Source organism: Cupressus sempervirens, chromosome 9 (assembly GCF_028749045.1).
Source record: "Cupressus sempervirens isolate cs-2001-9-10 chromosome 9, ASM2874904v1, whole genome shotgun sequence".
Lineage (NCBI taxonomy): Eukaryota > Viridiplantae > Streptophyta > Pinopsida > Cupressales > Cupressaceae > Cupressus > Cupressus sempervirens.
In genome coordinates, this window is record NC_143126.1 from 693,969,597 (window position 1) to 694,041,685 (window position 72,089).

General features: G+C 35.5%; 1 protein-coding gene across 1 annotated transcript; it reads left to right on the top strand.

The window, feature by feature from the left end:
* The first annotated feature begins 4,798 nt into the window (after positions 1-4,798).
* On the top strand, positions 4,799-47,370 carry LOC149540616 (uncharacterized). Its single transcript, XM_089802722.1, has 5 exons — positions 4,799-4,834; positions 46,758-46,820; positions 46,914-46,994; positions 47,095-47,181; positions 47,308-47,370. Exons 1-5 carry the CDS (start codon positions 4,799-4,801, stop codon positions 47,347-47,349), a joined length of 309 nt encoding a protein of 102 aa, XP_089658848.1. The 3' UTR covers positions 47,350-47,370.
* The last annotated feature ends 24,719 nt before the right edge of the window (positions 47,371-72,089 follow it).

Sequence of the window (72,089 nt, forward strand, 5' to 3'; positions counted from 1 at the left end):
GGAATCCCCCAAAATAACCATGTTCCAAGAAAATGGTTCTGGCCAAAATGACTTAAAAAAATCATGAATCTAGTGCCAATAATTTTGAGCACATCTACAAAACTAGAAAATATGTAGGAAAGACTCTAGTTGGCCACAAAATGGACACCTAGGATTTGGAACCCCAATATGCTTGAGCCAAGGCCCAAGGGGAAGACCTTGAAAAGCCAAGGACCAAGAAAAATGGGCAATCTTGGGCTCTGTAATGGCACTCCAAATAGTGTCAAAGCATTTTCTCCATTGAGAAGGGAAGATTACAAATGCCATCTCTAATTGAGCATATCCACCATCGACAGATGGGGAGAAAACCATCTATAACCCAACCTTGGTTCATAACTGGTGAAAGGAGTGGCAGGACACCACTTCCAATCAATCCACCAAGGTCAAACAGATTGGATACCCACTTTATGAATTAAGTGACCTGGAATTGTAGAAAGCAATAAGTCAAAAGTATGTTGATCTGAATGATCGAAACAGTACTGGACTTTCGTATCTTCCCAAGACTGGTAGACCATCAAATGTCTTGGCTAGGGGAATACCCTGGATGGAAAAAATGGGAGACCACCAAATGTTCTACTGGTTCAAAGGGAGCCCATCAAAGAACTCATCACTAGACCAGTGAAGCGAAGGCTTAATAGCTTCCCAAGCTTTCCATATGCTCTTGATAACAAAAGAGCCATGTATGTGCAAGGGTTCTCACATGATGAGAAGGGTTTGAAAGCCAATACCCTTCCATGCATGTCTGTTAACATGAAACCTAGAGGAAATGCAATGTCAAACCAGAATCTTCCAAGCTTCATCTCCAGTGATGGCACAAATAATCCATTTGGCACATAGAGCAAGGCCTTTCTTTTGAGTGGAGAGAAGGCTAAGGCCTCCAAACTCTTTGGGGAGATAACAAAAGTCCCAAGCAACTTTATGAAATCCATGATGATTGGAACTATAAGCCCAAAGAAAATCATGGAGCAATTGCTCTAATTTTTGATAAGAGGCTTTTGAAGGAGCCCAACAAGAAGAATAATAGACATGCATAGCAGCAAGAACTTTAAAGAAAACTTGGAATTTTCCTGTAGGAGAAAGCGGTTTTGTAAGTCAATAATCCAACTTGTTAGCAATCTTAGCAAGCACAATGTTCCACAGATCCACTAGCAATGCTTGAAAGGCAAAAGGAATGCCTAAAAAGTAGAAAATCTGCCTGTGAGTTACCCATTTCCATTCAAATTGGTTAAGCCAAGGAGGAGCTAGCAAAAAAGATTGGCAATAACAGAGCCTTTTATGCCATTGAATAGCAGAGCTAGTGTCAAGGCAATTCAAGGCATTATTGAGGTTTTCTTCATCCTCCAAAAGAGTGAGAAAGGAATCATCAACAAAATGCCCATTGACCAACTGGGAAGAGGATTCTGGTAAAGAGATGCCATGAACCAAATTGGAGGACACGGAGTGGGCTAGCAAGTAACCAAACCCTTCAGTAGCAAGAACATAAAGTGCTGGATCTAGAGGGCAACCTTGCCTGATGGAACAGAAAAGCCCAAATGCATCAAATTGGGAGTTATTGATGGTAATGCAAGCATTAAAATTTCTAATGAGCATCTCCATGGATTGCAGGAAATTGGGACCAAAACCAAGAGCTTGGAGAATAACCAAAATGAAAGGCCATTCAATCCGGTCATAAGCTTTAGCAAAATCAATTTTCAAAAAGACAACCAACTGCTTGGATTTACGAGCCTACTTCATACCTTCCTAGACAGCAAGGATGTTGTCAATAATATATTTGGACTTGATAAAGCCAGTCTTCTCGGGCCACTCAATTAAAGGAAGGAGATGGCCAATTTTGAGAGAAATTGCCTTAGCAATAATCTTATATGATACGTTAAGAAGGGTAATGGGCCGTCAATTGCAAATATCCTTAGGATCTCTAGCTTTAGGTATGAATTTAGTGTTTTCTTTGTTGATAATAGCTCCTAGGCTCTTAGAATGATAGGCTTCAAGATAAACTTTGTGCAAATTAGGACCAATATACTCCTAGAGGTGTTTGTAAAATTCACAAGGAAACCCATCACACTTGGGGGATTTATCATCTGCCGTGGAGAAAACTGCCTCTTCAAGCTCTCGAAGGGCAAGAAGTTTCTCACAGAAAGCATGTTGCTCAACTACTAGGCCCGATTTGGAGTAACAAAAATACACTTTTTGAGAGCTTCCTCCTGAGCAACCAAATTTCCCTGTGAAGCAAACACATTCTCATAGTGATGAAAAAATGCTTGTAGGATGTCAAGGAGACTAGAGAGAAAAAAAAGTGCCTTGTTTGATTTTTTTAATCCCAAAATTGGTTTGATGGGCTCGAAGAGCCTAAAAGAACTCTTTCAAAGCTTTATCACCAACCTCCAACCAATAGAGGCGAGCTTTGATTTGGGCCCCTCGAGCAACATAATTATCTACAACCTGTTTGTCATGGATAAATTTGGCAAGTTGAATTTTCAAATCAACATAAAAAAGATTAAGGGTGAAAGCCTCAAAAGCTTTTTTGAGAGTAGTGGTAGTGGATTCATAAGACTGCCTTCTGAAAACTGCTAACTGCCACTCATAGATGTGCAGAAATGAGCGGTTCTGGTAATGGCATCATTCCACCAATGAATCCACCTTGTCCAAGAATGTGGATGTGGCTCCAAATTCCAGACATGTAGGATATGAGCAATAGTGGAGGCATGCATCAACACTAACGTGTTGAAGAAAAATTGAGATCTGAGAACTCTCTGGACAACTATGTGCCACAAAATAGAAAAATAAATAGGATAATGGTTAGATAACGTCACATCTGGCAAGAGAATGATAGTTAAATCTCAATCCTTAGAAAAAGAGAAAAAAGATTATGCAGTAATCATGGCACAATCAAGACACTTTAATATGCGGTTAGAGCCAAATCGAAAGTTGGACCAAGTGTGCCAAACCCCATTATGTTGGTGGCAGTTAGTATTGGGATAAAAAAGGTCCAATTTATTGTGCATGTAGTACCAAGCTTTCCTTTCCCCAGCTATCAAGGAAAAATGCCATCTTTGTCAAAGGCTAACTCAACCATATTGAAATCACCACACATAACCCAAGTAGCTGGAGGCAAGTTGTCAGCCATCCAGCCCCACAATTAAGATCTTTCCACAACATCATTTGGAGCATAAGCATTAATGAATCTAGAAGAATGATTGTTAATGGAAAGCAAAAGCCAAATGATTCTGTGCATGGGGTTAGAATCGTGCAAAATAATAGTAGAATAAAGATGAAGTGACAAGAGAGTAACTATACCACCCCTGCCAGAATTGTGTTGAGAAGAAAACATAATGCCATTTGGCCAAATGACGTGACATGCAGAAGAAAATATGAAACCAGAGATCTTAACTTCTTGCATATAGAGAAAATCTAAATTTCCAAGTTTGTGACGGGTATCCCTGACATAGTACTTTTTGGAGAGGTCTTAAGACCTCGCACATTCCATGATAAAAAATTCATGAAAATTTTTCCATATCTTCCTCATCCTTGAGAGAGGAGTAGCTATTCTGCAAGCAAGTTGAAACTGGGTTAAAGCTAAAAGGAAGATCCTTTGGACTGATGGCCTGATGTTTCTCCTCTGGTTTCTTAGCACATCTAGGAGGACTATGAGAATGCCACAAATTCTGAGTCACTATGGAAGAAACAATAAGAGGGTGTGAATCACAACCAAGGTGTTGGCCCTGGTGGCTGCCTTAATCCCCTGTGAACCAGGGTTTGAAACTTGTGAAACACCAGGGTTTGGTTTCGAAAAAACTATTTACATCCCTACACTGGTTGGAATTTGCACTCCTATTGAGATAGGAGGAACCAAAATGACAATCACATTTGACTCTTTAGGAGTCGAGGGAGCCTTGCCCTTGCGCCCAACAGTTTTCCATTCTTCTTTTTTCCTTTTTGCTGGTTTGATAGGAGCCTCTTTAGGTAGGGGTTTAACCCTTGGCACAACCAAAGTGCAATCCCTAATCTTGTGTTTTGCTGACTGAGACCTATAGAAGGTGTTAGAAAGGTTCAAATAAAACACCTTCTGGGAGAAGGTTTGGGAACCAATCTTTATTTCTAGAGAATCCTTAAGATCCTTGGAAAGATCAACCTCATTGCAAATGTGTTTCTGAGGACGAGCATTGAAATTGTTTTCATGTTCCTTTGTAATAACTTTGCCAAGAGTATTGGTAATGGACTTAACAAAAGGCCAGCATGGAAAGGGTAAACCATGAACTCTACCCACATAGGAATCCTAAGCTCTTTATCATTAGACATAGTGAAATCTCTCAATCATCTTTTAAAAAACAAGCAGGGAAGAACACACAGACCAAGGGCCATTATTAAAAATTGCGTCTGCCTGTGACGGGTTAGCAAAGAGAAATAAAAAAATATTTGCTAAGGTTTTGCATAGTGTCAAGGTGGACTCCGTGAGGAGTTTAGCTCTTGTTAACCCATTCTCAGAGCATAGCTTCAAGAGGAGTCCTACCCACAAAATACCCTATTAAGGTATGTTGTTCTAACCAATCGCAAGTAGCATCAAATTCTTACAAAGGAAGGATAATATCAGTATTACCTCATGAAATTTTTTTGGGACTAACTTGCGAGGATTTTTGTTCAATGGAGGTGCCATGGCTTTCCGAAGCAGCAATGTGAACACCAATATCAACAACTGGGTCACCCTTGACCAAAGCCATTATAAACTAGCCTAAAAAATCCCACAGTAAATACAGTTTGACAAATGGAAGATGCAGAAGGAAAGCTCAGACAGAGAGCAGTATGCAAGGAAACTCAAAGATTGCATGAAACCCTAGTAGAGTGAAAAAAACTTCCTTACATACATTTATTCTTTGGACTTACCAATTTTAACTTATGCAATATTTTTACTGACATGACTCTTAATATTAGAATTCAGGCAGAATTTGAGTGGGTAAAATATATAGCGAGAATAAATTCCTCAATAATCAATAATCTTCCTAAACTAAGATTGTAATGCCCACCCATAATTTGCTTTATATTATATATGTTGAACTCTTTTATGCCTATCTCATACATGTGTTAGTTTCAAAGATATATTGTATGTTGTTATTTCATGACTTCAAACTATTATTTATAATTATATAATTTATTATATTTCACTTGTTGCCTAATGATTATGATTACTTACATGTTAATGTTGATTTAATGATTCTTAGTTAGTAAATGTGATTTCTTTCATAACGAAGTTAGATGATATGTCTTTAATGATTATTGTTTTACACTCATAGTAATGCATTGTTATATTTGAGCATTTGATGAGTTGAATCATGATTCATTATGGTACTTACCCCATACTTGCATGTGTGTGGTGTGAGTGTCTATTTTACTTTTATGTCTGACATGTCTGATGTGGTTAAGGGAGGGAGTCATAGCCACTTGCTCGTTGGGATCTACACGATGTACCACTCCCTGTCATTGACTATCTAGTTTAGTTATATATATGCATATGTACATGCTCATCTTTTATAAAGGTTGTAGGTACCAAACATCAACTTCCTTAAATTGCCAAGATGAGCGTGCCCTAACATAATAACTCAATGGTATAAAGAATGGGAAGATAATGACCAGGTCCAATCCCAGCCATAACCTAAACATTTTTCTTGTAAGGGGGACTTGAATCTGAGTCTCTACCCTTTTTTAAACCCATGAACTTATCTGTGTGTGTCTTGTTTGAATTTGGGTTTGGAATGGTTTTTTCTTATGTGGATTTGACTATGTTATTTATTTGGTAAAGGTTTAACTATGATATTTAAATCAATCACATAATATTATAATTATTAAATATTATTTAAATAAAATGATGAAACAAAATTAATTAAATATCAAAATATTTAATTAATTGAGAAATTAAATAATTTAAATATTTGGTTTTTTATTTGAAAGACTTGATTTAAAAAGTAATGTGAAAGTTGGAAAAAGGATAAATTAAAATATTAAAGACTAAATATTGATTTATCATGAATATTTAATTAATGATAATAAAATTTGAGTTGCACATAATTAGTGGGCTTTAATTATTAATAATGATCGAACAAATTATATACAATTTAATTATACAACAATTAATAAAGTTAAAATAAGATTTTTGAGTGAGGAATAAGTTATTTAATTGAAAAGAAATGATATTTATTTATTTAATATTAAAATTAAGGGAATTTCTTTTAATGTATTTCTTTTATTAAAAAAAAGTAAAGTGATTTTATTTATTTTTATAAATTAGTGGGCTTTAATTATTAATAATGATTGAACAAATTATATACAACAATTAATAAAGTTAAAATAAGATTTTTGAGTGAGGAATAAGTTATTTAATTGAAAAGAAATGATATTTATTTATTTAATATTAAAATTAAGGGAATCTCTTTTAATGCATTTCTTTTATTAAAAAAAAGTAAAGTGATTTTATTTATTTTTATAAATCTAAGAAAAGAAGAAGAAAAACTATTAGTTTATTTTAGTTGAGTTACCTTCTTTTGTAAGTTTACTCATTTAAGAAACTTTAGTTTTATTAGTTTTATTTATATATTTTTCTTTATTAAGAAGTCATTATGGTCATTTTTTTGGGAAAAAATAAGCTAATTTAGAACAAATTATATTTTAGAAGACAGGTTACAGGTTATGCATTCAGATTTTGAAGAAAAAGATTTTTTTTTTTTCAAAACTTGGGATTGAAGTCTACAATTGGGTCTTTTTCTTCTTCTTAACAAATCAACTTGGTGTTTGAAGGTAGGGGTTCTCAAATCTCTTTGCAATTTTTGTTGGAAAGATTGTATTCTCTGTGTTTTCTTGATTGTAAATTTAGTTTTGAATTTGAATGAGGAACTTCGATTTTTTGATAGATAAAGATTAGTAGAATTTTATTTAAAATTGAGTTTATGACATAATTGATATTCTGAGAAAGTTTGTTTGGAAACCTTGGAAGAGAAGATTTAAAATAAATTATGGTGCTGATGTTTATAATTATTATTTTACTATTTTATATAAATTTAATTAAAATATATATTTATATTCTTGATTATGAATAAATTTGTTTGCAGTTACTTGTGTGTTAGCTTGAGGGTTTGAAACATGTGATTTTGCTCTAACTTTTATTTAATATATTTTATGAAAAATGTAAAGATACTTTTAGACACCCATTTGAATTTTATTTAACATATACAAAAATTATATATGATTGTTTTGTACATACATGATCAAATATTGACTGTCATGCTAAAACTAGGTCTATTTGAGCTTGATTTTTCAATTAGAGACATAAGAACAGTCACGTATACATTTTGAAAAATATATAATTAGGAAAATATCCTCTTTGTGATTTTAAATAAGTATATATTATGCATACTTTTATTTATTTTCATGAAGATCCAACATCTCAAACACAAGTTATGCTCTTCTTCTAAACTCGTAACCTTCAAATCTAAATAGTGTTCTTAGGAAGATTTACATTTTACACCATTCAAATAACTTTTTCTTTAGGACTGCTAATAATGAAAAATGTGTAAAATTAAATTATCTTTCCATCAATATAGGTTGCAAATCCGTATAATTCCATATGAGTTTATAACATTTAAATTACTAGCTGATTTACATAGAGGAAATGCATAAAAACTCACAATTATGAACTTTGAAAATGTTTTTTCTTTATTGTTAAATATTATTGATTTATTTTTAAAAACTCAATTCTAAACGTATTAGAAAATTAACATACCAAGTTTATCTACAGTTATATACCCTATATATGATCAAACAAAACTTTTAAAAATAATCTAATCTAAATCATTCAATGAAACTTTGTATTATTTGAGGTTTTGTGGTATTTGTTTTGTGACGGGTTTTGGAAACTCTAATGTGATGGCTTTTATGTGAACTATTTAGTTGACCAAACTAGGATGTGTACTAAAGGCATCTTTTAAGATTTCTTTTATGATGGTTATTTGACTAAATGTCAGGATATACTTTATGATTCAAAATTGAGGCTTATGTTTATGAAATTTATTTGGTGAGCATATATGATGGCTTGGGTTTTGAGAACCAAATTATTTTTGGGTTGTTTGTTAAGGAACCGAGGTCTATCATTATGGGTGTTGTGGTATGGGATACAATTGTAGTTTATGTGCTTAGGGGAGGTTGTCTAGGTACGTGTCTTTGGGAGTGGCTTGCAATAGGGGTACGAGAGCCAAAGTGGTCAGTACCAGGGCAACCTATTGTAAATTGTGTAATATGTGATAGCATCGTAATTAAAATATCTTACCTAGCCCTTTTTCTTGAGATACATTAAAAAGATAAGTTAGAGATGTGCCTCACTCGTGCCTTCAGTGCTTGTACATGCCAAGGATGACAATGGGATGATACCTAGTGAGAGGTATGACTAGTTTTTATCATCTTCATGAGAGGGTATTCTGGTTCCACATGTGTTACATTGAGGGTCCAAGGTCCAGAGTGACCAGTCTAGGGAAACTCAACGCTTGAGGGTTCGGGGTCTAATTAGAAACCAGTCTAGGGTAACTCAAGTAGTTTGATCTTGAGTTTGATTATGTGATGACACTTCCTAGTATGTAGCCTAAGTCTCCTCTGTAGATTTTGTATTTGCCTCTAGTGGTGCAATTATTGGTATTGCACCTAATGTTAGATGTATTTATTGTTGGTGTTTACTTTCATTAATGGTGATTGGTGATTCATCTTGATTGTACTTTTGGCATGTGTCTTTTGAATTGAGGTGGATATCTTTTATGGACTTTATCTCATGATTTTGGTACTTGATATATGTATGTTGACTTGGTATGTGGTGTTAGTATTGGATGAATGTTCTTTCAACTTTGGTTATCTTTTCTTCATGAGTAGTTTGTGTTACCCTTGAGGTAGATTTGACTATTAAGATTCCTTTCCTAGGAGTGTTTTATGGTTTGATTAGTTTTATGTGGATCATTCATTATCTTCCTTGCATGGTGGGTGGAAGCTTGATTAGGTAACCATGCGGTCGAGAGGTAGTGACTTCTTACCATTTGGGTCCCCTTTAGATTTACAAATGTTTGAAGGTTGATGATATAGTTGTACCTTTATCGTTCTTATCCCTTTGTTGGAGACTTTTATTCAATTGATGTATTTAAATGTTATCATGTATTTTGTATTTTGATGTAGTTGTATCTATTCTCGCATACCCTATGACATGTGTAGTGGATGCTATCTATTAGATGTATTTCATTGTATCAGTTGTATTCATGCATTTTCTTAGGAGATTAATATGTTATATTTATGATTATGGACATTGTACTTAAAGAGTTAAACAATTAATAAAAAAATCTTAAACATGACTCAACATAAAGGAACTCTTGAGGAATGAAACCTATATTGTAATTACATGTGTAAATGATGTGTTTGTGTATATTGCTTCCACAATGTTACTTTGATATTGTATAAACTTTAGAAAAAAAAAGTTCAGTAAACTTTGTAACATATTAGGTTTATTTCTTTTGGGTTCCTGAGTGGGGCATTACAAAGATAGTAAAAAACCATATCCTTGTGAACCTTCACCCAATCAATAGCTATGGGATGAGGTCCATCAACTAACAATAGGTGACCAAGAGTAAGAAATGATGGTGAGAGATCCTCCTTGATACTATGCCATATAAATATGAGTTATACAAGAGGAATCACTACTTGAATCTTCTCTCCTAGAGCACTATATTTCCTTTTATCATTCATAAAACATGATATATTTTAATCCTACATATAGCTCAATTACATAAATTTTTTCAATGAATCTTCACAAGTACGTTGTTACACATATGCTACCAATTTTGAAGATAAGGAAATCAAAGAAGAAAATGTCTTGCCACTATCCACATTGATGTAAAATCATATAGACAAAAGGTGATTTCTTTAATTAACTCAATTTGGTAATACTAGATTTCTCAATCAAGTTATCTACGCCTCTATGTAAACACTCTCTTATCTCAATATTCAAATGGAAAACTTAAAATTTGTTCTAAATTATAAATTCTTTAGTGAGATCCATGTTAGAGCATGCATTTTCTTGTTTCATTACACATATTTGCACATGTATTAATTAATTGTGCACATTCTCAATAAAACATTCTCATGCATAATAAACATGTCTAGCTTAAGTTCACTTACTTATGCCTAATTTAGTTTCATTCAGTCTATCAATATTTCTTTTAGACCTTTAGTTTTCATATCACACTCTTTATTTTTTATATTATGCATTAGTTTAAGTTACATCTTATCATTTTAATTTTTCTCTTTTTTTTAGAGACAAATTTTCTATAAAAGAATAGCATTGTATTCATTATAATTCATCTTGCAATCGTATTCTCACAATCTTATGATATATTCTTCATCAGAAATGTTTAACCATTATTTTCTTTTTGCCCTCCTTGTCAGAGTTGTCATTGTTTCACTAAATTTGATCGTAGAATTGGTCATGTTTCGAATTTCAACATAGTTCCATAACTTCAACATGCTATCAGAATACCAAAACTCTAATAATCAATCCCAAAATCAAAACCCAAAATCTATCAATACATGCGTAACCTGTATGCTTGAGGAACCATGATGCGCCCATGAGAAGCCAAGAAAGTGATCTATTTATAAAAATAATTAAGTTGTATGTTTTCAAATCTTAAATTATCAATATAGAAATTAGCCCAAAACAATATCTAAATAGAGAGTTCTTTAGTTTGTAGGGGTTTTTATCAATATCATATAGTTGTGAACCATAAGAGCTCTAGAAGAGGGATGCTTCACATGAGCCTTCCCAACAAACCCATCCTCAATTAGAGTCAAGAATAAAAAATAACATGTCTTATTATGTATATATAAAGAAAGAAGGTTAATTCACTTAAGTGAAGATCCTCATGATAGGTGCAACAAAAAATTGGATAAAATAAGTATCACCTTTAACATGGTATAATCCAACCTCTAACATATCATAAAAAACTAATACATTATTCATGACCAAAGAGGAAGGGTTCAATATAGGTAACCTTGAATGGAACCATCTATATGAGCTTACATAGACAAAGAAACTATAATGAAACCAACATCAAATAGGTCCATTGGATAGGCTCCCCATCAAGTTGAGGAAACATGTCTCTTAAATGATTTTTCATGAATCAAACACCACAAAAACATTGCTAGAAGCTACATGGTGTGCATGTTTCTCCTCCATGATATAATTTCATAGACTTTCATGTATTTTATCTCCTCATTCCAACTATACTTCCACTCTTCTTCTCAAAATTACCATGTCAATTACCATCCACAACTTCAACATCCTCCTTGCTTGTAATACCTTGTGACTTCTCACTTTTCCCTCATTTAAAGCTTACTCTCTTTCTTGATGTCATTTGCAACTAAGAATGATCGAGCCATCAATTTGTTTCATATTATGTTCTCTAACAACCATAAGCACATAAGTTGATTGATAAATAGTTAGTTAATATCATTTTAACATATTAATATTTCTAAATAAAACTATAAAAGGGTAGCATGTAAGTAATACATATAAGATTTGCTACCATTTCAAAATAAAAAGATACAAAAGAATCACCAAACAAATGAATGGTACATTTTAAAAAAATGTAGATAAAATTAAGTTTGTTTAAAAATAAAAATAAAAAAACTATTATTTCTAAAATATAATTAAATAAAGTTCTTAACTAGATAAATAACTTTGCCGCATCATGATATATTGGTTTACGTTGATATGTTTTTGTAATTTAAATAGGTTTTGACATTTTATATTCATATAGAAGTCCAAGATCTTTAAAGTAATAATATAATTTCATTAAACTATAAATTCTATTTTTCTATTCCTGTCAGACAAGAATCTAAATACATAATAATAGCTAATGTTAGTAAATGATCTTGACTTCGAGTCTCCTCAAGCTTAAATAAATAATATCTAGACTTTGCCCAATTACCTATCAAAAAATATATATTCTTATCATCTTGATCTTTTTCCCCCAACCTTTAATAAAACTATTATTTATCTTTTTTTTAATAATAGAAAATAGTACTTTGAAAATCAAATCAAATCAAATACTAGAAAATATTAAATAATGTCTCATATTAAATTTTGACCCTACTAATAATATGAAATGAGTAATTATAAATCTGAAAAAATCAAAATATTGATTTGAAAATATATTTTTGTAAATAAACAAATTTAAGACATTTTCAATGATCATATACTATTTATAAATTGGACTCCAGTTTGATTGGTGAGAATTTTCTTTTGTAGATACAAAATTACTAGACAAACTTCATCTTATCTAAAATAATACACTATTATTTAATAAAAAATTCTAACTACATGTTAACTAATAATTTAAACAATTTTTTTAAATAAATACATCAAATATTAAGACCAAATCATACACTTGTTGACACCCTCACTTTTAAAATGAATTGCTTTCCTTAAAATTTAGCATCTTCTCTTTGTCAGAAATAACAACAAATCTATACAAGAACAAGTTGGCAGCACATTCCAAGAAGAACTAATTGATGAGAATTTCAAACAATCTCCTCAAAGATTTTTCTACATGTTAGTTAGATGTTGATTGGTTATACATTATATTCCCCTCCACCATCGTGTGCAATGATTCTTACTAGTTTAATTGTTGCATTGGCATTGTAACATTTCAGATTATGCTTTCACTAATTGAAGGTTGTTAGTTGATTGCGTTAAATAACTCATGAAGTTATCATCTGCTATTTGTAATTTTATATTGTTCTACTCCAATTAAAATATAGGGCAAAAACAGTAGACACTATCAGATAGATTTGTTCATGAAGATCATGGATTAAAAAAATTAATGAAAAAATTAGGCAATTATTTGCACATTTTTTAATGTCATTCTGCTGCAACACAATAACAGTCTTTTTATAAAATAATTACTTTATGACATTTATGGCATTGTTCTAAGAGAGGAACCACGTGCTTTGATGCCCAAAATTTTAAAAATCTACAGTAAAATAAGTTTGAATCTTTAATGTATTAAACATTATTATTTTGAATCTCAACATACTCTATAAACAAATCTGGATATTACAATGGTAAAAAGTGTATGTTTTTTTAATTTTAAAAATAGTGCAGATTTTATCTATTGTGTTTTTTAAATATAATGGTTGGTATATAAAGGAATATACTCTTTTTTTTTGAATTTTTATTATTTAAAGAGTTGTTTTTGCTTGGAATATGATGATTAATTTGATATAAATTTAGACTTATTTTTATATATTGTTTTGTATTAATCATGATTTTCATTTTATCTTTTTGTTATACTAAATTAAATATAGGTATTTGAAATTTTCATTTATAAATGTAGTATTGGGCTAGGTTAGATCTCTAAGAACAAAAATAATTTTTGATCTTTTAAGTTTAAATTGTATAATTTTTCATCATGTTTTAGATCGTATTACTTATTCTCATTTTATCTTTTTGTTATATATGAATTTGAAATTTTCATTTATGAATGTAGAATTGGTCTAGATTAGATCTACAAGAACAAAAATGATCTTTGACCTTTTAAGTTTAAATAGTATATGATTTTTCATCATCAAGGTTTTAGATCATACTACATGATTTATATCATCACGATGAAGCAATATTTAGAGAGCGAAAAATCCAACACATAGATGAAAAATTATCTGACTCTAATTTTAATTTCCACTTTCAAATTTATTTTAATGCACATCATGACAATACTTTTTGTATAAAAGACTAACCTTATTTCATTTTTTTAACTAAACGAGGGGTAAAATTTTTATTTAATACCAAAGAGAGCATAGCAACACAAGAAACAAAGAGAACTACAAAGCTTTATCTTGGTCCACAAGTTGAACTAGCATCTAAGATAAATCAAGGGGAAGCATCGTATGATCAATAATGTTCCAATCCGGTCCATGCTTAGAGGCCCATTTAGCCAAACAATCAGCCACACCATTCCACTCCCGAGGGATATGCATAAAAGACACAAAATCTAGAGAATTGCATAACTGAATGATCTGCTGAATAACCAGAGCCAAATGCCAATCCACATGCACAAGGTTCCGAATATTCAATAAATTCACAACCACTTGTGAATCAATCTCACAAATAATTATTTTCTAGCCATGTTGATAGCACTGTTCCATTCAACCAGGATAGCTAGGGCTTCCACGAGGTTATTAGTATGGTGGCCCTTGTATATAGAAAACAAAAACTGAATATTACCAGGACTATCACGCCCAACTCCCCCAATACCAGCCAGACCAGGATTTCCCCGAGAAGAGCCATTAGTGTAAATTTTAAGAATGCCTACCTCAGGAGGAGACCAATGCCCCTCACGATTAACATGCTGAGAGTGTTGCCTAACTCTATTCCCAAAGCGATTGTGGGGACCGAGGGAGTGCTACCCTGAAGAGGAAAGGATAGGCATGAGTAAATACTGACATCTCTAGGATCCAACCCTCCACCAATGTCACATTTAGCTAGGAGTGTTTCATAAAGAGAATTAACAATTTTCCCCCACAGGTGCCTAATCTCAAGCTACACATCATGAAAGATCCTCCTATTCCTCTCAAGCCAAACATGCTATAATATAAAGGAAGGGCCAGCAGTCCAAGCAACCTGAAGAAAAGAAGTCTTGGAAGGGAGATGGCCCAAATAGTCCCAGAATTCAGATAGCGAGGAAACATGCTAGCATGTGCATCCCCACACACTCCACTAGAAGTGCCAAATCTGTTTGGCAAAGGGGCACTGGAAAAAAAGGTGAGAAACAATCTCTTCACTTTTGTGGCATAAAACATAGATGGAAGGCCCCTAGAAGCCTCACTTGCAGAGATTCTTCCAAGTAAGACAACGATTGTAAACCAGAATCCAGAGGAAAAAGTTACACTTAGGCCATGAAAAACTATTCTAAACTTTCTTCCACCAAGAGACCTCCACCTCGCCAAAAAGTTGCTTTGTCAATACAAGGTGCCCTGAAGAAACATAATACTTACTAGAAGAAGCAACTCCCCATGCCAAAACATCAGGGTCTTGCAGAGAGTTGCACTCCCTAGAAGCCAATATCTAAGATAGTTCCAACCAATCTCCCAAAGAGCCACTCAACGGCCAATCATAACAATTCTTCCATCTGTAACCCACAACAAGACCCAAATTATAAGCCTCCTTATAATGAGCCACCTTAATCCATCTAATAGAAAGGAAAAAATCACAAAGAGACTGCAATTGTGGATGAGAGGATAAGAGAGGAGGATGCCCATTCCAAGAATCACTCCAAAATAGAGCCTTAGTGCCTCTATTACATATCCAAAATAAAATTTTCTTCACCAAGTGAGCACCAATCTTGAGGGTATTCCACACCATAGAACCTCTTCCCTCAAGAGAAAACTTGTAAATATCTGAAGGTTCAACACCAGGTAAATACTTATGTGACAAGATACAGGCCCAAAGCTGAGACTGACTAGAACGCCATCTCCAATAAAGCTTGGTAGCAAGAGCTTGACTGCGCAAGATAGCAGAACGAAGGCCAAGGCCTCCTTCCTTTTTTGGCTTGCAAACGATATCCCAATTGATGAGGCTCCATTTGGTATTTTGCAAACTACCACTCCAAAGAAATTGGTAAGAGAGAGCATCAAATTCCTTAAGAAAATACATCGGGGCAGCCTGAACCATGCTTCTATATATGGGAAGGGCCTGAATGACTGATTGAAGGAGTGTCACCCTGCAAGTAGTAGAGAGCCACCTATGAGTCCAATGATTGACTTTTGTTGAAGTTTTTCAAGCAAGCTTTGCGAGAAAAGCCTAGGTTGTCTACCCACCACAATAGGGACCCCAAGTAAGTTAGAGGGAGAGACTTAATCTGAAATCTCAGGATATTAGCAATCCTCCGTTGGATAGGCTCAGGAGTGTTGAAGAAAAAAATAGAGGACTTTTGGTCATTAATTTTCTGCCCAGAGGCAGCCAAATAAGTATCCAAGGTGAGCCAAAAGGCTTTAGCTTCCCGAATCTGAGCTCTCCCAACAAGGGTCATATCATCGACAAACTGGAGGTAGGAAAAAGTGGGCAAACCATTTCCCTATTGCCATCCTTGAATTAGATTTTGGGAAACATGAAACTTGATAAGTCTGCCAAGTCCCTCAGCCATAATGATAAACAAATAAGGAGAGAGTGGGGGTCTCCTTGGCGAAGACCTCTAGATGCCCCAAAAAGCTCTGTCAGTTCACCATTGAGAAGGACTGAGAAGGAAGGAGTAGTAACACAACTAAGAACCCATCTAACCCATTCCTTACTAAAGCCAAAAGCCAGAAGAACTTTTCGCAAGAAATCCCAATTGACTCTATCATAAGCCTTAGTCATATCAAACTTAATGAACAAGGCCCATTACCTGGAAGTAGACATAGAGTGAATAGCTTCGGAAGCAATAACCACCCCATCCAAAATTTATTTTCCTACCACAAAACCCCCTTGTTCCTAAGAGATAACCATGGGAAGAAAAACTTTAAGCCTCTCTGCTAGGAGCTTAGTAATGATTTTATAGACCACATTACAGAGAGCAATGGGCCTAAAGAAGTCCAACTGATTAGCCTCTTCCTTCTTCAGAATAAGGACTAAGAAAGTAGCATTCAAGGCCCAAAGCATTTCTTTGTTGGAATAGGACTCCTAAACCACATCGAAAATGTCATGATTGATAATATCCCAAAATTCTTGAAAGAATTCAATAGGGAAGCCATCATGCCCCAGAGCTTTTCCCTTCCGCAAGCTGAAGACAACCCTCTCCAAGTCAGACATACTAATAGGTCTCATAAGAGAGTCATTCATCTCCCTAGTCACAATAGAGGAAATACAAGATAGGAGTGTAGTCTCCTCAATCTCTGCTGGAGGTAAATCATCTGAAAAGAGAGTAGAGTAAAACTAAATAGCGTCCCTGGAAATAGCTTGAGAGGAGGTTAGACGCATCCCATCAAAAGTAACAAGAGAAGAGATGTAACTCCTGTTATGTCAAGCTTGTACAAATTTATGGAAAAAAGTGGTATTCTTGTCCCCTTCCTGAAGCCAGTCAACTCAAGCCTTCTGCTTCCAATAAATTTCTTCTCTAAGATCCCACTTAGCTAAATTAGTAGAAGCTCGAGATTCTGCTATGCCAAGAGCTTTAGAAAAACCCAAATCCTAAAACTGTCTTGTAATAACATCAAGACGATCCTAAACCCTCTTCTTCATAATGTGGATATTACCAAAAAAATTCCTATTCCAATGCTTCAACTTTCTTTTAACATATATTGAAGTTTTTTAGAGAAGGAGAACATAGCAGTGCCATAGGAAGGGCCTCCCTATCTCCACCAGTGAGCCATTAAGTCATGAAGAGAAGAGTCTCAAAGCCACATTAGCTGGAACTTAAAGGGAGGCTTCTTGGGGATAGCAACATAACTAGATGTGAGCTTAATAGGCCAATGGTCAGAACCTCTCCAATCAAGAATTTTAGAAGAGAGCGAAAGAGAGACAAAATTCCAAAAACAAGAAACAAGGAACCTATCCAAGTGTTTAGAGATAACATCATTACCAGCCCTTCGATTTTTCCAAGTGAAGAGCCCATTGAGACATCTGACATCAGAGAGATGTAAAAGATCAATATTTTGTTGAAGAAGCTCAAAAGAAGGACCCAAGTGGGCTAGCCCACCCCTCTTCTCCAACAAAATAAGAACAGAGTTGAAGTCTCCAGCCACAATCCAAGGCAAGAAAGGATGATAGCTTTTGACATGCCTAATATGATCCCAGAGCTTAATCTTGCTAGGGAGATCAATAAGAGCATACACATTAGTAACAAGAATCATCTCTCCAGTTTCTAGAGAGGAAGCAACCATTGAGAGAGCCGAGAGGCAAGAGACCCAGTAAAGTGGCATAACTTTCCTTGGATTCTAGCAAATGGAAAGACCACCAGAGCTCCCCAAAGCACCAATGCACTGACATTGGCCTAGAAACAAAATGTTAGGAGCACATCTAAACATGAAGTCCACTGAAAGCTTGGTCTCCTAGAGACAAAGGATATTCAGAGAATGCTCAACCACTAGCTCATGAATAGATTTTTGTTTGGGGATGCTATTCAACCCCCTCACATTCCATGAGATAATAATCATTGAGTAGAGAGGGGAAAATGCTCATCCAAGGTCCTGATAGCCCCAAACTCTACCATTAAATCTCCTGTAAGTTTAATTTTTTCCTAATCTTGTTTTTGCCCAACTCTTGAGGGAGTAGCAAAAGAGACTTTCTTAAATGGTCTTTTCATTAGGGCCAAAGCAAGAAAAGATCCCTTTCCTTTACCAGAAACAAACACATCTTTAACCAAATCTGTTAGAAGAACATCCTTTTCTTGTGGAGTAGGAGAAACCACAAGTGCACTAGACTTAGGGCCAATAGAAGTCTCTGGCAACTACTGAACTACAACATCCTGGTTGCCACTAAGAATAAAAATCCTCCCCTCTGAGCCAATAGCTGCACATTGAGCCTCTATAGGAATACCTTCTTCTATGACCATGTTGTCAAGAACCTCAAAACAATTGAACCCCGAGTCCACTTGGCGATCTAGATGAGATCACTTTTGACCCTGACCCTTAGCATGGTTTCGAGCTAGGATAAAACCATCCTTATCAACACCAGTAGTACTAGATGGCCCTTGACCCTGACTTGAAGTGTTCATTTGAGCTTACCCTTTTCCTGTACTATTAGTCTGAACATTACCATTCCCAGTACTAACATTATGACCATTTCCCTTACCATCATTGGCCATCCTTGGACCAGAGAACCCAATAGGGGTACCATTGCCTTTGGAGGCTTGAGGGCATTGATGCTGTAAATGCCCATATGCATGAAAAATGTGGCAACGAAAGGGAATAGATTCATAGTCTATCTGTTGGATCCAAGAAGCAGAGCCTAGGCAAATTTCTAAAGAATTTGGCAAAGGATTATTTAAATCAATTTCAACACAAATACGGGCATAAGAAATAACCTTTTTGTCTAGTGATTGATGTGCTATAGTAGTCGGCTACCTTATTTCATTTTTAAATAGTCTAACATTATCTATTATTTAAGGTCTCATATGTAAAATACATCTAAGTCCTAAAATCCATCACATATTATATTAGCTTTCAAATATATAAAAATAATAGGACATTAATGCTAAAAAATATTCCATGATTACCTAATATCTCGGTCATTACTTGATATCTTGGTTATTACTCTATATAACTAAATTAGGAACAAGGTTTTGGCCAAAGGGAAACAATCTAAGCCTAATATTCTCCTAAATAAAATTTATTCACTACAACATTTGGGGTCAAATTATGACAACAATTTGTGATGGTGGTGTATTTTGTGGTGACTTTCATTTTTTTTACAAGTGTCCCCAATGTCATCGCAATATTGATGTTGGTGTCATAATTACAATGCCCATGTGAGTATAAACAAAAAAAATAAAATAAGAAATAAATCATTCCTCATTTGTTTTGGTTGTGGAGAGCTACGCGTGAAAGAGGGTGGAGAACTTTGAATGAGGGTGGAGATCTTTGAACATTGTTGTGCCTTTGTGATCGGTGCATTTCGTTGCTGTGATTTTTTCATTTCATTTCCATAACCTTTCTCTACAATTTTTTTGATGTGATCTTTGCATTTTGTTGTCGTGCCCTTTCTCTGCAATTTTGTTGTTGTGCCCTTGTGATCTATACATTTTGTTGTCATGCCCTTGCTCTGTGATTTCCTTGTTGTGCCCTTGCTTTGTGATTTTGTTTCCATGTCATGTCCTTGTGATCTATGTGCCCTTACTCTATGATTTTTTTTTCATGCCCTAGCTCTACGATTTTCTTCAAGGGCTATGTCAATGTTCACTTCTTTTCCTTCTAAACATGTATCTCTTTATATTTCCTTCTAATCATGCATATTTAGAGATGTTTTTTAAGGTGCTTATTACATCTTAGCACAACATAAAGATTGATTCCAGAATCCAACTAATAAAACAATAAAACCCACTCAACCCATGCTAAGTGACTTACCTCAAGATTCTCCACAAAAATAATGTAGACTAGGAAAAAATGGGCAGAGTTTGCAAGAAATTTTACAAAAAACATATCATAGAAGATATTTTTAGAAAGAAACTAGACATAACCCAGTTAAATGGGTCCAGTTGCTCATTAGCTAGGTTGTTTACAAATTCTTGTAGAATTGTCATCATAGTAGGTACAATAAAAACAAACAATCAACTGTTCCTAGCTAGTAGGATCAGATACAATTTTCCAAGGTGATAAAATTGCATATGTAAGGAATTGGAGAATAACTCCAGTGAAGATTTGAGTGTAAGGAGTTGTTTCTAGCTGTTGTTTCTGTTGTGCAGTCTCTTTCTAAAGTCGCTCCTTCTCCTTATCTTTCTAAAGCCACTCCTTCTCCTTCACTCTTGTACCTTAAATTTTGATTATCAAACTTATGAATATATGCCTCTACCTTATCTAGAATCAACTTCACATTGTGTTGTAACTCTGGTATAGGTGTTTGATCATCGATAGCTTTCATTTCAACATTCATTTCAATGTTGTTATTTTCATGAATGTATACATATATGTAGGTATGTATATATGTATGTATGTATATATATGTATGCATGTATATATGTATGTATGTATATATGTATGTATGTATATATATATATATATATATATATATGTATGTATGCATATACATATATATATACATATGTATATATATATACATATGTATATGTATATATATATATGTGTCTATGTATGTATGGATATATACAGAGAGATCTTGTGGATTGTGGATTATGGATTATAAAAAAGAAAGAAAACAAAACACAACATTAATCATTTAATCATTCCCCATTTTTTTTGATTGATTGTGGAGAGTTGCATGTGAAAGAGGGTGGAGAGATCCAAATGAAAATTGGTGGAGATCAGGATTTTGTTGTCTTTCCCTCATGATCACTTCATTTCGTTGTCGTTTCATGCCCTTGTGATCTTTGTGCCCTTGCTTTGAAATTTTCTTCAAGGGGAGAAGAGGTACCTATTTAAATGTTCTTTTTTTTCCTTCTAAACATGCATCTGTTGTTCATATATAATAGCTTTGGTAAAATTAAAGGATAACCGATTATGATGATTGTATGCATATGTGCATGTATGTATGTATATTAGTTCACAATGTGAACTAATTTACATGCATACATACACACTTGCATTGTACTTATGCTAAATTAAATTAATCCTTCATGTATTGAATTCACACAAGAAATTATCCTTTCATTCAATCGAAACTATTCATACAAAACTAAGTATCTAGAAATTTGTACTTACATATTATATTATCTCTTAGTGATTGAGTAAAGATCTCATGCATAATATCATCTAGGTAATGATTGGATGCATTCACATTAAGTCATAATAGGATCGAGCATATGATCCATTTATATTACTTCATACTTGTTTTATTGAACATTTTGTTTAACATAATCAATAATAATATAATTATACAACTACAACTAGTACTCTTGTTTATTTTATTTAATCATATACATTTAAGACTATTATTTTTCTTAAAATTAGACTGTATATTTGATATCACTAAAACATAAATATAGATCTCTTATAGTTATCTTTTTTAATTTCAAGATCTTCATATTTAACATGAATATTTTTCACTACTTGATAGTGGAATAGCCACAATGTGGAGCCATATAGCTCATGGATTTTTCCACCAAATTATAATTTTGTTCTTCAAAAATATTATAGGTGAATGTTCTTCTGATTTTCCATACATTTAATAATTTCTCTTTTGTCATTTGTGATAATTTTCTATTATGAGATAGAGACATCTTGTTAGGAATAAGGTGTCTCAACCTTGTATAATTCCTATTCTTATTATTTGTTTTGTAAAATGTATTTCTTGCAAATAATGTTGATGTGTCGACATCTTGTGTTGTATAGTAGAAATGTTATTTTTAGAGAGCTAACATGTTCTCCTATTGTGCTACAACCAAATGAAAAAGAAAAGGAAAAATATGTTGTTCAGTTGCCTCCTACCCCTGAGAAGACTGAACAGAGAGACCATGTTGGGTCTAATGATGGGGAGAGCTCTAGTAGCTCTGACAGTTTAGAAGAAGAGGAACAACCTCAACATGAGCCCTTGAGGAGATCCACGAGAGAAAGAAAGCCACAAAAGGTTTGGTTATTCTATGTCAGATTCTAGTTGTGCTTTTGCTTTGATTGCTAACACTGATGAGACTAGATCTGTGAAAGAGGCTTTGGGCATGGAAGATGCAGGTTCCTAGATTGAGGCTATGGATGATGAGATGGCTTCATTAGAGAAAAAAAAAACATGGGACCTTGTACCTTTTCCTAAAGGGAGAAAATCTATTGGTTGTAAATGGGTGTTCAAGAAGAAATTCTGTGTAGATGGCAGTGTTGAAAGGTACAAAGCTAGATTGGTTGCAAAGGGGTATTCACAGGTAGAGGGAATAGATTATGGTAAAATATTCTCTCCTATTGCAAAGTTGAAATCCATTAGATTTCTATTATCTCTTGCTACATCATATGATTTAGAGATAGAACAAATGGATGTGAAGACAACTTTCCTTCATGGTGATTTGGAGGAAGAGATTTATATGTCATAGCCTGAGCACTACATTGTTAAAGGTAAAGAATCCTTTGTTTGCAAATTAAAGAAATCTCTATATGGTTTGAAGCAATCTCCTAGGATGTGGTACCTTAAGTTTGATGCCTTTGTGTTGTCAATTGGATTTGTAAGATCGAAATCAGATCATTGTGTTTATTTTAGAGTTGAAAATGATCACCTTCTTATTGTTGCATTATATGTTGATGATATGTTGCTGTTTGGGAAGGGTAAGGGTATGATTTCTGATTTTAAATCTCAGTTATCAGCACAGTTTGAGATGAAAGATCTTGGGGCAGCTAGGTACATCTTGGGTATGGAAATCAGTAGAGACAGGTCTAACAAAAAAATTTGGTTGAGTCAAAGTAAGTATGTGAAGTCTGTGTTGGACAAGTTCAACATGGCAGATTGTAGACCACTATGTGTTCCTATTCCTGTGGGAACAAAGTTATCTGTAGATGATTGTCCAAAATCTCCTAGTGAGGTGGAGGACATGAGTAGAGTACCTTATGCTAGTGCAGTTGGCAGTCTTATGTATGCTATGGTCTGTACTAGACCATACATTACCCAAGCAGTGGGAGTCCTGAGTTGATTTATGGATAACCCTGGATGGGTACATTGGGATGCAGTTAAGTGAGTATTCATATATTTGAGGGGTACATCAAATTACTCCATATGTTATCATGGTAACTCTTCTGGATCTTCGCATTCAGTTTGTATTCATGGGTTTGTGGATTCAGATTGCACAGGTGATATTGACCGCAGGAGATCCACCAGTGGTTATGTGTTCACTATGTTTGGTGGTGCCATCAGTTGGATGAGCAAGCGACAACCTGTGGTTGCTTTGTCCACTACAAAAGCTGAGTACATGGCTACTACTCATGCTTTTAAGGAAGCCATTTGGCTTAAGAGATTGTGTTCTGATGTTGGTGTTGATGCAGAACAAATTACTATTTGGTGTGACAGTTAGAGTGCTATTTGCCTTGTGAAGAATCCAACTTTCCATGCCAGAATGAAGCACATTGATGTACAATTTCACTTTGTGAGAGATATGGTGGAAGATGGAAAGGTAAATTTGGTAAAGGTAGATATTGTGAATAATGTTGCAGATGCATTAATGAAACCAGTGGGCACTAAGAAGTTCAGATGGTGTTCGGAGTCTATGGGCCTTTCGGCCTATAGCTGTTAGTTCCTGTTGCTCTTACAAGGTGTTCGACAAGTGGGAGAATGTTAGGAATAAGGTGTCTCAACCTTGTATAATTCCTATTCTTATTATTTGTTTTGTAAAATGTATTTCTTGCAAATAATGTTGATGTGTCGACATCTTGAATTGTGTGTAAGGAGATCATGGCTAAAATGGCTATGACGAATTCCTATGACACGTAAGAGCTATGTTAGGAAGATTCAATGATAGGTGAAGACATGTGGCAACTAATATATTTGAGTACTGTACACTCTACCCCAATAGTGGACCTTAATATGATTTACCTTTGGGAGTAGCCCTAAAGTGAAACACATGTTATAAGAATTTTTAGGGTTGCAAAGAGAGATGATGTGAAAAAGGTGTATTGTTGGTACTGCGAGTTGGTACTGGAGTCTTCTGTTGTCGATGTTGAACTTGCATTGCAAGTGTATTGTAACCTTGTGTTGAAGATAATACATTGTGCAGGTTCTGAAGGGATGGGGTTGTTTTACCAAAAGGTCTTTTCCCACCGGCAAATATTTGAGTTATGTGTTTCTTTCTTTGTCTATTTTCTGTATGTATGGTTGGCTGCAATATTGTTGTTTACATGATATTGGATCTGTAAGTGTAGAAGATTTTAATAGGATTTGCATCATACTTTCCTTATGAGATTAGTGTAGGAAGCTGTTTCCGCACCTGAGTTTCCTTACACATCTATCATAAGGATGGGCATGTCAATTTTGATCATTCTGCTTTCAAAGATGATTCCCTTATCAAATTAATGAAACTAATTGCAATTGACACTCTGATTTTCTGCAACTAGCCTGATCAGCCACTCACACAACTATCTTCCTCCTACCCCACCATAGCACACAACCCTTGTTTGAGGTTAATATCTTAGTCCCTCTTGGGTTTTGAACCTCATTGAACCTATTTCATAATGATTCCATTGGTTCAAGGAGGTTCATATGTTTGATAAGTTTAATGTCCTAGGTAGTTTAGTGGTTTCAATGTTCAAAAGGCTCTTGGCTTGGATCAGAGTAATGAGATTCAAAGACTCTATAATTTAGCTTGAATATGCATTTCAATTCTCCATTGGGGACATAATCGTATTTTATTCCTTAAAATTGGATGTAGTAATGAGGGTTTTAGCTCAAGCCATGGGAGAGCATTTGATTTGTGAACATAAAATTGGGAACATTTGAGCTAGAAACAACATCTAATCTTCTATAATTCTCTATCCTCTAAAGACCCAATACATGGAACCATTATCATCATGAGTAGACTCACTCTCCTTAGAAAAATTCAATTGAAACTATTTATATCAAATCAAGTATGAAAAAATTTGTACATACAAATTATATTATCTCTTGGTGATTGAGTAATGATCAAATACAATTTTCGAAGGTGATAAAATTGCTTATGAAGATGTATTTATGTATCTCTACATCTCTGTATTTTGTTGTAGTGCCCTTGTGGTCTCAGCATCTCGTTGTCATGCCCTTGTGATCTCTATATTATATGTATGTATGTGTATATATATACATATGTCTATACATACATACATACATACATAGACACATATGTGTGTGTATACGTATATATACACATACATATACATAAAGAGAAGCTTCTCTAATCACATGTTGGGAGAAATATAAAGAGAAATATGTTTAGAAGGAAAATAAAAGAACATTTAAATAAGTACCTCTTCTCCCCTTGAAGAAAATCGAAGAGCAAGCACTACTACATTTGGGCCAGAATTACACCACAAATTGTAAAAAATAAACATGAAAATCACTACAAATTACACCACCATTACAAATTACTATCACAATTTGACCCCAAATGTTGTAGTGCAAAGGGCATAGAGATCATTAGGGCATGATAATGAAATGCAGAGATCACAAGGGCATGACAATGAAATGCAGCAATCACAAGGGCACAATAACAAAATCATAGATCTCCATTGATCCCCACCAAGGGCACATAAACAAAATGAAAAGATCATAAGGGAACAAAAATGAAATACAATGATTATAAGGGCATGAAAATAAAATATTCACCAGCGTTTTGAGCTCAGAGCTCTCTACCAATGTTTAAAGCTCTCCACCCTCGTTCGGAGCTCTCCACCCTCTTTCGCGTGTAGCTCTCCACAATCAAAATAAATGGGGAATGATTTATGTCATGTTTTTGTTCGTTTGTTTGTTTATATCTAAAATCAACTTCACATTGTGTTATAACTCTGGCATAGGTGTTTGATCCTCGATAGCTTTCATTTCAACATTTCAACATTCAAGTTTTGTCTTCTTTATATGTTTGGTTCATCAATTATTTCCTCCAGATCAAATATAGTGCATCTCAACTAGCTTATACTCTAATGATGCAATCACCCATCTATCTCCATATTATGTAAGTACTTGTTGTTTAACAAAATCTAGATAGATACTGAGAGTTCCAAAGCCATAAACCTGAAGACCATCATGTGTGCATCCCAACAATGGAAGCCAAGGATGTAACCATGCATGTATTGGCACACTCTCCCTGCAAGGATGTTGCTATTAATTTGGGCATCACTATATGATCTAGAATGTTATGAAGTACTGAATTTGGTAGTAACTTCTCCCATGTCTCCAAAAAATTTAGCATAGGTTTAGGGTCCCTTAGCTCCCAAAAATTTGTAGCATAGGTTCAGGGTAGTAACTCCTTACACGCAACTCTTCACTAGAGTTATACACTCAACCAATTTTACATTTGAATAAAGGTTCCCCTTATACAACAAAGAATCTATAATTGTGGTTTATCTTAAGACATTTCAGCAGATGCAACCTAGTCTACTTGACCTTTTTGAAAATAGAAGGCTAAACTCTAAGTTTCAACATTAACTTGATTGGTCTATTTAGACCCATTGATTACTATCACAAAATTTTAAACATAACTATATAAGGAGTGAGTTAGGACTATATAGGTTAACCTTACATTAACTATAAACTACAAATCAAAGGTTGCACTAGGTTATTATAGTATTGCAATTATAGAAAAATGCCCGATTGGCTCAAGTGGGTGTATGATGGTGAAGAGCTGGATTAGGTGAGTAAAACTCACCAGTGGTTATAGGAATACAACTACATCACTGTAATTAGAAACTAGAACTACATATTTTTTAGATTGAGTAGTTCAAGGGTATTGATCCCATGGATACAAGTATGTAGGTAGCTTGGTAAGCAGAGTATGCCTCTAGTGTGCAGATGCCTTGGACATAGTTAGGTAGCACTTAACTATTTTAAGGCATTATATATTAACTCACAAGGCTCATTCCCTTGAAGAAACCTCTACCACAATGATGTTACCTCTAAACCATGCAAAGGATGTTGAAGTGGTTCCCAACCTTGAAACACTCTTATAAGAAATGATAAAGCAAACACAGATGCAATACATATATTACTATTATTTATGTATATGTATGTATGTATGTATGTATATACATATATATACATATGTATATTTATATGTATGTGTTTAAATACACACGGTCTATGGATGTATATATATGGAGAGATCTTGGCACAAGAAGCTCAGGGAAAAATAGTCCTTTCCACCCTAAAAATCACTTTGTTACTTTATCATAATCATGACTTGAACAAAGCCAATGATAGAAAACTTGTTACCACTTCCAACATTGCAACCATATGATAAATGGGAACATCACATGCCTGAGCCATAACCTAGTTAAATTGGTCTAGTTGTTGATTAGTTGGGTTGATTAAAAATTCTTATAGAATTGTCATCAGATTAGGTACAATAAAACAAACAATCAGCTCTTCCCAGCTAGCAAGACCAAATACAGTTTTCCAAGGTGGTAAAATTGCATATGCAGATGCATCACTTCAATGCCAGGCATGAAGCTCATTCCCCAATTTATAACAAATGGTTTGATATAAAGGCTCCATATGCTAACCCAACAATGGAAGCCAAGGACGTAACCATGCATGTATTGGCACACTCTCCCTGTGAGGATCCTAGATATCTACTACTATTGTTAATTTGGGCATCACTATATGATCCAGAATGTTATGAAAACTCCTCCCATGCCTTAGGAAAATGTAGCATAGGTTCAGGGTCCCTTGGCTTCTTGGAATTTTCAGTAGCTATTCTCACTACTAGAAGAATAACAGTGAAGAGTTGAGTGTAAGGAGTTGAAGAAGCAAGTTCCAATTCTGTATAAATGCCATAATCATGAGGCTCATTCCCTTGTAGAAGCCTTGCCAAAATGATATTACCTCTAAATCAGGCAAAGGATGTTGAAGTAGTTCCCAACCTTGAAACACTCTTATAAGAAATGGTAAAGCAAATGAAAACACAATACATATATTACTATTAATTATATTATATATGTATGTATGTATGTATGCATATACATATGTATATATATATATCTGTATATATACATACACACACATATGTGTGCACGTATGTATGTATATATACAGAGAGATCTTGGCACAAGAAGCTTGGGGCAAAATAGTCCTTTCCACCCCAAAAACCACTTTGTTACTTCATTAAAATTAGGAATTGAACAAAGCCAATGATATAAAACCCATTACCTCCAACATTGCAACCATATGATAAATGGGAATAGAACATACCCGAGCCATAACCTAGTTAAATTGGTGTATTTTATGATTAGCTGGGTTGATTACAAATTCTTGTAGAACTGTCATCAGATTAGGTACAATAAAACAAACAATTAGTTGTTCCCAACTAGCAGGATCAAATACGATTTTCCAAGGTGATAAAACTACATATGTAGATGCATCACTTGAATTCCATGCATGAAGCACATTCCCCAATTTATAATGAATGGTTTGATATAAAGGCTCCATGTGCTAGCCTAACAATGGAAGCCAATGATGTAGCCATGCATGTATTGACACACTCTCCTTGCGAGGATCCCAAGTATATACTACTACTATTAATTTGGGCATTACTATATGATCTAAAATGTTATGAAAAATCCTCCCATGTGTACAAAAAAATATCATAGGTTTAGGGTTCCTTGGTTCTTAGGAACTTGTAGCAACTATTCTCACTACTAGAAGAATAACTTCAGTGAAGAGTTGAGTGTAAGGAGTTGAAGAAGCAAGTTCTGCTTCTATGTAAATGCCATAATCATGAGGCTCATTCCCTTGTAGAAGCCTTTGTCACAATGACATTACCTCTAAACCATGCAAAGGATGTTGAAGTGGTTCCCAACCTTGAAACACTCTTATAAGCAATGGCAAAGAAAAAGCAGATGCAATACATATATTACCAATATTTATGTATATGTATATATGTATACAAGGCATAACCCAGTTAAATGGGTCTAGTTGCCGGTTAGCTGGGTTGATTACAAATTCCTATAGAGTTGTCATTAGATTAGGTACAATAAAACAAACAATCAGTTGTTCCCAGCTAGTAGGATCAAATACAATTTTCCAACATGATAAAATTGCATATGCAAATGCATCACTTGAATGCCAGGCATGTAGTACATTCCTCAATTTATAATGAATGGTTTTATATAAAGGCTCCATACATTGGCCCAATAATAGAAGCTAAGGATGTAATCATGCATGTATTGGCACACTCTCCCTGTGAGGATCCCAAGTATATAATGTTGTTGTTAATTTGGGCATCACTATATGATCTAGAATGTTATGAAAAATTGTCCCATGTCTCCAAAAAATGTAGCATGGGTTTAGGGTCCCTTGGCTCCTAGGAATTTGTAGTAGCTATTATCACTGTTGGAAGAATAACTTCAGTGAAAAGTTGAGTGTAAGGTGTTGAAGAAGCAAGTTCTACTTCTATGTAAATGCCATAATTACAAGGCTCATTCCCTTGTAGAAGCCTCTGCCACAATGACATTACCTCTAAACCATGCAAAGGATGTTGAAGTGGTTCCCAACCTTGAAACACTCTTATAAGAAATGGCATAGCAAATGTAGATGCAATACATATATTACTATTATTTATGTGTGTATGTATGTATACAATCCATAACCCAATTAAATGGGTCTAGTTGCTAATTAGCTGGGTTGATTACAAATTCCTATAGAATTGTCATTAGATTAAGTACAATAAAAAGAACAATTAGTTGTTCCTAGCTACCAGGATCAAATATAATTTTCTAAGGTGATAAAATTTTATATGCAGATACATCACTTAAATCCCAGTCATAAAGTACATTCCCCAATTTATAAAGAATGGTTTGATATAAAGGCTCCATACACTAGCCCAACAATGGAATCCAAAGATGTAGCCATGCATGTATTGGCATGCTCTCCCTATGAGGATCCCAAGTATCTACTACTGCTGTTAATTTGGGAATCACTATATGATCTAGAATGTTATGAAAAATTCTCCTGTGTCTCCTCAAAATATAGCATAGGTTCAGGGTCCCTTGGCTCCCAAGAATTTGTAGCAACTATTCTCACTCTTGGAAGAATAACTTCAATGGAGAGTTGAGTGTAAGGAGTTGAAGAAGCAAGTTTTGCTTTTGTGCAAATGCCATAATCACGAGGCTCATTCTTGCACAAGCCTTTGCCACAATGACATTACCTCTAAACCATACAAAGGATATTGAAGTGGTTCCCAACCTTGAAACACTCTTATAAGCAATGGAAAAGCAAATGCAGATGCAATATATATATTACTATTATTTATGTATATGTATGTATGTGTGTATGTATATATAGAAGCCATAACCTAGTTAAATGGGTCTAGTTGTTGATTAGCTAGGTTGATTAAAAATTCCTGTAGATCTATCATTAGATTAGGGAGAATATAACAAACAAATATAATTATTCCTAGCTAGCAGAATCAAATACAAACTTTCAAGGTGATAAAATTGCATATGCATATGCATAACTTGAATGCCAACCATGAAGTGCATTCCCCAATTTATAACGAATGGTTTAATATAAAAGCTCCATACAATGGCCCAACAATGGAAGCCAAGGATGTAACCATGCATGTATTGGCATGTTCTCCTTGCAAGGATCCAAAATATCTACTGTTGTTGCTATAATGACAAGGAAAATGCAGATGCAATACATATATTACTATAGGCCATATGGAGGATTTTGTGAAATAAAAAAGAAAAGAAAAGAAAACATGACATTAATCATTCCCCTTTTTTTTTTGTTTAAATGCCAAAATCACAAGGCTCATTCCCTTGTAGAAGCCTCTGCCACAATGACATTACCTCTAAACCATGCAAAGGATGTAGATGTATACATGTATTTATGTATGTATATATGTATGTGTATATGTATATATGTATGTATATACATATATATACAAACTAGAAAAAATGGGCAGAGTTAATTTCATTGTTAATGGGAATTATATTTCCCCTACATACATACAGTATATATATATATATATATATATATATATATATATATATATCCCATTAACTCTACATTGTTTGTGTGCAAGATTTTGAGGTAAGTCACTTAGCATGGGTTGAGTGAGTTATATTGTTTTATTATTTGGATTCTGAAATATGTACGTAGTTGGATCAATTTTTTTGTTGTGTTATGATGTAATAAGCACCTTAAAAAAGATCTCTTTGTATATATACATACATGAATACATGTATATGTATGTAATATATATGTTGTTGGTCTCAAATCGGATTTGACAATTGAGTGTCAACACACTTAACCAATTCTCAAGATGATGCCAAGTATAATATAGATGCTAAGCTAGAAATTTAATAGGTGCTGAGTAAACTTCAGGTGCTGAGAAAGTATCAAGTGCTGAGTGGTAAGTGATGTCGAGTCACTGTAGGTGCCGAACAAAGTATAGATGTCGAGAAAAACATAATCACTATAGGAGCCGAGAGAGACATAATTCCTATATGTGCCAAGCATCATCAACTAGTAAGTGTCGAGTAACAAAGAATCAACTTATGAGTTTGTGTCTTCATCAAGTAAGATGTAAACCATTTTTGAGCCGACTCAAGATGAATCTCGAAGGATCTTGAAGATAAGATGGAAAATTTTACATTCCCTATGTAATCAACATGCAACCAATAAGAAAAATGGAGAAAGCATGCAACCAATAGGAAAAGTGAAAGAATTGAGCGAGAAAAAAAAGAATGAATATTGATCATAGATTCATACCTAGCCATAAGTCTTCAAAGCCTTTGTAAGGAGTATGAATCCCCATTATTCATGTATATGTGTGAGAGTTTATGGGAGAACGCTAGCGAAGTGTAGATGGGTGTAAAGACTTAGAATAAAGAACAACATTGCAGAATTTAGTTGATCAAGGACAGAGTATCAAAATTTTGAAGAGAGACATATCAGATCAAGGAAGGATCAGAACAGACAGAGCAGAACAAGGATCTAGAATTAACAATTGAAAATTGCAAGTCATTAGGTCAAGACTTTCTAATACTCTCTAGCCATTGTATTAGGAATGAAAATCCTATCATGATAGGTTGGTCTAACAACCATGTTGTAAGCCTTTAAACAAGGTACTAAATCCTTTAACAGGGTAACATTCCAAGTGAGTGTTTGTAAATCCTCTAACTAGGTTGCTTTTAATAGGGTGTAAAGTCTTTAATAAGACATGCCTTTCATAGGGTAGACCATTGGAAGTGGTCAAACTTTGTAACCTTAAATAGTTACATATTGTTACAGTGATAGTTTGTGGGTGTCATCTCCACCCTAGTTTTACCTTCTCATTTTGGAGGGTTTCTGGGTTACCAAAATCTTGTGTTATCTATCTCCATGCATGTCTTTACTTTCATGTTTATTAGATGAATTAGATGCATGTGAATGATTTCAATTAAAAGGTTTTAGAGGTCAAATATTATTACTTCTGATTCACCCCCCCCCCCCCCCCCCAGAAGTAAATCTTCCCACTTGTAAATTCCAACAATTGGTATCAAAGCCAAGTTCTCACAAGAAGAAGCCTTACAACTTGGAGAAAAGATCTGCAAATGGAAGTCTACAAACTTGGGAAGGTCATAGAAAACTAGGTGATTGATATACAACTCACTCTACATACTATGGAAGAAGCTAGGGAAGAATTGAGAAAATCTTTAAAGAGAAGAAGAGAGATTTCCATAGCTGAGAATGATACACAATACAAGGAGATTGATACCTCAAAATTTCTTTCAAATGGAGATTCCAAAGAGTTTTATGCAGCAATAGTAGACCTAATGGAGAAGAATAGAGCTCAATTAAAAGAGATTAGAACTCAATATTGAACAAGAATCACAAGCCATGACTCTTTGTGAAGTAATTGAACAAAAGAAAAGAGCCATTGAAGATAAGGTTATGCTAGAAGAAGACAAGAGAAACCTTGCCAACATATTGGAAGAAAAGTCAATTAAGCTTCAAGAATTTCAAACATGCAGCTAGACACCCTAAGCCAGATGATGAATGCACATCATGAATTGAATGTCAAAGATATTGAGATCTCTACACTGAAGATGCAAAATGAACAACTACAAAATGACCTGAAAAGAGAGAAGGAGATTGTAGAAAGCTTCAACAAACCAAACAAGGCCTTAAAATACTTTGAACAACTACTAAAATCACCAAGAGCGAGCAATGATACTTCAGGACTAGGATACACCAACACTGAAAAAAGAGAGTCATCCAAGACTGCAAAAGAAAGAAGTAACAAAGGTAAGAACACTAAACCTACCTGTCAATTCTGTGGTAAAACATGACACACCTCTCATGTGTGTAGGAGCAAGAATGCCCATTAGCATGAAAAACCTAAGAATGTGGGTCACTATCATAAGTGCAATAAACAAAGACATCAAGCATATAACTACAGGACTAGGACTATTAGAACACCAAGATTTGAAGGTCATTGCAAGAAGTATGGACATAGAGCTTTTGAGTGCAGATCAAATCCTATGTGGAAACCTAATCAACCAACAAGGGGAAATAATCATGGAAATCACTACAATTAGGACTAGAACACTAAGTATAGCTGTCATTACTGTTAGGAATATAGATACATCCCTAAAAATTGCATAAGAACACATTTCAGTGGAAACTACAATAGATGGCTCAGCCAAACTATATGCTTTAGTTGTTTAAAGACTAGTCATATCATTAGGAATTTCCCAACAAGGTCAAAGACACCCAACTTAGATATCAACAAAGGAAACGGAAAAGTAGATGTTGAACACATAAGAGGAGAAATGAATAAGACATGGAAGAAGAAAGATGAAAACAACACATCAAATGAAGGGATCACTTCACCTAAAAGGTCAAGTGGTAACACTTCATCCAACTAAGCAAAAGAAGACATGTGGAACTAATGTACAAGGCTTTATCATACATAAGTTCCTAAACAAGCAAGTACTAAAAAGAAGAGATCAACATGAATAGAGATGTAAAGTTAAAATTTCAAGACTGAGTAAAATTCTAGTACAAGCCAAGTTGATTGCCAAAGTCAGTAGAAGCCGAATGATTAGTTGTAGCCGAGTTGGTAGTGGAAGCCGAGTGAAGAGAAATTTTAGTTGAAGATGAGTGAGGGATACTTCAGTGGATGTTGAGTGGTGGAAAGATAATGGGAACCAAGTAATGAAAAAATTCTTAAGAAGTTGAGTGGATAGCTATAAACATACTAAGCATTAAATGCTATGAAAATAGGGTATATTATCGCATTTCGAATCATTTTTCTTCATTGCAAACAAAGAGAAAAGATGAAGAAGGGTGCAAAACAATTTCAAAGTAGAGAATCTAGCATTTGAGTAGATTTCAACAATGATTTAGCACAATTTCATCGATTCAAGGTATTTATACTAGTGCCGAGTTACATAGTTTTAAATTTCTTTGTGTTACTACCCTAGAGGCCTCCAATTCTTGGAAACCATAGGAAAAATAGTTGTTTGAGGTCCAACTTGTGTCTAACAAAGTAAAATAACCTAATTTTTGGCCAATCCCTGAAGTGACATACAATAATGACCCAGCCAGAGCCCTATCTATTATACTTCCTAAAGTAGTTATGGTCTAGGATGTTAGGAGATGTTACAATTGCAAAATTGAATCCATAAGAGATATGGAGATGAGGGAAGCCTATGAAAAATTGTGTGAAAATAAAATCTTGAAAGAAGAATACCAAATTGTTGAGAAGAAGGGTTTGACTCGTACCCTAGAATTCCCTACTATTTTTAAAATTGAATGGATTAGAATTGTACTTAGCAGGATTCATGATGGAAGTTTATGGTTGGAGGATGGTCCACTAAAAATAACAAAAAGGATTGTATATAGAGTAGTAGGGTATCAAACCCTAGATTGGCCAAAAACCCTTAGAAGTGATTCCAAGGAAGCAATTGAAAAGAACACTGGTGCCAAGTGGAACAAGATAGGAATGACTATAGATACTATCCAAGACCCTCTTGTTGACTTTGGTGTTAGGATTATTTCTCAAAAATTTTATCAATCCAGTAGACTTAATAGTGTACCATGCATTGCATTGGATGTTGGCTATAAACTAGTGAAAAAGGATCATACTTATGATTTTCCAAACTTGCAATTGCAACAAATCAATGAAAACCTAGGAGTAATAAGAAGAACTAAGGGAGCCTAATGAAAATTTGGTGCAATTTTGACTTGCATATTTTTCTATGTACAAAATGAATTTACATCTTTTGGAAAAGTTGTCTGGAAATCAAATAGGTCTATAGTAGCTCAAGTAAATGAATACATTGAACAAATGGGAGCTAATTTTGAGACATTAATGACTAGCTATTTTGAATATTTCAAGAATCAATGAAATAGAGGCCGAGGATACCTATTTCATTGGTTGAACAACATGTAAATGATGTATTTTTCTTGTAGATATTGACTATACTTATATTGAAGTAGCTACACCAAGAGTTAAATGGCTAAGACCTCTTGGATATGAGATAAACATAGATGAGGCATCTACATCCATAAGTACATTTTTAGTAGAGGAAGTGGAAAAAAGTGCACCACACTTTGGGACTTTTGATATGGTAAGACCAAAGGTGGACATGGAATTGAAGACTGCCTCCACACTAAAGAAAAAGGACAAATTGGTTAAGAAGTTAAAGGCAAAATTTGGTGAGGGCACTGTAGAAGAAGAAGAAGATGAAGATGAACAAGGTCAAGAAACATTAGAATTGACCTAAGGCATGGGAGAGGATGTAGAAGAAGAAGAAGGTTCCGAGTAGGAAGCACCCAAGGCTAAACCTAAGAAAAGAAAGACACAAAAATAGCCTACTGCATAGCCCAAAGGGAAAAAGAAAGTAGCTAAGTCGAGCCTAGCCAAGCCAACTACAAGGGAAGACACAAGGGCAACATCACAAGTGACAAATAAATAGGGGAATCAAAAAGCCACAGAGCAAGGAGGGTCTATAGATAAGAAAAGGAGAAAATATGTTGCACCTCTAGACTTAGATGAAGAGAAGACAGAATCTAACAATGATCAATTTAGAGTGGAAGGGAAAGAAGATCCCTTTCAGGGAAGAAATGATGAAGAGGAAGAGGAAAATGAAAAGGAGAAAGAAGAGAAAGATAAAGAAGAGGTAACAGTGGAGAAAGAGACACATAAAGGTGATGAGGCAAAAACTAAGCACCAAAAACAAGAACAAAGTGTCCAAGACACCCAATTGCCACCACCAAGTCCTCCACATATAGTACCTACATCTGCATAAACAATAACTGTGAAAGATGTTCCTGACATCTTAGGTTAGAACATCAATCCATTGACTGTAGAGGATCTCAAAAAAATCCTTCACCAAACAACATTGCAATCACAATTGTGCACAAATCCTTTTTTGGTGAGTGTAGAAGAGTTACAAAAAGATGTAGTAGAAATTACCAAGGAGAAGGTGAACACACAAGAACCACCTTCACAACCTCCAATAGCTATAGATGATCAACCAAAAGAGAAAGCAACACAAGACACAATTTCTAAGGTTGATGCCATAGTGATAGTAACAACAACTCCCGAGGAGTCAGCAAAGGAGAAAACATGACAAAATGTTCCTACAACACAAAGACAAGGTGCACCTCCTAAAATCATTTTAATTGATCAAGGTAGAAGAGAAGAAGACAAGGAAGAGGAGAAACCCCCAAAGGAAAGAGAGCAAGAGGCAATACATACACTAGTAAATTTTTCTACCTCAGGGACTCCTACCAAGTAGTCGAGCACTGATGCAGTACCACTGCAAGTTTCAACACCAGGCTCAAGCTCCACCAAGGTAGTAAGGGTACTTCACTATGGAGACCCTGCACTTAATGAGGAAATAGTCATACCTAGTTATGACTATAAGACAATGAACCTAGCATAGATAAATGAAGTGCAAGAGGCACTGGAGAGAAAGAAGAAGCAAGAGATACTTAGAAATGAGTATAGACAAAAGAAAGCACTAATAGAAATCAAATACATATTCCTTGATGCATTTAGCTTGCTAGTACCTGATGAAACAAAGCCCATCGTGGAGCAACTATCCAACATAGTAGACTAGGTACAAAATGAACACCTTGATACTAATGTCAAATTATTAGAATGGTTTGAAAAGAAATTTCAAATGAAGGTTAACTAGAAGATATATAGTAAGATAGCACTACCACAAGTGGAACTGGTTAAGAAGGTAGAAAAGGTGAAAATAGTACTTGAGAGCATATTCTCATTGTACTCCAAATTGTGTGACTCTTCATATTTCACACAAGAAACTAGCCAAAGAATACTGAGCTTGGAGAGGAACCTTAAGATATCCAACAAAAAACAACCTAAGGATCCAGCTCAAAGTGAGAAGCGTTTTTCCACAACACTTCACACTCAGAAGGAGTTAGTTGTATTAATAGAAAAAGAGGCTAATGTTAAGGTCAAACTAATACAAATTTAGTCTGCAATCACCCCACACCTAGAAGTATTGCATAAAGAAATAGCCTATGCAGAAAATGTTTTAAAGAAAGACCCAAATCTTTCTACCTTAGAAGATCTTGTACATCTTGCAGCAGAGACAACCATCTAGCTCAAAGCACTGGAAATTGCCTTAGACAATTGGGATGCTTCTCTGAAGATAATAATGGAGGTACATAAAACATTTTTGGCTAAATATTCCATTCATTCTTAGGACCCTTTGACATAAGTGTCAAAAAAGGAGGAGATATTTATGTAAGGGGGGGATATAATAAAGATAGGAGATAATAAGAATGGATATGTAAATAAAGTGAGAAATATCCAAAGGGGGAGATAATCAAAATTTTGAGGAAGCAATAAGGAGATATAACCAAAAGGATAACAAAAATTGCAAGGAGATGTAAAAGGGGGAGCAGAAAAAAAGGGGGATTACAAATAGATAAGATATAGACTAGAAATGAAGCATAGCATGAGACAAATTCAGCAGAAGAGATTTTGGTTATAGAAATGACACATCAACTCAAGGGGAGTTACAAGTTTTTGAGGTATATAGTCTTCTACAAAATTTTGAACAAAATTTTGAAGTTTTGTACATATGCCAAATAGAATGTGTATTATACTCATAGAAACCAGATTCATAAAGCTTAGTTAAGTGTTTTTGCCACTCATGTCAAAGGGGGAGATTATTGGTCTTATATTGGTTTTGAGGATTGAGTTTCAACACACTTAACCAATTCTCAAGATGGTGCTGAGTATAATACATATGTTGAGCTATAGTGTGTGTCAAGCCAAAAATTCAATAGGTGCCAAGTAAACTTCAGGTGCCGAGCAAGTATCAAGTGCCAAGTGATAAGTAACGCTGAGTCACTATAGGTGTCAAGTAAAGTATAGATGCTGAGTGAAATAGAATCACTATAGGAGCTGAGTGAGACATAATTCCTATATATGCTGAGCATCAACAACTAGTAAGTGTCAAGTAATACAGAATCAACATATGAGTTTGTGTCTTCACAAACTCAAATGTAAATAGTTTTTGAGTCGACTTAGGATGAATCTTGATGGATCTTGAAGATAAGATGGAATCTTTTGCATTCCCTATGTAATCAGCATGCAACCAATAAGAAAAATGGAGAAAGCATGAAACCAATAGGAAAAGTGAAAGAATTGAGTGGGAAAAATAAGAATGAATATTGATCATAGATTCATACCTAACCTTAAGTCTTTGAAGCCTTTAAAAGGAGGAAGAAACCCAATTATTCATGTATATGTGTGAGAGTTAATGGGAGAATGCTAGCAAAGTGCAGAGGGGTGTAAAGACTTAGAATAAGCAGAACAACATTGCAGAATTCAGTTGATCAAGAATGGAGTATCATAATTTTGAGGAGAGACATATCAGATCAAGGAAGGATCAGAACAAACAGAGCAGAACAAGGATCTAGAATCAACAATTGAATATTGCAAGTCATTAGGTCAAGACTTTCTAATATTCTCTATCCATTATATTAGGAATGAAAATCCTATGATGATAGGTTGGTCTAATAGCCATGTTGTAAGCCTTTAAACAAGGTACTAAATCCTTTAATAGGGTAACATTCCAAGTGAGCGTTTGTAAATCCTCTAACTAGGTCACTTTTAATAGGGTGTAAAGCCTTTAACATGACAGGTCTTTCACAGGGCAGACCATTGGAAGTGATCAAACTTTGTAACCTTAAATAGTTACATATTGCTGCAGTGAAAATTTGTGGGTGTCATCCCCACCCTGATTTTACCTTCTCATTTTGGAGGGTTTTTGGTTTACCAAAATTATGTGTTATCTATTTTCATGCATTTCTTTACTTTCATGTTTATTAGATGAATTAGATTCAAGTGAATGATTTCAGCTAAAAGGTTTTAGAGGTTAAATATTGATACTTTTGATTCACCCCCCCTCCCCCTCGTCTCAAAAGTAAATCTTCCCACTTGTAAATTCCAACATATGTATGTATGTATATGTATGCATATATGTATGTATTCATGCATGGATGAATATATCAATGTAGATCTAGGACTTTGTTTTCATGGCCTTGTGATTGGTGCATTTTGTTGGCATATCCTTGTGATCTCTGCATCTCATTGTCGTGCCCTTGTGATCTCTGCATCTCATTCATTTTATTGTACCTAATCTAATGGTAGTTCTATAGGAATTTGTAATCAACCTAGATAATCAACAACTAGACTCATTTAACTGGGTTATGGTTTGTTTTCTTTCTAAACATATTTGCTATGATATGTTTTTGTAAAATTTCTTGTTAACTCTGCCTATTTTTCCTAGTTTGCATTATTTTGTTGAAGGATCTTGATGTAAGTCACTTAACACCTTAAAAAATATCTCTCTATATACATACATGTATGCATGTATGTATGTATTCATATATGTATGTATGTATATATGGATGTGCTCTTGTGATCGCTACATTTTGTTATTGTGCCTTTGTGATCTCTGCATCTTGTTATCATGCCCTTGTGATCACTATATATATGTATGTATGTATATGCATATATATACATATGTATATGTATGTATAAAAAAAAAGATATATTGACACAGTAGAAAAACAATAAAACTCACTCAACACATAGCATGGCCACAGATGTGATGGCAATGCCTATTGGTAAGTATATTCCTCTTTCTCTCTCACATTTTTCATGTGTTTATTTCACTTGAACTATTATTTCTTAGGGAGAATTTTGTAATATTGGATTCATTTTATGTAGGAGGTGATGAGGACATTATTGGATGTACCTATGTTAGATGTACATGAATCAATAAAGAATTGTGATGAATTTCTTGTGAGCAATGAAGATGGACTTCCTTTGAGAGTAACGGGAGGCGATGAGGACATTCTAGGTACTTTAAAGATTCATCCTTTCTTAAAGACTTTAGATGTTGGGGTGGGGGGGAGGGGGTGTGGGTCCAAATGAGCTTCCACCTTCACGTGATTGGCCCTGATTAGTAGAGAATATTAAACTATTCTCGAAACCAATTGAAGCTCAACATTAACCTTATATGATTGCATGAAAACTAACTGTGTGAATCTCTTGGTTTCAGGCAATGAATAAGGAGGTCATAGTTCAATATGCAATCTCAATTCATATGCATACAACATCAGGTACAACTAAAAAATGCAATAGGTTTGCATTTTTTCTTAGATGTCTTTAATTAGGTATGTTAAGTTATAGACCATCACGAACATTCTCTTGGCCATAGCAACTAGAGTTCTAATGCTCAGGATGGTCTATAATTTTAAAAATTTATTAGACCTATTAAATAAATGTAATCGTGCTGCATTTTTTTTAGCTATGCTTGTTGTCCATGCACATAGAATGTAGTTGCACGTGTATTCTTGATTTAGAGTGGGAGATTCTTACTTTGGATGCAACGAAAAAATGGCATGCACCAGAAGATGGGAAAATGATGCCACTTTTGTAGGTCTAGAACCTATTTTTTACTTTAAAGATTGATCTTTTCTAAAAGCTTTTAGATGTTAATGGGGAATTTAGATGTTGTTGGGGGGGGGGGGGAAATGAGCTTCTAACTTTAGGTGGTTGGCCATGATTAGTAGAGAATATTAAACTATTCTCAAAACCAAGTGAAGCTCAAAATTAACCTATGATTGTATGACAACTAACTGTGTGAATCTATTGGTTTTAGACAATGTAGAAGGATACCATAGTTCAATATGAAATCTCAATTCATATGCATATGACATCAGGTGGAGTTGAAAAAACCCAACAAGTTTGCATTTTTGTTAGAGGTTTGCATAGACCTATTAAACTAAATGTAAACATGGTGGATTTTTTCAGCTCCATCTATTGGCTATGCATATAGAATGCAGTTGCACATGCATTCTTAATTCAGAGTAGAAGAATATTATTTTGGATGTGGTAGAAAAATGACATGCACCTGAAGATGAGAAAATGATGTCACTTTTGTAGGTCTAGAACCTTTTTTTATACTTTAAAGAGTGATCATTTCTTAAAGATTTTAGATGTTAACATGGAATTTAAATGTTGGGGTGGGAGGGGGGGTGGGTAGGGCCAAATGAGCTTCCACCTTCATGTGGTTGGCCCTGATTAGTAGAGAATATTAAACTATTCTCAAAACCAAGTGAAGCTCACTATTAACCTATGGTTGCATGACAACTAACTAATGATAATAAAATTAATATTGTATCAGAGAGATGCATATTTTGGATTCAATTGTGCCATATTTTTGCATCAACATTTAAGATATAGATGTTGACCATGTTGGGATGTGTCAGGAAGATTACATTATCGAGAAATCATCAAAATTTGTCTCATGGACAGAAAGGAGAGTTTACCCATAACTAGCCATGGTTAAGGTCTGATGTGATGGTTTAAGAAAATAATGAAACTAAAATAGTACATGCCTATTAGCTTGAATTTCCCTAGCCTTGCCCACCACATTTAAAAAGGGATCTTAACTCATGCAGCTAGTTGCTGCCTAACATATGGATGAAACTATAAAATGAATCAGAGTAGCAAAATAACAATGGGATTTGTTCGGCACCAATATTTTTTTAATAATTCAACAAGCTATCAAAAATGTGATATCTTATTCTAACGGATAATAGTTGCACTAAAAACATTATTATTAGATCCCCATCACAATTGTGATAGACTATTTTGACAGATAACCATCACTTCCGCCTGTCGCACAAATGTTGCAATTGTGACAAACAACTCAGACAACTAGATGTCGGTCCAATGATAGACTAGAAGTTTATACTGTCATAATTGTGATGGTCTACTATTTCAAGTTGGAGGGCAAGATGATGAACTCTTGTGCTTGCATGTTCCAAGTTATGACACCTTTATCCATCATAGTTGTGACATACGCCCTTTCCATCATAATTTGTGATAACAAAAGTCTGACGAGAGCCAATTCATGGTACTTTCGCTCAGGTGATGGGTGACCCTTGCAATTTAGGCCTAAACATAGTAGTGATTAATATCGCTCCTTTTGTAAAAATGAAGTCATAAACTTCAAGACAAATAAATTTCTAACGTTAGTTTCAAATTAGTTTAAATTCATGTCACCTCATGTAAGATTGGCCTTTATAATTATAAATAATATCTATACTTGCATATAAGTGAACTATAATAATTTAACTTCAATATGGATTTCTTAGCCTCAAGGTATAGCCATTTGATGAGTAACATTTTCTTTAAATTTTGGCAAACCAATTGGGAACATTTATTGCACTATAATATGTATCAAACCTACATATAGGTATTAAATTTTAATTTAATTTTCATGATGTACTTCAATAGCATTAAACTAGTCTTAGCTATTTATCCTAGGTTAGATTATTTTTAGTTGTGATGATTGATCATGGAAGTACTCTACATTAGGTGGGAAACATTGTTGCAATGATCCCACCTTTGAATTCTTGTATGAGAATACAAAAATACAAGTAGGAGGAAAATAATACAAGAATAGTTTTTAGGTTTAGGGATAATCTTGTTAACCAACTTTGTAGACCAATAATTGGTTTTATAGTGGATGTAGTTTATATGGGGTGAACCACATTAGTTCTTTGTGTTATTGTTTTTTTTAAAGATTTCTGCATTATCTTAATATTGTTTACTCCCTATATCTGCATAAATCTAAACAAATTGTTTATTGATCAAGAGTGAATCTAAATGTATATGGTATCTTATTTTCTCATACATGAAATTGGAAAATTTGGCATTATTATGTGCAATCATTCTAGATATTATGCTTTTATATCTAATATTTTTAAATGTAAGTCTTCATTTAAAGTTCTACTATAACTTGAATCCATCCTCATTATGTCATTCCTACATTTTGGATTAAGTATTTCATTTTCATTGCATGACAACCAATTGATGGCTACCCTCTCACACTTTCTTACTTTTGATGAACATTATGGTAGCATTCACTATGGACTTTAATATCTTCATTTTTATTAACTCCGCGTGCGCGCGCGCGCGCGTGTATTTGGAGGAAAATAATACAAGAATATTTTTTAGGTTTATCAATAATTTTGTCAACCAACTTTGTAGACCAATGACTATTTTTATAGTGGATGTAGTTCATATCGGGTGAACCACATTAGGTCTTTGTGTTATATTGTATTTTTTATTTTATTTCCATGTTATCTTAATTTTTTTAATTCCCCATATCTACTCAATCCAAACAAATTATTTATTCATTGTAATTGAATATAATTATTTGCCTAAAATATTTAAATGTATATGGTATCTTACTTTCTCATACATGAAATTGGCAAATTTGGCATTATTATGTGCATTCATTCTATAATACGCTTTTATATCTAATATTTTAAAATTTAAGTCATTCACTTAAAATTCCACTAGAACTTGATTCCATCCTCTATTATGTGATTTCTACATTTTGGATTAAGTATTTTAGTTTCATTGCATGACAACCAATTGATGGATACCCTCTCACCCTTTCTTACTTTTGTTGAATATCATTGTAGCATTCACCATGGACTTTAATATCTTACACACACACACACACACATCTGTGTGTATATGTATATGTATAAGTATATATGTATATGTATATGTATATATATCTATAGGGTATGTGCAGGATCATGGTGTGCCAAAAAGTGGTGATGTGAAAAAAATGGAGTTTGAACACGTCTAAAAGTGCTTCAAAATTTGCTCTGACTTTTTTCCACCTATCCAAGTACCAAGCCTGGAAGGAAAGGTCAAGCCTTATCGAATATTCGATAATTATATGACATTATTATTATAATATTATAATAATATAAAAACATTATATTATAACAGTATAATACATTATAATATAATATTATTAAATATAATATTATTATAATATTATAAAATATAATATTATTATAATATTATAATATAATATAATAATAATAATAATAATAATACTACAATATAATAATATTATTATTATATTATAATCGTATAATATTATACTATAATAATAATATTATATTATAATGTATTATATTATAATAATATAATATAATATTTAATATTATAATATATAGTAATGTAATATTATATATGTAATATAATATAACAATAATGTTATATTATAATAATATAATAATATAATATAATATTTTATATTATAATATATATTAATGTAATATTATATATATATATATATAATATAATATAAAAATATATAAAATAAAATATTTCAAAGCTATATGTTATATGCTATATATGTTATATATAAAATATAAGATATGTGGGCAATCGAATATCCAATATTATATCGGATATCCGATACTGGTAGCATTACATTAAGAAAAAAGACTAGACCCGCAGGCCCTTATTTCTCACATTTTGGGGGCCAGTATTATTGCGCGACTGGATATCAGATATAAAATTGGATATCAGATATTAAGGTATGTTTTTTTGTTTTTTTAACTAATCTTTAATCTAAATTCGATAGATTTTAGCATGATTTTGTTTGTTTTAGTTGAATCTAGGGTTTTTTTGAAAAAAAAGGTTTAAAAAAGGTTTTTTTAAATATATATTACATTTTTCAATTCAATAGGAATGGCTGATCAAAATGATGACACTGAGGCATGGAATTATATTCCTCGTAACCCCCCACCAAACAATCCAATACCCCCACAAAACCATCCACCAAAAAATCCTCTACCCCCTCAAAACCCTCCTCGAATTGAGGATTTGATAAATGAAAATCTCAACGAGTTGAGAGGTTTGCATAGAACATATAATAATGTACCCGCATTGGCTCCTATGTTATCCATGTTAAACACCATAGTGGATAACATTGAAACCCTTACAAACCAACAAAATGCCACTCTTCATTGGCGTGATCAAATGCACGAGATGTTTGATGATGGTTTGGATTATGATGAGGTTGCAGCCCTCAACATAAGAAAAGACAATTTGGCCAGCCTTTTTGCGAACCCGAAAATGAGTTTATCAGTTGACCCAAAAAAATCCAAACTATCGATTAAATGGTACACAAATGACGCCATACGTGCAAACTTTTGGGATCGTTGGTGGATGGTCTTTGATATCCCTCCACATGGTAATTTAGAGATACCATTTTATTTCCTTAGAAAATTATATGCTGAATTTGTGTTGAAACTTAAAGTGAACTATTGGAGCATGAAGCCCAACATGGGCTTAGGACTAGGAGCTCCTCAGGATAGACCCTCTTCCTAGTAGAAGAAAGCTGGCACTTTTGTCCCCCCCACTGATATCTCCCCTCCTACTCGAATGTAGCATCCATATATGATGATAAAGGCTAGCTCTCAGACTATCAGAGCCATTCATAGGCTGAGTAGCCTAATGGTATCTCAAGCTAGGTCAATCTTGCCTCCTCGCGTTGATGATGATCGGCTAGTTCATCACATGTTTGTGTGCCTTACACTTGCATTACTTGCAAGAATATTTTCTTGGGTCCCATAGGTGATCTTCCTGAGTATCATTTTGTATTAGACGAGGATACACCAAACACACACGCAGAGGCTACAGACCCTGATGCGAGAGAGGAGGGGAATGCAGAGGCATGGACTCCTTAAGTGTCAGTACGTGTATATATTTTTTTGTTATGAAATATGTGATTTAAAGTTAATTTTTATAATAGAGTAATTTTAATTTTTAAGCCATATTGATTTTTATATGTATGTGATCTTCATTCACGTTTAGTTGATGATCGAGGAGGAGCTCAGATAGATTGATGATGCCACGCTCTTAGCCATTTCATTTGGCCTTGAGACATCTATGGTACATTATGTTGTGTTTGCATTTTTTTTTCTATTTGATATTGTAGCATATATGGTTGCTAATCTTTCTTTTATCTTGTAGGTAGCACCTGTCCCAGAGGGACAAAGTGCAAAGGGTGAGCCAACGCACATTGACAAAGGAAAGGTAATTAGGCACTTTCTATTTGATTAAATATCGATGCATTCTTATAAATTTTTTGTGGTAATACCATTTAATTACATTCTTTATTGTATATAGGGCGTTGCTACCAGTGATGAGCCTGTACAGATTCTGCATTGTAGACCATCAGGGATTTCCATTCGCACTGAGAGCCCCATTGTATGTATAAGTATCATTTATTTTTTATTATCCTTATCTTCATAAATAAATTCAAAACTGATTTCTGCGATATTAAAAACTATTATTTTGTATCTCATAGGAGACTCCTAGTGCACAAGAGGTCCGACGGGATAGTTATGTAGATTTGATGACGCGGCCACTCACTCCTGAGGAGGAGCCTAGAATAGTAAGTTGTAGTTTGAATTCATGATTAAATATGTTATAAATTTAGCATGCTATGAATTATGATGTTATAGTTTAAATTATAGATTCATTTGACAAAGGTATTTGAACATATACTACCCACAATCAGAGAGGTACCAGCATTGCCGAGGGCATACGAGAGGACTCTTGACCAGTGTAGGAGGTTGATGAGAGAGGTATTTATTATGAAATTTTGATAGTATTAATCTCCATTACAAAAAATATCTTTATGCATTTGAGTAATTCAATGTTAGATACGTAGAATCATATAAATTTAGTAGTCTAAATTTGGGTTTTCCTTTTTTGTCTATGTAGGAGGCATCCGATCCACCTAGTGCAGCGAAGAGGCTGCATTTTGATCATCCACCAGCACCCTAGGATAGTATAGTTGTCGTAGGATGCATTATGAGACATTTTGAGATGGCATATGCCACATTTTATACATAAACATTGATATTATACACATTCTGATGGCATGATCAACCACATTTTGTATATGGATCTATGTATTTTGATATATATTTGAGTACTTTATCTATGGATACATGATCTTTGATATATATTTGTGTAAAATTTTGTCTATGGATATATGTATTTTGATATATATTTTTGTCATTTATGTGCACAATGATATACATATTAATTTAGTATCTAGTATTGTTCAATTTATCGTGGATCATGTGTCATGCCCTAAATTTTATTAGTAAAAACACAACAATTTTTTTTTTCTTTTTTTTTTGCAGCTTATGAAGTCACATAAGAAATTACATATTGTAAAACAAGGTTATCATTGAATAGGAGTTCAAGACTCATGTGGATAGTGTCATCCGGTTGTAACATTTTAATCACAGGTGGTTTTCAAATAGATTGGATGACAGTCTAGTTCAACTTAGCATCATGAGTCAAAAGAGCAAGTTCAAGATACAACACTCATAAATTAGTGAGGTAATTCATATCCTAACAAGCCTCTGATAGTAATATTCTATTAGGGTCTGTCGGTTGTATCATATGGACTAGGTCATGATTCTAGCATGTAAGGGAAGGGGATCAGAATTACTTATTATCCTCATTACCAATGTACACACATTCATTAATCATTACAATATATATTAATGTGACAATTACTATATGGTGTGGAAGTGAAGTATATCTTAATCGATTAAACACACGTATCTAAAGAATTTAGATTTAGTACTCATCACATGAGCACCCTTAGTCAAATAAGAAAATGTACACTTATCTACCACACTATATCGGATCTAACCATTGGAAATTAGAAAAGATATGCCCCAAAGGTAGCTTCGAAGTCTACATGATGGAGAAGGGGCCACTTGTATTGATAGTATCCATCATTCAACACATACTATACACAACTTATGGAATAAACACTTTGTTTTATGTGCCAAATGTGTATCATGTGCTTGCATCCATATCTTACTGGTTACAGGTCCTCTCGAAGATTGGACCAATACTGAGTCATTTTCTCCCTCTTTACTCTATTTAGTCATCCTTATGCATTCTATCAACATTGCTTCCTCACCAAACTAGCACTCACTACAGTTTCCTAAACACAAAAATTACTATTTCAATACATAAATTAAACTCACTCTAACAAAAGAAAATTACTAACTATCTAGCTCATCAACTACTAACTAATCTAGCTACATTGCCATGCTTTTACATTTACTATTTTAATTACTATAATTACTATACTATTACATTTACTTTTTACATTATTACATCTAATTATTCACCATAAGCTTACTTTCTCACTATCAATATTATTATTAGCAAAGCATGTTAAGATTGAAAGTAGTTTCATAGTATGAATTAGTAAGCACATAAAATGAGGAACTCTTGGTAAGTCTAAGGGCCAATTCAAAGTACTTAACTCTATAATAATTCATGATCAATATTTAAACACATCCTACTACATCATCATATTGAGTATGTCAATTTAAATTTGTTAGATGAATTTTTTATGCAAGGATTAGGTGCAAGCGTATAAATAAGGTTTGTATATAACATACCTTATCATTCTGACATATATGTATTCATCAGTTCATGCAACTAAAATAGTAAAATGTGGTGTACATGAATCATATTATCATTAATTATACATAGGGTACATGAGCTAACGAGTGAAATGTCCCTTTTCTGATTTTATATGATCTTTCAAGCCTCTAATCAGATCTTTAAGATCAAACAACTAATATTTCAAAGATCCACCAATTTCTCAATAAATCCCAAATCGGGTATGCCGAAAATAGTGCCAAAAACTTCACAGTTTCACATATTATTAATAAATATGAAAGTGGAAATTTTTAAAGAAATTTCAGCAGCATAACATCCTATAAAATGAAATTTCTAGATCTGTATAACATTTACACAACAGCTCCCAAACGGAGGATAAAAACAATGCTCATCGGGCTCCTGAAAACAACACAGAATAGCCCAAAAACACCACAAAACACTAATAATCTATCAAAAAAGTATAATCATGACTAAATAAATATATTCAGCTCTATTTTAACATCTAAAAGTCTGAAATACAGCAGCAACCCAAACTGATATGAAATACTCAATTGAAAACACCAAACTCTTACAAAAAACACACCCGAAAACCCACAAATCTGCACTGTTGAGCACAAAGGAAAACTCTGTATGAGCATGCACATGGAATGGATTAAAAATACCATCCTTAGCCTTCCTATAAACTTTCAAACTCCCGTTCTTGGGTCTCCTTCTCCACAGGTTTGGCAGCCTCTGAAGAACAACAAAGAAATGAGCAAAAATCAAGTTCTGGAATGAGCCCAAAATGCCTCCAAACCCCTTAAAAGAGGGCATAACCCTAACTCACGTCCAAGAGGGGTTAATAAAACATATTTTAATAATAATTTTCATTTATTAGTCCATTAGCTTCTAAATATTATCTCCTTTTTCCAAAACTTCACCTTTTTGGGCCTGCCTGCCTTAGAAAAGATTATTATTTTTAATTATTTGAAAAGGGGACATGAAGAGTCCTCCCCTTCAAAATATTGCTTGTCCTCAAGAAATGGCTGAACAATAAACCAATCAATCTACCTAGATCCCAAATGTAGTCATGAACTATACTATTGTCAATTAACATAGGCTCCTGCAATATCCTCTGCAATATGACCAAGAGGAATCCATAATCAAACTGACAATTACTGCTCAACAAAACTCCAAAGTCACAACTTCCACAGTCAGAAACCCACGAGACACAAAATCTTAGAAGATCAAAACCCAAGTAAAGTGGACAAATCAAACTACCAACACAGTAAATACCATCAATGCATCCCACTGGCCTATACAGAATGTACAATCCAACTCTGAAACAATGGTGAATGCTCCCGAATGAAACTGTACCATGTATGGAGAATCCACACACTGTACAACTCCTGCAGTCAACACAACTCTGCAGATCACTGACCACTGTCTCATAACCATAACTCCCATGCACCCCTAATGGTGAAAAGCCATCACAAGATAAATAACAAGAAATGGAACCCAAACCAAATTTTCCTGCCATCAACTCCTCAACACAAGGATCAAATGCTAACTGATGTACATACCTTACAATATAATGTTGATAAAAAAAACCAATCTCAGTCAACAACTCACCATGAACAAGTGATACAACCCACTGTGACTGATCACCAGCTAAGTTAGGAGATGTCATAGCCAAAGGAGTAGAATCAATAACAACACCCACTAAAGCATCACTCCAAAAATCCTACTCTAAGTCATGTATTATCAAGCTATCAACTATAGAACCTATTGCCATGTCGTGCCCATCACAACTCTCATCCCGAGGCATCAAACTATCCCATAACTGATGATAAGCACTAGAAACCAAAGTACATCTCTGTATCATCATCTCACCAACATGGTCATCAAAGGTAAATTGATGAGCATACCTCACAATGTAATGTTGATAGAATGCGCCAATCTCAGTCAGTGGCTCAGACTACAATCTAGATGTAACTAACTGCAATCGATCACTAATCAAGTTGGAACTGACTACTACCTCTGAAGACATCGCCAAGGGAGTAGTATTACTAGTAGGAACCATGCCAACTGTCGGCTTACCAACATCACACATGGTCTTTGATACAACATCTCTAGTTTTTGTGCCATTAGTACTAGAGGTCACCACCATGTCAGGCATATCACAAAAATCTGCTACAGCACCCAACTCAATTGATCCTCACTCTAGTGGGGACGAACCCGATATACCAATGTTAGTATCAAGGATGGATGCATCCCCATCTCCACTGTCTTTGACAATCTTGACCATGGACATCCTCAGATCACTAGACACCACAGCTTGTGACTATACAGAATTTGGTAAAGACTGTAGTTGCTCTAGCTCCATGGTCACCTTAGCCAAATGAAACTGTGACTCCTTGAAAGCCAACTGTGTACTCTCAAGAATCTCAAAAGTCACCTCAAGTTGTTGAGTAAGCTCACTCACCTCATCCTCCTTGGCCAATAATGCATCATATACTATACTCCCCCACTTCGTAAGATAATCTCTATCAGCTACCAACTGCATATAATTCTGTCTCAAAATTCGAATAGCCTCCCATAAAGAGTGGATCTCTATCAAGGAAAGATAACTGCCTTCCTGCTCATCACTAGTAGGAGAACCCCATCCATAAACTGCTAACAACTGACGAGTAGCATCGAAATGCTGGCAAGTGATAGCAATGTCTCGGTCACTAACTCTCAACTAATTAGACACATGATGGCACTAGCTTGACTATCTCCTACAAACCTCCTCTGATGCACTGTCTAAAGGAGTATCCTCAAAGTTACTAGTCTCTAGAGTATTACCATCCATATCCTGTGAATCAACTCTAAAGCTCATATCAACATACAGAGTATCAAAAATTGTAGCACTACTGTCCAACTCCTCTATACCCAAGGAAACTAAGTCTTCAAAACTGCCCACTGCGTCCTCCTGGATGTCATTAATGCCAATATGATCTTGGGACTCATCTGTACACATTGCCAAATATGAAAGATCATCAACACATTCCAACAAGTATGGTCAACTAGATATATGAATAAAGCCCAACACCAGTGTATAAAAACTAATACCAACATCGGATAAGCTCCTGGCACAAGAAAAGACAACACCGTGCAATCTGCTAATCAAATCCATGATAGCACCCAAACAATCACTGCTACCAAAAAGTGCTAAAGATTTCCAGTCAACTGAATCCCAAATGCCAATATAACATTCTCGAGTTGATATTCGTAAACTATAATCAGCTGGTAACTCAAGCAAACTCCTCACCTGAGTAATATGACCAATACCAACTAATTCCACATACTTGTCTGACATTGTCCCTATATCCTAGATGTGAATGCAAGATGAACTCGCAACATTATCAATGTCCACATATGATCTACCATTCCTAGAAAGCTGAGTATTAGGAGTGCAAGATGAAACTAAACTCAATTCCATGCCATGCTTATCCCCATGTCTCTCCCAATCTTGTAATGCCAATGGAGTATTCACCAAAGAAGCTCGAGTGTCCTCAAGCTCGTGAGAAAGCCTGTCAACTTCCTCCTCCTTGCTCCTCAAGGCATCTAAATAGTCTCTGACAAGGCTAAGAAGATGGTCATGATCTGATAGAAGATGTAAATAACTCAACTTCATCATTCCCATTCCTTCCCTAATCGCTTGTAAGTCAACACAAGGAGACTTCGCCTGAACTCCCTTATGTCTACCCTGTAACTGAATCATCTGAATGTGATCCTCTATCATATCCTGCATCCTGTCATGATGAGATAATGAAGTCATAATACTATCTTTGTTCACCTTCAGCTGGCTGGACAAATCATGTGAAGTACTACCTGCCTCAACCTCATGTGATGAAGCATCTAATTGTGCCTGGTACTCTTTCTCAACAAAGTCATGAATGCTCAATGTCTGCTCATCTCTACTAGGTATCTCACCATCATGCATGACAACATCCTCATAATCATCATCTAAACCCACTACCTCCCACGACAGAGTAGAATCTGAGACCTCTGCCTGGCTATAAGCTAGTTTCTCAAACTCCTCATGCAAGTTCTTAGTAATTGTGTCATCTGCCCTGTGAGAAAATTTGCCAAATAGAAATCCAGTCAACTTATCCACCTTAGCTAGGTCGGACAACATGTCATTCATCATACTGTGGTGGTCAACCAACTGTTCAGACATGTCATGGCTTATTTTCATAAGTTTATCTCGAATGTCTAAATAACCATCCTTTCTACTATTCTGACTCTGGATATCAATTGTCCAAGATCGTGTCCTCTAAGACTCTGTACTATACCTGTCCATTCTAGATAAAGTAGAGTGTAACCCCAATAGGTTATAACTTCTTCAAACACCAAGAACTAACATGCAATTGATTAGAAGTAACATGCAACCATATATTTTGACATGCAGCTGATTAGAAGCAACATGCAACCACCAAATTCACCAAGAACTAACATGCAAATGATTAGAAGTAGCATGCACCCATAGATTTTGACATGCAGCTGATTAGAAGTAACATGCAACCACCAAATTCACCAAGAACTAACATGAAAATGATTAGAAGTAGCATGCAACCATAAATTTTGACATGCAAGATTTGGGTAGTTGTCAAAACTGACATGCAAACTTCTACAAACCCTCAGGCTGGCAAGATCATAGCTTTGATACTACTAAAATGTCCCTTTTCTAATTTTATATGATCTTTCAAGCCTCTAATTAGATCTTTAAGATCAAACAACTAATATTTCAAAGATCCACTAATTTCTCAATAAATCCCAAATCGGGTATGTTGGAAATAGTACCAAAAACTTCACAGCTTCACATATTATTAATAAATCTGAAAGTGGACATTTTTAAAGAAATTTTAGAAGCATAAAATCCTACAAAATGACATTTTCAGATCTGTATAACATTTACAAAACAGCTCCCAAACGGAGGATAAAAACAATGCTCATCGGGCTCCCGAAAACAACACAGAATAGCCCAAAAACACCACAAAACACTAATAATCTATCACAAAAGTATAATCATGACCAAATAAATATATTCAGCTCTATTTTAACATCTAAAATTATGAAATACAGAAGCAACCCAAACTGATATGAAATACTCAATCAGAATCACCAAACTCTTACAAAAAACACACCCAAAAACCCACAAATCTGCACTGTTCAGCACAAAGGCAAACTCTGCATGAGCATGCACATAGAATAGCTTCAAAATACCATCATTAGCCTTCCTAGAAACTTGCAAACTCCCATTCTTGGGTCTCCTTCTCCACAGGTTTGGCAGCCTCTGAAGAACAACAAAGAAATGAGCAAAAATCAAGTTCTGGAATGAGCCCAAAATGCCTCAAAACCCCTTAAAAGAGGGCATAACCCTAAATCACGTCCAAGAGGGGTTAATAAAACATATTTTAATAATAATTTTCATTTATTAGTCCATTAGCTTCCAAAGATTATCCCCTTTTTCCGAACTTCACCTTTTTGGGCCTGCCTACCTTAGAAAAGATTATTATTTTTAATTATTTGAAAAGGGGACATGACAATGAGCTACCTCTAATGACATGCCTATTGACCCTTATTACATACTAGCTAACTAATGCTTTATTCCTACACTACATTTTCAAATTGGTATATATATTCTATCAACTTTGATATTCTACTAATATCTTCAATCGAATCCACAAAATTCATTATCTAACTAACATTCCCTCAAGCCAAATATAAAATTCACTTGACATTAAATCCAACATCTACACAGGTTTTTCATACATTCAATTCTATCTAGCAACTCTTATGTATCAATGTGCTTTATTGACTACATAAAACTAGATTTGAGTTATTATTTTAATCCACCATCCATCCTTATCCTTGATTCTCCAATCCCATCATTCTAACAACTTACTTCATATTAACCCTATTATATCTACATCCAACTATCCTAATTTACAATCTTAACACTAATTTAATTAAACCCTCCGTACTTAACATCATGTTCAATTATATATGCATTCTCGTAAACTTATTTATTTCATTTAATTTATTTTCCTATATTGAGATTTTCCATTACCATATGGTTTGATTGTTACATGTTTCTAAATGAGCCCCTTGATATAAGCATTACCCTTAAACTAAGCTCAAATATACTAAGTGTCATTATCCTCTACTCAAGACTTGAAATGATTAAAAAATTATTTGATAAAAATAAAAACAGATCCAAGCGGTGAATCTCTTATCTATCTTAAATCCTCATCATTCCCTAACTCTTACCAAGGCCACATTTCTTCCTACACATGGTCCCCACAAGGTCCCATGTGGGTCATGTGCAAAATTTTGACTAATCCAAGCCTTAGGACATATTTTTCCCATCTCTCCAATCAGGAATCCTAATGTGAACAAGTCATATTAAATGTCAACTTGACATTCTCCTAAGTACAAATCCCTTGGTATTGCTATCCCACTCCCCCTTAATTTCAAGTCGACTACCTATGCTTGGGAACACGTGACCACTGCTGCAAGAAATTTCAAGTGGACTACCTATGCTTGGGAACACGTGACCACTTCTGCAAGGAGGGGAGGACTAGTGCATAAGACAAGGATGTGACATAAACCCTTTCTCCTATGTACCCAAGTATATTAATGGGGATGAAACCCCTTTTCAAGGAGGCAAGCTCAAGGATAAAAGTTTCAACATGACATATCAGAATGAATAATAGATTTAACAATACACCTTGGGGAGTGGAGAAAAAATTTTGCATTATGAAGGCTTAGGAAATGTTGGGGGCTATTCTAGAAGGGTGGTCAAGATCAATCTTGGCTTTTATTTTTTTTGAGTTAAATTTTTAAATTTTTCATATTCTCTAACATTGACAATAATATGCCTTTATTTATTTAATTAATAATTTATTATTTGAGTGTTGGATGGGACTTAGAGGTCACAAGATTGTAATGTGTACCATTCTGTCACTTAGAAAATATATTAGTCTAGGACACTCATTAGTCTCTATATGCTATTATTATTATTTTTATTGGATAGCAGTCTAGAATCTAGGAATATTCTTTAATATTTTATTGCTCTATATTAAGGAAGGGATTTATTTTCCTTTACCATACATTTTCCAAAGAGGAAAATGCATGCCTACAACAATGTATCTCATATATTTTATTATGTCTTCTCTTACAACAAACTTCATTTTGTTATATCATGAAATTAATTTGATGATTTCCTTTCTTAGAATTGCATTAAGCTTGGTAATTAAAATCAATGTTATCCATGCATGTGATATGAACATAAAATTTTCCTTCCAAATTATTGAGTGCACAACAAGATTGTAAGCAATCTACTAAGTTTTAAATTTATACAATCAATGGTATCACATAACATCTATAGATTGTTATTATCAACTAATCATTTACAATACCACAAGGAAAAAACTTTCTTTCACATTTTCAAATGATAAAAATGATGTCAAAGTAAATCTGCGACTCATACCAATGCTTTCATAACAATATAAACTCCAAATGAAACATGCATATACAACCTTATCAATTATTTCCTCTATACGTACATTAGGTAACAATGATATAATCTCCTTCCATCACAATGGGGCAACATAAGGGACTTTTCAAAATCATAAGGAACATGCACATTGAAAGATATAGACAATGAGTAGCATGAACATTGTCCAATCATTGAGAACATGAACAAGCTGGTGAATCCTCCTTCACAAATGAGGGCATAATGTCAATTTTTCTCATCCAACATCAATCTACAAGATGATCATTGCAAGTCATTTCCATTGCTCCCTTGGACACAAATCTGCATATGCAACACAAAAAAATAACAAGGACCATGGGTTTTTTCCACCCAACCATAGGCCTCAAAGAGACCACCCTCATGCTAGGGAACAAGGCTCAAACTGGGATACACATACAATCTTTCAATGCATAAACATTACATTTCAAACTTGAACAATTTCCCCCCAAGGCTATTTCACAATGGCTTCACAGATGGAACCATAAACATAGGGTGAAGGTGTGTTCTAAAATGGAGACTTGCCATACCAAACCATATCTACAATAAACAATTTTCATGCCCTCTCGGGGCTATCATAATTCAACATATTTCATGACCTCTTAGGGCTATCATAAATAAACAATTTAATGCCCTCTCGGGGCCTCCACATTTCCTCCTCCAAACCCACTACCATCAGTTGTAACTCCTCAAACTTCCTTTTTACACCATACTTTCCTTATCACCCCCAACAAGATATGAATAGTTATGGCATACAATGGAGCCCATACTCCAAGGTTCTCAATACATTTTTCGAACCCAACTTAAGCCCTTCACCCTAGACTTCTCTTCCCTTCCCACAAGGGTGAGTGTAAGCCCCATGCCCATAACAACACTCAAGCACAAAACAAGAAAACAAAACCAAGTAGAAATAAAACAAGAAATTTTCAAGAGCACATCACATTTTCAAAACACAATATCAACACCCATAATATAACAAGGAAATAGAGGAAATCCAAACCTCATACTCACAATACTCCACACAATACAAAAAGATGCACAATGGTGTCACACTAATCTACATGGAATGAACACCATTCAAGCACTCACATGAATACTACTCCACAATGCAATGCAACGCATACTCCATTGATAAACTCCACACTTGCATATTTTCTTAACCATGCTAAAAGAAAGAAATGGAAAAGAAGCAAGTTTGAGATAGCAAGACCCTCTAATAAAGCCTTCCCACTAACTTATTTTAGCAAAAACAATAAGCCACTACTTCTTACAAACTTGTCTCCTCTAACAGTTCATTGATAGACCTCACAAGCTCTGAGTTATGACCCTCAAAATATCGACCTCAAAATGCACTTAGAGCACCTTGGAGACTCCTCGGTATGGGGTGGCCGTGGACGATGGATGGTCTTCGTGGCTAGAACAAGGGTGTCACTAAGGTTCACCCACCCACCTGAAGCTAATGGCACTGACAATTTGATGCCAAGATAAGTGGTTTCAAAGTTACGCTATGGTGCACCTATGAACTAAGGCACACTACGAGTTTTGACATCGAGCAAGATCACTATGCCGAATCCAAACAGAATGTGATCTCTCAAAAATGAGATAGATTATTTTAGGTCTCAACATCACTATCCTGTAGCATTCGACAGTTCATCGATAGCCCTCACGAGGTCTAAGTTATGACCCTCAAAAGATTGACCTCGAAATGTACTTAGAGCACCTTGGAGACTCCTCGGTATAGGGTGGTCGCAAATGATGGATGGTCTTTGTGGTCGAAACAAGGGTGTGACTAGGGTTCACTTTCCCATCCAAATCTAATGGCACTAACAATTTGATGCCAAGATCAGCGGTTTCAAAGTTACACTGTGGTACACCTATGAACTGAGGCACATTGTGAATTTTTGCATCGAGCGAGATCGCTGTGCCAAATCAAAAAAAAATGTGATCTCTCAAAAATGAGATAGGTTATTTTAGGCCTTAGTATCACCATCTTGTAACATTTGATAGTTCATTGATAGCCCTCATGAGCTTCGAGTTATGACCCTCGAAAGATCAACCTCGAAATGCACTTAGAGCACATTGAAGACTCCTCGGTATGGGGTGGCCGCGAAAGATGGATGGTCTCCATGGCTAGAAAAAGGGTGTGACTAGGGTTTACTCGCCCATCCAGAGCTAATGGCCCTAACAATTTGATACCAAGATCACTGGTTTCAAAGTTACGCTGTGGTGCACCTATGAATTGAGGTACACTGCATGTTTTGGCATCAAGTGAGATCACTGTGCCGAATCCAAATAGAATATGATCTCTCAAAAATGAGATAGGTTATTTTAGGTCTTAGTATCACCATCCTGTAGCATTTGACAATTCATCGATATCCCTCACGAGCTTCGAGTTATGAACCTCGAAAGATCGACCTCAAAATGCACTTAGAGCACCTTGGAGACTCCTTAGTACGGGGTGGCCCCAAATGATGGATGGTCTCCGTGGCTGGAACAAAGGTGTGACTAGGGTTCACCCACTCATCCAGAGCTAATGGCACTGACAATTCGATGCCAAGATTAGCGGTTTCAAAGATACACTGTGGTGCACCTATGAACTGGGGCACACTGTGAGTTTTGGCATCGAGCGAGATCGTTGTGTCGAATCCAAATGGAATGTGATCTCTCAAAAATGAGATAGGTTATTTTAGGCCTCAGTATCACTGTCTTGTAGCATTTGACATTTCATCGATAGCCCTCACGAGCTTCGAGTTATGACCCTCAAAAGATCGACCTCAAAATGCACTTAGAGCACCTTGGAGACTCCTCGATACGGGGTGGCCACAAATGATGGATGGTCTCTGTGATTAGAAAAAGGGTGTGACTAGGGTTCACCCACCCATCCGAAGCTAATGGCACTGACAATTCGATGCCATGATCAACAGTTTCAAAGTTACGCTGTGGTGCACCTATGAACTGAGGCACAATGTGAGTTTTGGCATTGAGTGAGATCGTTGTACCGAATCCAAATGGAATGTGATCTCTAAAAAATGAGATAGGTTATTTTAGGCCTTAGTATTATCATCTTGTGGCATTTGATAGTTCATCAATAGCCCTCATGAGCTTCGAGTTATGACCCTTGAAAGATTGACCTCGAAATGCACTTAGAGCACCTTGGAGACTCCTTAGTACGGGGCGGCCACAAATGATGGATGGTCTCCATGGCCAGAAAAAAGGTGTGACTAGGGTTAACCCACCCATCTAGAGCTAATGGTGCTGATGATTTGATGCCACGATCAATGATTTCAAACTTATGCTGTGGTGCACCTATGAACTGAGGCACACTGCGAGTTTTGGCATCGAGTGAGATCGTTGTGACGAATCCAAACAGAATGCAATCTCTAAAAAATGAGATAGGTTATTTTAGGCCCCAACATGATCGTCCTATAGCATTTGATAGTTTATCAATAGCGCTCACGAGCTCCGAGTTATGACCCTCGGAATATCGACCTCAAAATGCACTTAAAGAACTTTGGGGACTCCTCGGTACGGGGTGGCCACAGACGATAGAGGGTCTCCATGGTTAGAACAAGCGTGTCACTAGGGTTCACCCACCCACCTGGAGCTAATGGCACTAACAATTCAAATAGTTCTAGCCGTTAGGAGTTAGATTTTGAAAAGTTGTCAAGAAAATTGCAAAAAGTTGCTAAGCAACTTTTTGCAATTTTTGTGCTAAGACAAGTTTTATTGCAAATTTGATTGCAAATGGACTCTAAAAACTCTTAGGGACCCTAATAATGTTCTAAACATCTATAATTATCTAAAAAATATGGAATTTACCAAAAATTCACTTTATTGGACCAATTGATGGCCAAGGCTTATAGTTGCACCATGGGGTCTTGTGTCCATTACAAATGTGGATGGTCACAGGGAGATCATTAAATCTATCCCTAGACCTTATTACATCAAGAAAAGAAAAATGATTAGGTGCTTTGCACTAGCATTCCCTGTATTTCATAAAATTTAAACTATAGAGTTTCCTTCCAAAATGCTCATGTAGCCATTACATTCAAGATTTGAATTTTCTAAAGCAATAAGCTAAATTTTAAGTGACTTATTAAATGTTTCAACTTATGAAATGACTTGAGATTATTATGAGACCTTATTAGGACCTATGTAATGACTCACTTACCCTATGCAAACCTAGACATTACTAAAGTTCAAATCTCATGGTCCTTTACAACTTTTCAAAATGAAAGTCTTTCAAAACATTATACAATATTATGACTCTTTATGCTTTCAAATGCCATGATTGGTTGCAAAATGGAAGAAATCAAGTATTCTAATTGTTCATTCGTACTTTCTAGATTTTTCTTATTTGATTAGTTTGATAAAAATAGTTTTAATAATCATAATGTCAGCTTTATGTCAAATAAGGAAAAAACCAAATTTGTAATAAGATATCCGCAAGCAATTATCTTTCATATAGTTATAAATGCTCTTAAAATTGTCCTTATAGCCTTGTATCACATTCAAATATGATTTGCAAGAACTTGTTCAATATCTTTCTCTTATAATTCCTTACAAAGAACCTACCAAAATACAAATTAGAATGTGCAACTAATTTAACCTGTCTTTTTCATTATTACAAAAACCATATACAAAAAAAGTTCACATTTTACATCATAATACATCATAAATCTTAGGAATTCTCCCCAATACCCCCCGCCCCGCCCCGCCCCCCCCCAACTCTTCATGATGTACCTACATTCCAATATCATAAAAAAATTAGTAACTTATTGTATTAAACAAGATAATCATAAGTTCATTGAATCATTATGAAGAAAATAACATAAGAAGTAAATATACCTAGTCGAGTGTTCCAATAGGGTCCTCTCTTTGTTTTAGGGTCTCCAATAGGGCTTCATGATCAACATTAGAAATAGTAAAAAGTTATTTTACTTTTGGTCTTCCTTGATGCTTCAACAACTTTACATTTGTTGCTATAATAAGGTGCGAATATATGAGAATTATTTTGTGCTTCTGATAGTCTTCGAATGTAGGAATTCCATTCCTTCTAAGCATGTATGTCCATAGCCATGTTCCAGTGACAACCACTGAACCAGTAGGATATGTGAATCCATCATTACCTATGATTGGTTGTGCACATTTTTATTTACCTCTTACACAACGTGCTAACCAATAATCAGATTTCTCATCATTCCCTTGTGGTGCAACCAATGCAAAGACATGTCCTGGCTGAAGTAGATCTGATAGATGGTTATGCTCAAGTGAACTTTCCATGTCATCAATTATGATAGAGGATATGATAGACAATGGAGTAAGATAGTGTGGAGACCATGTGTCCACCCACTCATTTGACTCACAGTGATCCCAATCACACTGAAAACAACTAGGACAAAAACAAGCTAGCTGTCATGTCCAAATGGTCCATGTACTAGAATCAGAGCTCCGAAATGAATGCATTTTTGATGAGTCTCTCACTGTAGCACAATCTAATCTATCAGCTATGGACCCTTCCTCAACCAACCAAAAGAACCTGCGTACCATTGAATCAAGAGTCCCCCCCTGTCATAATGCTAAACTACACCAATCAACAATGCTACGAGCATCAAGAAACTCTGCTGCTGAAATCTTTAGTTACTCCTTGACTAGAGCTCTCTTCACACATGCCCTTGCTCCATCATGTTCCCCTTTTCCATGGCTAGACTCAAAAAAAATCCAAATATAAGGCACCCCTCTCTCTACGTGCATCCTACACAACCAATAAAATATGCGAGAATTCTTGAATTGACCTGTACAGTTATCTGACCAAATGATATGTCTATCCATAGCAATTGCATGCTCATGTAAGAAATCAAAATAATTCTCGAAACAATGTTGTATAAACTCGTGAGAGTGAGATCTATCATCACTCATATAAAAATGATACTCTCTAATAATCTTTCGATTATCTTCCACATTATTAGGGGCATGTCTATATGTTATGTGAACAAAAATAGCAATCTGAATAGAGTTGTAATACTGAGATTGTGTCTCATTTTGAGGTTGTAATGTGTAGTTCTCAGCAAAATCAACAACTGATATAATAGTGCCAATGGGAAAAGTCTCCTTGCACATTCTAAATGGTTCATCCAACCACTGAGACCTGTGACTATGTCTTGCATACTTGTAAAAAAGTTTTGCCTTTAAATCTGAAATAAAACTAGCCACACTGATATCTTTTCCAACCAATTCACATCTAGAACTCTCACCTCCACTCTTCAATGTTTATTTCACCATTTCATATACCTTTTTTTCACTATTGTCTTTCCAAGATCTTGTTCGCACCCCTCATAGAAACATGTGTCAAACTTGGATAAGACACCACATTCTGAACACTTCTCATTTAAGCAAGCATTTCTATAAAAGAAACAACCATCAAATCTACGACATAAAAGTTGATCTAGCAAGTCTCTTGATGATTTTGGAAGATCACTAGCACCACAATCCTCCAACATTTTTTTACTATGCAAAGTAGAATGGATGGAGCGTAATAGTTCATAGTGCATAGAAAACTCAACATGATATTTGCAACAACATGTATTTTGAATTTTGAGTGGCACACAATAAAATGGCTTCAAAGATTCAAAAGCCCTTTGTGATATATGAAGACTTGGATGACTCTCTCTAAATTGTTTGAACAACATAGTTTGACTTACCTCCAAACAATTTTTAGGATGTGGCGTGCAGTCTCTGATGCCAATTCTCAACTTTAACATGTCTTTAGCATTGGGTGATACTCGTGAGTTAGAGTGCCAAAATTGTGTAATTTCTTCCTTCACATCATCGGATAGCTTCTTATTAAAACATGGAAGTCTCCCACCAAATGCCCATGTTTCATTTTGAAGAGGATCATCAATTTTCTCTCGTCAACTAAGTGCTCTTCTCAAAGTAGTATGATTTAGATTCAAATCAATACAAGTTTGTCTCATATATCTACCCTTTCTCAAATGATGACTTACCAAAAAGGTTGTAATAACCCTTCGAGTAGCTCTGTTATCTTTCTCCCTATTATTTTTTTCAATGCTATTGAGAGCACTGAAAAGATTCCTCACAATAATGGCATTTCTTTCCAACTTTGTATTGACACGAATCTTCAATTTGGAAAGCATAGGTCTCATCTTTTGCATCTTTAATAAGTGCATGAAAAGCTAACATTGCTCTACCACTGTCTTGTTGCCGAAAAACATCTGATATAGTCTTGAAGCCCATAACCGAATGCTTCTTTCTGATTTTTTCCCTTCCAAACTAGTAATAATCATTTCATCAATTTCAATTATCCATTTTGGTGTTGTAGAACCTTAATGTCGATTATAATTAGGAGATATGTAACGTTCTTGTGCATTAGGTTCCTGTGTATTGTCATGTTCGACATGGTCAATTATGCAATTTGGATTATGACTTGGTAGCATTTCATCTTCCAAATTTTCATTCTCTAAATTTTCAATTTCAACATTATCATTTTCAATAGGTACATTTTCATTCCCCAACTGTACATATTCATTATCTGACTCTATGATTTCACCTTCGACTAATTCATCATCAACTTGACTGATATTTAGCATACCTTGTCTTTTTCTTCGGTGTTCCATTTTGTCTCTTTCCCTATATGCCACAATGTCTACATTAGATATCTTCCTTTTGCGTTTATCCTTTCGACGGCTGCTGCTCCCTATTGAGATGACAAATTCAACACCTAATGTTATATTTTCAAATTTTTTTCGATTGGTTGGGCCCCAAAACACACTTTTTTGCAAAATCCGTGAATTTTTTTGAAAAAGTGATGTTGTCGGGTCTGCAGGGACAAGGATATGTTGGAAACTAATGCCGGAAGAAATTGGATATCCGATTCCAAATTAGATATCCAATTTTCTCCAATGACATTTGGAGGGAAAACAACCTTTGCTATAATAGTATTAATATTAGAATAATTATTGGAGGGAAACCGACTTTGGTTTATTAGTATTAATATATAGTATCAACATTATTATTATACCTATAATAGTATTCTTATTATTACTATAGATATAATAGTATTAATATCTAGTGTTTATTTATATTATTCTTATGCTACAATAGTATATATATATATATATTATAATACTATGCCATAATAGTATTAATATATATTATAATTATAGCTATAATAGTATTATTATTATTACTATAGATATAATAGTATTAATATTTAGTATTTATTTATACTATTATTATTATTATTCTACAATAGTATTAATAGTATATAAATATGTCGCCATTTAATGGGTCAAAGGGGGTCATAGGTCAACCTATGACCACCTTTCACCCATATTAACCATTCTAATATGTCTTAGGGGTCCTAGGACCCCTAGGGACATATTTTGTCATTTAATGGGTCGTGGGGGGTCATAGGTCAACCTATGACTCCCTTTGACCCATATTAACCATTATAATATGTACGTAGAGGTCCTAGGACCGCTAGAGACATATGTCATCATTTAATGGGTCAAAGGGGGTCATAGGTCACCCTATGACCCCCTTTGACCCATATTAACCATTCTAATATGTCCCTAGGGGTCCTAGGGACATATTTTGTCATTTAATGGGTCGTGGAGGGTCATAGGTCAACCTATGACACCTTTTCACACATATTAACTATTCTAATCTGTCCCTAGGGACATATGTCATCATTTAATGGGTCAAAGGGGGTCATAGGTCAACCTATGACCCCCTTTGACCCATATTAACCATTCTAATATGTCCCTAGGAGTCCTAGGACCCCTAGGGACATATGTCATCATTTAATGGGTCATGGGGGGTCATAGGTCAACCTATGACCCCCTTTAACACATATTAACTATTCTAATATGTACCTAGGGGTCTTAGGACCCCTAGGGACATATGTCATCATTTAATGAGTCAAAGGAGGTCATAGGTCAACCTATGATCGCCTTTGACCCATATTAACCATTCTAATATGTCCCTAAGGGTCCTAGGACCCCTAGGGACATATGTTCTCATTTCATGGGTCAAAATATGTCCCCAGGGGTCCTAGGACCCTTAGGGACATACGTCATCATTTAATGAGTCAAAGGGGGTCAAAGGTCACCCTATGACCCCCTTTGACACATATTAAACATTATAATATGTCCCTAGGGGTCCTAGGACCCTTAAGGACATATCTCATCATCTAATGGGTCGAAGGGGTTCATAGGTCACCCTATGACCCCCTTTTACCCAGATTAACCATTCTAATATGTCCCTAGGGGTCCTAGGACCCCTAAGAACATATGTCATCATTTAATGGGTCAAAGGGGGTCATAGGGTGACCTATGAACCCCTTTGACTCATATTAACCATTCTAATATGTCCCTTGGGGTCTTAGGACCCCTAGGGACATATTTCGTCATTCTAATATTTCCCTTGGGGTCCTAGGATGCCTAGGGACATATCTCATCATTTCATGGGTCAAAGGGGGTTATAGGTCACCCTATGACCCCCTTTTACCCATATGAACAATTCAAATATGTCCCTAAGGGTCTTAGGACCTCTAGGGACATATGTCATCATTTAATGGGTCAAAAGGGGTCATAGGTCACCTTATGACCTCCTTTGACACATATTAACCATTATAATACCCCTAGGGATAGATCTCATCATTTAATTGGTCAAATGGAGTCATAGCTCACCCGATGACCCCCTTTGACCCATATGAATGATTCTAATATGTCGCTAGGGGTCCTAAGGCTCCTAGCGACATATTTCGTCATTTAATGGGTCGTGGGGGGTCATAGGTCGACCTATTGCCCCCTTTCACACATATTAACCATTCTAATATGTTCTTAGGGGTCTTAAGACCCCCTAACGACATATATCATCAATCATTTAATGTGTCACGGGGGTTCATAGGTCAACCTATGACTCCTTTTAACCCATATTAACCATTCTAATATGTCCTTAAGGGTCCTAGGACCCCTATAGACATATGTCATCATTTTATGAGTCAAAAAAGATCATAGGTACACCTATGATCCTTTTTCACACATATTAACCATTCTAATATGTCCCTAGGGGTTCTAGGATCCCTAGGGACATATGTCATCAATTAATGGGTCGAAGGGGGTCATAGGTCACCCTATGACCCCCTTGGACCCATATATAGCATTCTAATATGTACCTAGGGGTCTTAAGACCCCTAGGGACATATGTCATCATTTCATGGGTCAAAGGGGGTCATAGGTCAACCTATGACCCCCTTTCACACATATTAACCATTCTAATGTTTCCCTAAGGGTCCTAGGACCCCTAGGGATATATGTCATCAATTGATGGGTCAAAGGGATCTATGACACCCTTTGACCCATATATACCATTCTAATATGTCCATAGGGGTCCTAGGACCCCTTGGGACATATGTCATCATTTAAAGGGTAAAAGGGGCTCATAGGTCACCCTATGACCCCCTTTGACCCATATTAACCATTCTAATATGTCCATAGGGGTTCTAGGACCCTTAGAGATATATGTCATCATTTAATGGGTCGTGGGAGGTCATAGGTCACCCTATGACCACCTTTCACACATATTAACCATTATAATATGTCTCTAGGGGTCCTAAGACACCTAGGGACATATGTCATCATTTAATGGGTCAAACAGAGTCATAGGTCAACTTATAACCTCCGTTGACCCATATTAATCATTCTAATATGTCCCTAGGGGTCCTTGGGCCCCTAGGGACATATCTCGTCGTTAAACGGGTCATAGGGGGTCATAGGTCAACCTATGAACCCCTTTGACCCATATTAACCATAATGTCCCTAGGGGTCCTACGACCTCTAGGGACATATGTCATCATTTAAAAGGTAGTGGGGGTTCATAGGTCTATGAGCCCCTTTGACCCATATTAACCATTCTAATATTTCTCGAGGGGTCTTCGGACCCCTGAGGACATATCTCATCATTTAACGGGTCATGGGGGTTCATAAGTCAACCTATGATCCCCTTTTACACATATTAACCATTCTAATATGTCCTTAGGAGTCCCAGGATCCCTAGGGACATATGTCATCAATTAATGGGTCGAAGGGGGCCATAGGTCACCCTATGATCCCCTTTGACCCATATATAGCATTATAATATATCCCTAAGGGTTCTAGGACCCCTAATGGCATATGTCTTCATTTGATGGGTCAAAGGGGGTCATAGGTCACCCTATGACCCCATTTGACCCATATTATCCATTCTAATATGTCCTCAGGGTTCCTAGGACCCCTAGGGACATATCTCGTCATTTAATGGGTAGAAGGGGGTCATAGGTGACCCAATGACCCATTTTTATCCATATTAACCATTCTAATATGTCGCAAGGGGTCCTAGGACCCATAGGGACATATGTCATCATTTAATGGATCAAAAGGGGTAATAGGGTGACCTATGACTCCATTTGACCCTTATTAATCATTATAATATGTCCCTAACGGTCCTAGGACCCCTAGGGACATATGTTGTCATTTCATGGGTCAAAGGGGGTCATAGGTCACCCTATGATCCCCTTTGACCCATATGAATGATTCTAATATGTCACCCTTAGGGACATATGTCATCATTTAATGGGTCAAAGGGGGTCATAGGTCACCCTATGACCCCCTTTGACAAATATTAGCTATTATAATATGTGCCTAGGGGTCCTAGGACCCCTAGGGACTTATGTCATCATTTAATGGGTCAAAGGGGGTCATAGGTCACCCTATGACCCCCTTTGACCATATAATCAATTCTAATATGTCCCTAGGGGTCCTAGGACTCCTAAGGACATATCTCATCATTTAATGAGTTGTAAGGGGTCATAGGTCAACCTATGACCCCTTTTCGCACATATTAACCATTCTGATATGTCTCTAGGGGACCCCTAAGGACATATGTCATCATTTAATTGATCAAAGGGCGTCATAGGTCAACCTATGATTCCCTGTGACCCATATTAACCATTCTAATATGTCCCTAGGGGTCCTAGGACCCCTACGGACATATATCATTATTTAATGGTTCGTGAGGGGTCATAGGTCAACCTATGACCCCCTTTCATCCATATTAACCATTCTAATATGTCCCTAAGAGTCCTAGGACCCCTAGGGACATTTGTTGTCATTTCATGGGTCAAAGGGGGTCAGAGGTCAACCTATGACCCCCTTTCTCACATATTAACCATTCTAATATGTCTCTAAGAGTTCTAGGACTCGTAGGAACATAAGTTATCAATTAATGGGTCGAATGGGGTCATAGTTCACCCTATGACCCCCTTGGACCCATATATACAATTCTAATATGTCCCTAGGGGTTCTAGGAGCCCTAAGGACATTTGTCATCATTTAATGGGTCAAAGTCACCCTATGACCCCCTTTGACCCATATTAACCATTCTAATAAGTCCTTAGGGGCCTTAGAACCCCTACGGACATATGTCATCATTTAATGGGTCATGTGGGGTCATAGGTCACCCTATGATCCCCTTTCACACATATTAACTATTATAATATGTCCCTAGGGGTCCTAAGACACCTAGGGACATATGTCGTCATTTAATGGTTCAAATGGGGTCATAGGTCAACCTATGACCCCCTTTGACCTATATTAACTATTCTAATATGTTTTTGGGGGTCCTTAAACCCCTAGGAACATATCTCGTCATTTAACGGGTCATGGAGGTTCATAGGTCAACCTATGAACCCCTTTGACCCATATTAACCATTCCAATATGTGTCTAGGGGTCCTAGGACCCCTAGGGACATATGTCATCATTTAATTGGTCGTGGAGGTTCATAGATCGACCTATGACCTCCTTTCACATATATTAACCATTCTAATATGTCCTTAGGTGTCGTAGGACCCCTAGGGACATATCTCGTTATTTAATGAGTCAAAGGGGGTCATAGCTCACCCTATGACCCTCTTTGACCCATATATACCATTCTAATATGTTCTTAGGGGTCCTAGGATGCCTAAGGACATATCTCCTCATTTAATGTGTCGTGAGGGGTCATAGGTCAACCTATGACACCCTTCGACACATATTAACCATTCTAATATTTCCCTAGGGGTCCTAGGACCCCTAAGGACATATGTCATCATTTAATTGGATAAAGAGGGCATAGGTCACCGTATGACTCCCTTTGACCCATTTAGAGCATTATAATATGTCTCTAGGGGTCTTACAACCCCTAGAGACATATTTTGTCATTTAATGGGTCAAAAGGGGTCATACGTCACCCTATGACACCCTTTCACATATATTAACCATTATAATATGTCCCTAAGAGTCCTATGATCCTTAGGGACATATGTCATCATTTAATGGGTCTAAGGAGGTCATAGGTCACCCTATGACCCCCTTTGACCCATATATACCATTATAATATGTCTTTAGGGGTCTTAGGACCTCTAGGGACATATGTTGTCATTTAATAGGTCAAAAAGGTGTCATAGGTTACCCTATGACCCCGTTTCACACATATTAACCATTATAATATGTCCCTTAGGGTCTTAGGACCCCTAAAGACATATGTCATCATTTAATGGGTCTAAGAGGGTCATAGGCCACCCTATGACCCCTTTCGACCCATATATACCATTCTAATATGTTTCTAAGGGTCCTAAGACCCCTGAGGACATATGTCATCATTTAATGGGTCAAATGAGTTCATAGGTCACCTTATGACCCCCTTTGACCCATATTAACCATTATAATATGTCCCTAGGGGTCCTAGGACCCCTAGGGACATATGTCATTAGTTAATGGGTCGTGGGGGGTCATAGGTTACCCTATGACTCCCTTTTACACATATTAACCATTGTAATATGTCCCTAGGGACGTATGTCATCATTTAATGGTTCAAAGGGGGTGATAGGTCAACCTATGACCCCCTTTGACCCATATTAATCATTCTAATATGTCCCTAGGGGTCTTCGGATCTCTAAGAACATATCTCATCTTTTAACGGGTCATGGGGGGTCATAGGTCAACCTATGAACCCTTTTGACCCATATTAACCATTCCAATATGTTCCTAAGGGTCGTAGGACCCCTAGGGACATATGTCATCATTTAATGGGTCATGGGGGTTCATAAGTCAACTTATGACCCCCTTTCACACATATTAACCATTCTAATATGTCCCTAGGGGTCCTAGGAACCCTACGGACATATGTCATCAATTAATGGGTCGAAGGGGGTCATAGGTCACGCTATGACACCCATTGACCCATATATACCATTCTAATATGTCCCTAGGGGTACTAGGACCCCTATGGACATATGTCATCATTTCATAAGTTAGAGGGAGTCATAGGTCAACCTATGACCCCCTTTAACACATATTAACCATTCTAATATATTCTTAGGTATCCTAGGACCCCTAAAGACATATGTCATCAATTAATGGGTCGAAAGAGGTCATAGGTCACCCTATGACCCGCTTTGACTCATAGATACGATTCTAAAATGTACCTAGGGGTCTTAGGACCCCTAGGGACACATGTCATCATTTAATGGGTCAAACAGGGTCATAGGTCACCCTATGACACACTTTGAGCCATATTAACCATTCTAATATGTCCCTAGGGGTCTTGGGACCCCTAGGGACATATCTAATTATTTAATGGGTCAAAGGGGGTCATAGGGTCTTTGACCCCTATATACCATTCTAGTATGTCCCTATGAGTCTTAGGACTCCTATGGACATATCTCATCATTTAATGGGTCGTGGGGCGTTATAGGTCAACCTATGATCCCCTTTCATACATATTAACCATTCTAATATGTCCTTAGGGGTCCTAAGACCCCTAGGGACATATGTCATCAATTAATGGGTCGAAGGGGGTCATAGGACACCCTATGACCCCCTTTGACCCATATATACCATTTTAATATGTTTCTAGGGGTCCTAGGACCCCTAGGGACATATGTCATCATTTCATGAGTCAAAGGGGTCATAGGTCAACCTATGACCCCCTTTTTCACATATTAACCAGTCTAATATATCCCTAGGGGTCTTAAGACCCCTAGGGACATATGTCATCAATTAATGGGTCGAAGACCTATGACCCCCTTTGACCCATATATACCATTCTAATATGTACCTAGGGGTCATAGGACCCCTAGGGACATATGTCATCATTTAATGGGTCAAATGGTGACCTATGACCCACTTTGATCCATATTAACCATTCTAATATGTCCCTAGGGGTCCTACGACCCTTATGAATATATGTCCTCGTT

Bases quoted from the DNA above. Each gene is read 5' to 3' on its own strand.
- LOC149540616 (XM_089802722.1), top strand. From the start codon at position 4,799: ATGGAAGATGCAGAAGGAAAGCTCAGACAGAGAGCA. The intron at 4,835-46,757 runs GTATGCAAGGAA...TTTATCTTGTAG, and splicing joins GAAAGCTCAGACAGAGAGCA to GTAGCACCTGTCCCAGAGGG. The intron at 47,182-47,307 runs GTAAGTTGTAGT...ACCCACAATCAG, and splicing joins CTGAGGAGGAGCCTAGAATA to AGAGGTACCAGCATTGCCGA.